At 39.9% G+C, this 72089-nt stretch overlaps 1 protein-coding gene and 1 long non-coding RNA gene across 4 annotated transcripts; one reads left to right on the forward strand and one right to left on the reverse strand.

The window, feature by feature from the left end:
* Positions 1-11684: 11684 nt before the first annotated feature.
* RNF103 (ring finger protein 103) lies at positions 11685-32942 on the reverse strand. Of its 3 annotated transcripts, XM_055243614.1 has the most exons (5): positions 32860-32942; positions 31724-31890; positions 29394-29533; positions 20644-20759; positions 11685-13705 (listed from the first exon to the last, which is right to left on the reverse strand). In XM_055243614.1, the coding sequence occupies exons 1-5, from the start codon at positions 32925-32927 to the stop codon at positions 12130-12132; spliced, it is 2067 nt and encodes a 688-aa protein (XP_055099589.1). In that variant the 5' UTR covers positions 32928-32942; the 3' UTR covers positions 11685-12129. The 3 variants fall into 3 exon arrangements, with proteins under 3 accessions (XP_055099589.1, XP_055099588.1, XP_063473636.1); XM_055243613.1 differs by having other exon boundaries at positions 31724-32931; XM_063617566.1 differs by lacking the exon at positions 11685-13705 and adding an exon at positions 18574-19306 and having other exon boundaries at positions 31724-32930.
* LOC129463102 (uncharacterized) lies at positions 12514-26078 on the forward strand. Its single transcript, XR_008651007.2, has 4 exons — positions 12514-12650; positions 13530-13722; positions 18317-18573; positions 25938-26078. It is a non-coding gene; the product is annotated as an uncharacterized lncRNA (long non-coding RNA).
* Positions 32943-72089: the final 39147 nt, after the last annotated feature.

Genomic DNA, 72089 nt, shown 5'->3' on the forward strand with positions numbered 1-72089 from the left:
TGCTCACTACAATATAATGAATAACTATAAATTGTGGTGTGTTCATACAATTCTACACAGTACTGAAGATGAATAAGCTGCTACTACATGTGACAGAGATGAACCTCACAATTGTAAATAAAAGAAACTATAGGCAAATGACTATATCCTATATGATTTAAATTGTATAACATTTAAAAAGAGGCAAAATGAATCTATGAATGTAGAAGTTATCATAGAGATTACATTTGGGGAGAAATGTGAAGGTAGAACCTCCCTCTGGTTCCTTCTGAATGTGACAATTGTTCTGTTTCTTTATCTGGGTGATGGGTTACATGAGGGTGTTGACTTTGTGACAAATTAATATTCTTCATATTTGAAACTTGTATACTTTTATGAAGATATATTTCCCTTCAACGAAAGCTTTAACTAAAGGGATAAAATAATGTATTTTCCCTAGATGGCTGGAAATGGTCAAACAAGAGTTGGTGAGGATGCTGCACATTTGTTCCATCCCTTTCCTGTCCCAGCCCTCTCCTTTTTAGCTAATGAATACATGCTACGAGGCATCAAAAGCTCTTTCCACTTCCTACATGTGGTTTGCCCTATGGGAATATTATTTCAGAAAACACTACTACTCCCTTCAGACTGTGGAATAATTCTCAGATAACATGTAGCTTATAGTTAACACCACATGTTCCTTGACTAAAAACTCCAAGCTACTTGAACAAAATCTAGGACTCTGAAGACATGTTTTTCCAGAATGGGTTAATTAGATACATTCCTGCTTAAGTTAAAGGAATACAACTGAATGAATTACTGCAGGCTTTTCTCATCCTTAGAAATCTTTGAAATTGTAAAGGGTCTTTAATTTCTGCATAGCCCAATCTATTGCACAGTATGCAACAAACTCTTTTGCTTTGGTAGTGTTTCCTCTCATCCTTTTCATGCTTTGGTAGTATTACTTCTCATCCTTCCCATAGCCACAGAAATACAGCAAAATCTGTGTAAATCTGCCCTTGTTCAGTAACAGCAGAGAGTATGCTTGGCTGAAGCAGAAGAAAGCTGCCCTCTTGCCTCCTATTCCTTTTTTTTGGAGATGTTCAGGGTAGTAAAATGAGTTCAGTGCTGAACTCATGAAGATGATCTTTAATGCCTTACATTCACAGGTTTCTCTCTAAATAAAAATCCTAGTTAACTATGAGCCATTTTGATGAATAATGGAAATATATTTCAGAGCAAGTAGGTTCTATTAGAACTAGCTTTTTAAAAAAGATAAACTCCTGACTCATCCTGCCTCCCAAAGATGATGACTGGGAGGTGTCCAACAAAGCGTCCAGATCTGGGCTTTCAGCACTTGCTCGTGCTGCGTTGCCAGCTCACTGCTCGCTTTTCCGTGGATCCTGGCAGGTGGAATGTTTATAGATTTTTGCAAATGTAGCATGCCTTTTATCAGATGATAAGTGTGCCAATTTGTAACCGGGACATAAAAGAATCTAAATTCATAGAGAAAATTGTACTAAATGACCTTCACATTTATTTCTGACACTCAGATTCTATTATTTTAAACAGAAAAATTGTAAGAATCCCATTCTTTTTTTCCTCACTAAACAAACCTAGGTGCTTTTAAAGCAAAGCAATATATGTCAAGATTGGTCACCAAGTCCACCACATTCAAAACTAATAAATAGCTTTAACAAGATGGTTTTAAAATTCCAGATATTGCCATGTTTGACATTTTGAGAGGTATCTCTTGGCAACAAAGCTGGGAGTCAGCTTGAGGAATTCTGTTCCAGAAACCTACTGTTTTAGCCACTTGGCTCAGAAATTAAGTAAAAATAAATGAAGAGCACTTAAGCCATAAACACAAAAGCTACCCTGAAAATATGAAGAAGTCCTAATTTTCCTTTTGCTGTGCCTGAAACCTTCCTACTTCATCTTTGTGAAAGGACCTCACAAAACCAAGTTACGCATGTGGAAACATGGCCTGAGACTCTGTTTTGTCAATAAATAGACAGCATTCTCAAAGCAACTTCCCCAATGAAAAGAGCTCACATAATTTTAGAACAGTAGTGACACTAAATACACACTGTATGTGAACATTATTTTTATATTATACAACTGATGGCATGGTTTAAGGCAAAATTGGTGAGACTGTTATGCCATTAACCCTTTTTTTTTTTCCTCCCACGTTCAAGCAATTCTCCTGCCTTAGCCCCACAAGTATCTGGGACTACAGGCATGCATGCCACCATGCCTGGCTAATTTTTGTATTTTTTAGAGATTGAGTTTCACCATGTTGCCCAGGCTGGCATTGAACTCCTGAGCGCACGCGGTCTGCCCACCCCAGCCTTCATTAACCTTTTATAAGGGAATCTAGGAACAAGATTTCTGTCCTTCTCACTCCACCCCCCAAAATGAGTTTTCCTAGAAACAGAAACTTTTCACTTTGCCAAAACATTTCAAAATTAATTGTTTTGAATTTTATAAAATGAATCTTCCTGACTTCTTGTGCAGATGATACTGGTAAAATATTTTTCTTGGTGACACAGAATCATTGTCGGCAAGATAGTGACCTTCTTTCAAGACATTGTTACTGCACTACCTGGCCACAAACTACTGTCTTTTGTTTTCTTCATAACTTCCATCCTTTACATCAAAGGTTGTAACTATGACCTCTTTGGCCTGCCTCTGGCACTCCCCTCCCCTACTCCATAGCTTCTATAGGTGTGACTCCTGAAGACTGGGAAGCCAGATCAACAAGCTCATTGAAATCTATGCAAAGTAAAAATAAATTCTCTCTGGCTCCTCATTCATTCAGTAGATGCTTATGAATAAGAAAACGTCTGCATGCCTTTGACATCTCTTTAGGTGCTTCTCTATTTTCAAGCTTACTTTTGTTCTTCATTATTAGATAAATAGGCTATAAATTTAGTTAAGTATGCTCTATGTCAACACAAAGAGTGTATTTTAAAAGACTGTAAATAAGAGTATTCAAAAACCATTTAACAACTAAAGTAAGGAGTCTACTATCCCATTAGGCACATAAACAAAGGGAATTTGACAGTAATAAGTGTCAAGGATACCTTGTTTTACTACACTTCACCTTACTGTGCACCACAGATACTGTGTGTGTTTTTTTTTTTTTATTTTTATTTTTTTAGATGGAGTTTTGCTGTTGTCCCCCAGGCTGGAATGCAATGGCACGATTTCTGCTCACTGTAACCTCCACCTACCGGATTCAAGCGATTCTCCTGCCTCAGCCTCCCGAGTAGCTGGGATTACAGGTGTGTGCCACCATGCCCAGCAATTTTTTATTATTTTTATTTTTAGTAGAGACAGGGGTTTACCATGTTGGCCAGACTGGTTTCAAACTCCTGACCTCAGGTGATCTACCCACCTTGGCCTCCCGAAGTGCTGGGATTACAGGCGTGAGCCACTGCGCCCGGCTAGATACTGTGTTTTTTTTACAAATTGAAGGTTTGTTGTAATCCTGTGTCAAGCAATTCTATCAGTGTTATTTTTCCAACAGCATGTGCTCACTTTGTGTCTCCGTGTCACATTTTGGTAATTCTAACAATATATCAAACTATTTCACTATGATTATATCTGTTATGGTGATCTGTAATCCATGATCGTTGATGTTACTATCATAACTATTTTGGGGCATCATGAACTGAACCCATGTGATACAGCGGACTTAATTGATAAATGCTGCATGTATTCTGACTGCTCCGCTGGCCAGACATCTCCAATTAGGCCAATTAATAACCCTACAATGGCCTCTAAGTGTTCAAGTGAAAGAGTTGCAGGTCTCACATTAAATCAAAAGCTAGAAATGATTAAGCTTAGTGAGGAAGGCATGTTGAAAACTGAGATAGGCTGAATGCTAGGTCTCTTGTGCCAAACAGCCAAGTCGTGAATGCAAAGGAAGGGTTCTTGAAGGAAATGTAAAGTGCTACTCCAGTGAGTATATGAATGATAAGAAAATGAAACAGCCTTATTGCTGATATGAAGAAAGTTGTAGTGGTCTGGATAGAAGATCAAACTAGCTACAAAATTCCCTTAAGCCAAAGCCTAATCCAGAGCAAGGCCCCAACTCTCTTCAATTCTGAAGGCTGAGAGAAGTGAGGAAGCTGCAAAGGGAAAGTTGGAAGCTAGCAGAGGTTGGTTGATTCATGAGGTTTAAGGAAAGAGGCCATCTCCATAACGTAAAAGTGTAAGGTGAAGCTGTAAGTGCTGATGTAGAAGCTGCAGCAAATTATCCTGAAGATCTAGCTAAGATCACTGATGAAGGTGAGTACACTAAACAATAGATTTTCAGCGTAGGCAAAACAGCCTTCTATTGGAAGAAGATACCATCTAGGACTTTCACAGTTAGAGAGAAGTCAACACCTGGTTTCAAAGCTTCAAAGGACAGGTTGACTATCTTGTTAGGGGTTAATACAGCTGGTGACTTTAAGTTGAAGCCAATACTCATTAACCATCCCCCAAGTTCTAGGACCCTTAAAATTCATGCTAAATCCACTCTGCCTGTGCACTATAAATGGAACAACAGAACCTGGACAACAGCACATCTGTTTACAGCATGGTTCACTGAATATTTTAAGCTCACTGATAAGACTGACTGCTCAGAAAAAAAGATTCAGTTCTAAATATTACTGCTCTTTGACAATGTGCCTGGTCACCCAAGAGCTCTGATGGAACTCTACAAGGAGATTGTTTTCATGCCTGCTAATGTGTGATAACATCCATTCTTCAGCCCATGGGTCAAGGAATAATTTTTATTTTTAGTCTTATTATTTAAGAAATATAGTTCTTAAGGCTATAGCTGCCATAGGTCGTGGTTTCTGTGATGGATCTGGGCAGAGTAAACTGAAAACCTTCTGGAAAGGATTCAGTGTTATAGATGTCATTAAGAACATTCATGATTCATGGGATGAGGTCAAAATATCAACATTAACAGGAGTTTGGAAGAAGTTGATTCCAATCCTATGGATAACTTTGGGAAAGTAACTGCAGATGTGGTGGAAATGCCAAAAGAACACAAAGTGGAGCCTAAAGATGTGACTGAATTGCTGCAATCTCATGTTAAAACTTGAGTGGATGAGGAGTCAATTCTTATGGATGAGCAAAGTGACTTTTTTTTTTTAGTTAAAATGTAGTCCAGGTGAAAATGCTGTGCACATTGTTAAAATTACAAGAAACGACTTAGAATAGTACATAAACTTAGTTGATGAAGGAGCAGCAGGATTTGAGGGGACTGACTTCGATTTTGAAAAAGGTCTGTGGGTAAAATGCTGTCAGACAGCATCGCATGTTAGAGACAAATCTTTTGTGAAAGAGTCAATTGATAGGGTCGACTTCATTGTCACAGCCACCCCAACTTTCAGCAACGACCACCCTGCGCAGTCAGCAGCCATCAACATTGAGGCAAGACCCTCCACCAGCACGATTCTGACTTGCTGAAGGCTCAGGTGATCATTAACATTTTTTAGCAATAAAATATTTTTAAATTAAGGTATGTACATTTTAAAAGACATAATGCTGGTCGGGAGTGGTGGCTCATGCCTGTAATCCCAGCACTTTGGGAGGCTGAGGCGGGTGGATTGCCTGAGATCAGGAGTTCGAGACCAGCCTGGCCAACCTGGTGAAACCCTGTCCCTACCAAAAGTACAAAAATTAGCCGGGCATAGTGGTGGGCACCTGTGATTCCAGCTACTTGGGAGGCTGAGGCAGGAGAATCACTTTAACCCGGGAGGCAGAGGTTGCAGTGAGCCGAGATTGTGCCACTGCACTCCAGCCTTGGCAACAGAGCGAGACTCCGTCTAAAAAAAAAATTAAAGGCAGAGCATACACACTTCTGCTCTCATCACTCCTATCTTAAACTTTCCTGGGACCTTGAAGATATGCAAATTTGAAAGCTGCATCCTAGTCACATCTGTAACCATCTGCGTTGTCCTGAGTTCTTGATCATCTAGTAAGTGGGAATTCTACTCGACCTGTTGCACAGGGATTTTATGAGTGAAATAATCTAGTATATATAAAACAATAAAATATTTTGATGAGATTTTACATCATTACATTTATTAAAAAATTAAATGAAGAGATTGCCTAAATTGATCATGTCAATAAATTTAATTATTGACAACAAAGAACAAGAATGATTAAAACACAGATGATTAAAAAATATTTTAACAATTAAATTTCAATTTATTCTTCTCTGAGTTTTTAATCAGATCCAATAGCAAAAAGGACCTAACATCTCATCTTTCTCTACCTCATGTCCCTTTGGTAGAATTTTAAGGAATAATAAAATGGCCAAGGAGAAAAACATGGGAGAGCAAGGAAAAAGATCACATAAATAATCTACCAGGCTCTCAAACAATGTAAGGAATAGATGAAAAGAAGTATGTAACTATGGGGAAAAATTAAGACTTTTGTCTTGGAGCAGGCCATACATATTAATATTTTTGTCATTTCTAATGGGCACTAAAAATATAATCTGTTTTCTTCAATCTTTTCCACCTATTCTAAATGAATAGTAAAAAGTTTGGCAAAAGCTGGCGTGGTGGCTCATGCCTGTAATCCCAGCACTTTGGGAGGCTGAAGCGGGTTGATTACTTGAGGTCAGGAGTTCAAGACCAGCTTGGCCAACATGGTGAAACCCTGACTCTACTAAAAATACAAAAATTAGCCAGGTGCAATGGTGTGTGCCTGTAATCCCAGCTACTCAGGAGGCTGAGGCAGGAGAATCACTTGAAACCAGGTGGAGGAGTTTGCAGGGAGCCAAGATCGTGCCACTGCACTCCAGTCTAGACGACAGAGCAAGACTCCGTCTCAAAAATAAATAAATAAATAAGTAAATAAATAAATAAATAAAGTTTGGTAAAGGGACAAAATAAAATAGATTCTTAAAGTTCAAGCCAACAATTATTGACTGAATATCTATTCTGGGTCTAATATGTTAAGGATATAAGAGTAGATTATAGTGTTACTCCTGCCCTCAGAGAGCTTATCATCCTTAAAGAAAGAAAAGACTACACAAGGAATTATTAGAGAAGACAGTAGAAAAACTCTTGATCAGAAGAAATTATCTGTCCTACCTACTATTACAGTTAACCATAGAGTTCAGTAACTACATAGCCCACATACTTGAAATCCGTAGCTCATTACATGAGATAGGTTGTTCTAAGAATTCAAACTTTTATTTTAAACACACCTGAAGTTTACAGTCTGTCAACCTTAAATATTTCCTTCAATGCTCCACCTCCAGGAAAATCTGACAAAAGCATTATTACTTGTTGTGCTTGACAATTAAGCGATGAGTCAAGCTTGCCTGGAGACATATAACTGGCAATTATTTTCCCTCTGATCTCATTGTAGTATTTTTATTGCATATCTAACGTTGAAAATGTATTATGTCTATTTTGTGCCGTCACTGTGGATACTTGGACGAATAAAACAGTTCCTACCATAAAGGAGCTCACCAAAGACACAGAGTTTTAATTCAATGCAGCTAAGTGTGACAGGCATGTACATGGTATCACTGGGATATGGAGGAAAGGCACACATAGGAGGATGGTAAGTTTGATCACTTGGGTGACATTCACCTGAGCGTCCATTGTATATTTTTGTCTCTTTATAAGCCTGGTGAGGAAGGAGAAGATGGGTAGGAAGTGACAGAATTTCTGGAGAATGTGGGATTTTGCCAGGCAAAGCAGAGAGGAAGGGGTGAGAATATCAGGTAGACGGAACAGCAAAGCACCAAGCTGGGAAAAATCAGAGCATGAGTCTGGGCCACAAGCAGAATAGAGTGTCACGATGAGTATAAGAGGTAGGCCAGGAGCAGATTATGAACCTTGAAAGCCAGTGTTAGAGATTGGTTTATCTTCCAAGTTAGTAGTCTCCAACGTATGGTGTGCCCTGGAATACTGGAGAAATTTTAATTCTCTTAAAAAATTTCTATGCTTTTGTGTATATTTCATATGCATGCACATGTGTGTATATATGTATATAAATATACACACATACATATATATACACATGTATATATATACATAATTTTTCATTCATCGAAATCAGGACCTTAATTAAGAGGATGACTGGGGGTGGGATGAATAAAAAAGCTCTTTTAGGGTTATTAAGTACTTAAAAACATGAGGAGGAGCTGTCCAGCAAGTAGCTATAAATGAAAGTGAAGATCTAGGAGGGGCCTTTGCTTAGATATGTAGATTTAGGAGACATCCAATGAAGAGAGAAAAAAAAATCAATAAACCAATGGCAGAATCTTGGGAAACACTAACATTTACAATAATATGGGCACTTAAAATTTTTTTTTGTCTTTAGTCTCATATTTGAGAACTGTGAATGATTACTTTTTTCAAAAGTAAAATTAGAGCACAAGAAGCAGTGCTTGCACTTTTATTTAAAAACTCCCAAATATTAGTACAAAGTAACTGCTAGGCCTTATTATTCCTTAGCATATGAAAGTGAGACACAATGCATCATGAAGGGGAAAAAAATGTTAGTAGTCTAGCAGCAATTCAGAAATGAAAAAAATTTCTTGCCATTTTGGGGGGCATCCAATTAAGGATTTTAAAAGTCTACCATGAAACGGGCACTTTGAAGAAATGGCTGATTACAGGGCTGGCTCAGGGAAAATACAAAGTGAACTTAGGATACCTTGTGTCAAAAAGCAAGGAAGTGCTTCGAGATTTAAGGGACTGTCAATAGGACATAAGAGCCGGCTTAGAGAGGCTCTCTCTAGCCAAATCTGGGATGATTTGAAAATCAAGAAGAAGCATAAATTCTAACACATAGGGTATTTTAAAGAATCTGTGAATCAAAAGTGTGAAAGAAAAATGGGAAGTTCTTGTTCACAAAAAAGTCAGTCAATAAATGTAGAATGAATGATGGTATTAGAAAACCCCTATCTTAGACAGGCACGGTGGCTCACGCCTGTGATCCCAGCAATTTGAGAAGCTAAGGCGGGTGGATCATTTGAGCCCAGGAGTTTGAGACCAGCCTGGCAACATGGCGAAACCCTGTCTCTAACAAAAAAATACAAAACTTAGCTGGATGTGGTGCCACACACCTGTGGTCCCAGCTACCCAGGAAGTTGAGGCTGCAGTGAGCTGTGATCATGCCACTGCAACTGCAGCCAGTGTGACCAAGCAAGACCCTGTCTTGAAATAAATAAATAAAATTCCCATGTTGCAACTCCTATTTAATAACTGATTGATGCAAAGAATCAACAGATGTTAAAGCCATTGGGTTAGATTGTTGAGGAATAGGATATCTGCATAGTCTCAACAGGTTCCTTCTTAAAGTGAAAAAGTATCTTAGAATGGAAAGATAAGGCAAATATCACTTTAACCAAATGTCACCAATAATAGGACAAACTGATGTGCCTTCTGATGCCATACAAATGGAAAGTACATACCTTCTAGGCAATATTCTTTAAATCTAATCATGAAAGAAACAGACAAATCTAGAAAGTGGAGCATTCTATAAGTCAACCATCCTGTAGTTTCCAAAAATGTTAGTACCAGAAAAAGGCAACTAGCAAGGCATGATGGCTTGTGCCTGTAACCCCAGCTACTCAGGAGGATTGCTTGAGCCTAGGAGTTCAAGACCAGCCTAGGCAACAAAGCAAGACTCCAACTCTTAAAAACAACAACAACAAAACAAACAAAAAACAAAACAAAACAAAACAAAACTTAGCATTGTGGCTTGAGCCTGTAGTTCCAGCTACTTGGGAGGCTGAGGCAGGAGGATCGCTTGAGCCCAGGAGTTTGAGGCTGCAGTGAGCTATAATGATGCCACTGCACTCCAGCATGGGCAACAGAGCAAGACCTTGTCTCTAAAAAATAAAATAAAATAAAATAAAAATAAATAAAACAAATTGGCCAGGCGTGGTGGCACATGCCTGTAATCTCACCACTTTGGGAGGCCGAGGTGGGCAGATCACCTGAGGCTGGGAGTTCGAGACAAGCCTGGCCTACATGGTGAAACCCCGTCTCTACTAAAAAACAAAAATTAGCCAGGCATGGTGGTGCATGTCTGTAATCCTAGCTACTCAGGAGGCTGAGACACAAGAATAGCCTGAACCAGGGAGGCGGAGGTTGCAGTGAGCTGAGATCATGCCATGGCGGTGCATGTATGTAATCCCAGCTACTCGGGAGGCTGAGGCAGGAGAATGGCCTGAGCCAGGGAGGTGGAGGTTGCAGTGAGCTGAGATCATGCCACTGCACTCCAGCCTGGGTGACAGAGAGAGACTCCATCTCAAAAAAAGAAAAAAATGATAAAAATAAAACAGAACACCAGAGAGAAATCAAAGAAGAGTCTACTTTTTTAAAAAGGAGGCAGGGGCCTAGCACCGTGGCTCACGCCTGTAATCCCAGCACTTTGGGAGCCGAGGCGGGCAGATTACCTGAGGTCGGGAGTTTGAGACCAGCCTGGCCAACATGGAGAAACCCCATCTCTACTAAAAGTACAAACATTAGCTGGGCGTGGTGGTGGGTGTCTGTTATCCCAGCTACTTGGGAAGCTGAGGCAGGAGAATCGCTTGAACCCGGGAGGTGGAGGCTGCGGTGGGCCGAGATCGCGCCATTGCACTCCAGCCTGGGCAACAAGAGGGAAACTGTCTTAAAAATAAAAAAAGAAAGAAAAGAAAAAGAAAAAAAGGTGGGGGAGGGGCGCGCAGGGGTAATTACTCTAGAGGAAAGGATGAAAAGGAGGAGACTAAACTTAATGTATCAACTATGTCTGAGTTCACAACAAAAATAAAACATTTAGATATAAAGGATATTTCAGGAGCAATTGGGGAGTATCGATTTTATATACATTAGCTATTATTGAGTCAATGTTAAATTTCTTGGGTGTCATAATGGTATAGTGGTTACATAAAAGAATGTCCTTGTTCTTAGATATGTGGTGATATATTTAGCAGTCAGTCATCATGATGACTGAAGTTTATTTTCAAAAGGATCAGTGGCCGGGCACGGTGGCTCATGCTTGTAATCCCAGCACTTTAAGAGGTCGAGGCGGGTGGATCACGAGGTTGGGAGATCGGGACTGTCCTGGCTAACACGGTAAAACCCTGTCTGTACTGAAAATACAAAAAATTAGCCGGGCGTGGTGGTGGGCACCTGTAGTCCCAGCTACTCCTGTGAACCCAGGAGGCGGAGCTTGCAGTGAGCCGAGATCACATCACTGCACTCCAGCCTGGGTGACCGAGACTCCATCTCAAAAAAAAAAAAAAGAAATATACACATAAGACATAGGAGATAAATATAACAAAATGTGAACACTTGGTGAATTAGATAAAAAGAAATGGATATTCACTGTCCTATGTTTATAGCTTTCTGTAGCTTTAAAAAATTTCAAAAGTAAAAGTCAGAAAAAACATAATTTATGTGTGGCTAATATGCCATAGTTGATTTCATTTAGATGAATGTGCTAAGTACTAATAAATTATTTAGTACTTTTTCAAAAGCCCACCATGAAATTCTTTCCCATCAAAGCTAACCAAGCTAAAAGGTGAACTGTCACATCTAGCAAGTGCCAGCAACATTTTGTCTTCCTCCCCAACGTGAGTCAAGAATCATGTTTGATCTACCTGTGAAATTAACAAACCAGCAAAACATCTGTATCATTCAGCCACCTTATCAAAAAAATTTAACATTGGAAAATCTGTAATCTTCTGGTTTTAAAATAATTTATTTCATAGGTCTGTTTTAATTTCATGTCTCACAGCATACATTATTTAACCAAGAGGTGCCGGACAGAGATTGTAAAAAGGGAGGAAACATTTAGGATAAGAAACCGGCTCAATTCCATTAGAATTTGATCCTATCTTGTAAAGTCTTGCTAGGATAAATTTCTATCATACTTCTTTTGTGCTTACAAAAAAACATTAACTTCTGAATTTCCAATGTTGTAAATAAAAAAATTTTACAATTAAGTATGCATTCAATTAACACACAAGGCAACCAAATAAATTCTGTCATCAACATTAGCATAATGTGTATTTTCTGTCACTGCACTAACATTAAACTAAACTTCAAACCACAAAAACATTGTGACTAACATTAAAAAGGCAAGCTGTAAGATACTCAAAGCTTATAAAGGACAAATTGCACATGGTTAAGATGGGACATCATTTGACAAGGGCTGGTGTTGTGCATATGGCTGCTTTTTTTTATAAGAAGGCCACCGGCAAACAGGGCAACAGTGTCGGCCCCCAGCCAACCACATCGCAATGCAATTCTGATGAAACACATGACCACAAGGCAACCCCATTAGCAAACATCCATTTTCAAAATTCTCTAGGCAAACAACACATTCAGTACAGTGCAGCATATCAGCAGGCCAAGTTAACCAATCAGGTTCCATATCTTCATTAGTGTTATATGATCCATATGACCTCCCTTTCCTTTCATATGGGCTGGTCTGACAATATTTATTGGCACATGAACAAGCCTCAGCATCACAGTGACTTGCTGTTCCTGGAGAATTGTGAAGTACGCTTTGCTTATCTTCAAATACTTCCTTCTCACTACTCAAAGTGTCTGTGTTCTCACTTTCTGAGTCATTTTCAGTATCTTGAGACCCCTCTGACATTTCCTCTTCAGACTGGACTCCAAGACATTTAAATCGCCACATTGGTAAGTTTTTAATATAATCAGTTGGTATCACAGGGTGAAGCCAAAGGTCAGGGAAAGCTAAGCGCTCCAAGAATAAGTCAGGGTCTTCATCCCAATCAGATTCTACAGGAAAGTTCTGAAAAGAAGCAATCGGGTGGAAGAGGTAGCTGGTGTACCAGTCCCACAGACTTGATAACCATTCTAAGTTATTGGCATTGACTTCATCATTGTTGTTGTTGCGCCTTCTCTTCTTCTCAAAGTAATCAATTAGTAAACCATGACCAAGGTATGTACTGAGAAACAGGGCTGGGTGTGAAGAGTAAAACATCCAGTCTGCCCTTACCCATGAAGCCAGTGTGGTTGTATTGGAATATCTCAACAATTTTAAGCTATATTCATAAAAGCTATCTAAGTAAGGTAGCTGTAAAAAGCCCAACACAGGTAGCCAGGAAATAATTAATAGAGAATTGTATGTCCCTAAAGTGCTTATGAGAACCACAAATCGCTTTATGGTAGCTCCTTGTGTAATAAATAAGTCCATCCAAGCCATAAGATTAACTAGAACCAAGCTCAAAACAAACAGATCATTTACCTCAGGTTGTAATGAGCGCAAAAATGAATCCATGGCCTGAAGGGATATAAATTCGCCTGTATGGTTTCCATATCTGTAAATTCCTTCAGGAGTTCTAAGTATGTATGATGGCATATTATATATGCCAATATCTGTCATATAACTCTTGTTGTCCCAATTTTCTACATTAACAAAAATAAACTCAACTCTTCCAGTAAACTTTATACTTAGTGCAGAGAAGAAAGCTGGGGGCTGGTCAAGGTTTGCAAATAGGTATATTTTTAACCAATACTGATCACTTTTATTCCATTCTTCTTTCAAATGTTCAGCATTATAAATGGTTTTGATCCGAGAAGCTGCATGAGCAGTTATCCATTTAAAAATGTGCTCTACTTCAATCTTGCGTCCACTGTATTCTTTAAGCATGACTTTCCCTTTTGAAGTACTTGTTTGTGGAACAGACATAATGAGTGTGGATCGGACCCAGCCTCTTCTCCTGCAATATCTATGAGAGAGGAAACTGTAAGTAAACAGCTAGGCTATAATGCAAACAATTTATCTTCCCTGATAAATTTCTTTAGCACCTCTCCCCAAAATGAAATAATTTCCAAATAATCAAAAAGTGGTACCACTACTTGGCAGTTGTGAAAAGCAAGCTCTGTTTTTCTAGTTTGTTTTGTATTTCTGTTTCTTTTTTTTTTTTTAATAAAGTGTATATTGAAAAGCCTCTGAGTCAAAGGAATCAGCAAATACTTTGGCATCTCTCATGTACCTACAACTGCATTATGTGCTAAGATCCAGAAGATAAGAAGAAAATAATTCATACTCAGAAGGAATTTAAAATCCTATTGAGACAAAACAGAGATAAAACTGTATATATTCTGTTGCTAAATAATGCAAAAGAAGTTCAAAGTTTGGGCTGGTGCAGATTTCATGAATGGTTTAGGAATTGAACTAGGTCTTGAAGGATGGTTAGAATCCAGATGGGTGGAGAAAAAGAGAATAAAACAGATTATCCTATGGCTGAGTCACTGGTTTGGTGCAAGCTCCTTGAGGGTAGGAGTCATGCTTACCCATTTAATTAACAACTACCACAATGCCTGACTGCTACAAAGTAATCTGCACAAAAGCCAACCAAGAAAAGAGCAACGGCAAGCCCCATATATTTTTGTATTCTCTTATTTCTTCAATGAAGATCATGAAGGGGAGTATTTAAAAAGAGGAAACAAAAACAGGAAGTACTTATATTAAGAGGTTCACTTCAAAAATGATCCCCATTTTACAGCAGAGTATATTCAGAAGAATTTAACTAAAATTCAATCATTCGTTTAGATTTATCCAGTACAATCATGACTCTCTTCCTTTTGGAAACCTGTCTATTGACAGGTTCTTGCTAGGAGACTTGTGATATCCATCTCCCCTTAAAAAAGTAGGTAATAAAAGAAATATTAAAAAATGAAAACAGGCTGGGCGCAGTGGCTCACACCTGTAATCCCAGCACTTTGGGAGGCCAAGGTGGGCGGATCACAAAGTCAGGAGATTGAGACCATCCTGGCCAACATGGTGAAACCCCATCTCTACTAAAAATATAAAAATTAGCTGGGCATGGCAACGCGTGCCTGTAATCCCAGCTACTCGGGAGGCTGAGGCAGGAGAACCGCTTGAACCCGGGAGGCAGAGGGTGCAGTGAGCCAAGATCACACCACTGCATTCCAGCCAGGGCGACAGAGCAAGACTTCGTCTCAAAAAAAAAAAAAGAAAAATGAAAACAGCTGTTGTATCCCAGTAAAGAGATTGTAAGTGAAAATATTTTCCTTTTGTTTTTATTTTTTAATTTTTAGTTATTTTATTTTTATAATAAGATATAGGGTCTTTCCCTGTCACGTAGGCTGGAGTGCACTGATGCAATCACAGTTCATTGCAGTCTTGAACTCCTGGGCTCAAGTGATTCTCCTGCCTCAGCCTCCTTGAGTAGCTAGGACCACATATGCATGCCACCATGCCAGGCTAAGTTTTAAAAGAATGTTTTGTAGAGATGGGGTCTCACCATGTCGCCCAGGCTGCCTTTTGTTTTTCGTTTTAGTTAGTTTTAGTTTCTTTTTTCATGTACCACACAGAAGAGTTAATCTTTTGTTTTTAAAAAGCATTTTTTTTCCAAAACCTACCATGTGAAATTTTTAAGTAAAATTTACCTCAATAAAGTTGTAACAAAGACAATCTACCACATGGATACGTTTTATTTGTTACAGATTTGTATATGCATAGTAATAAATATCTGACTTCTCATTTTGCTACTCAGAATATTGATGTAAAAGTCATAGATGTTATGCTTTACTTAGCATGGATTATATTTTATTAAATAAGCATATTACACATCATATGATCAGATGAAGAGAGAAGAGACTTGACGTAGGTAGCATATGGCTTTATAATGATAATATAACTAATTTTATCTCAGGGATTCTGTGATATAGTTTAAGATAAATGAAGACAACACGCTATGTCTTAAGGTTAGTGATGACTCTGGAAAACTGTCTAGGTGACTCAAAATCATAGACTGTGACTCTTAGCTTCTTGTTGAGTTGATTCACTTCCTTAATAAGACAGATTCCATTAATATCATTACTGTTTTAACTGAAATGGTCTGAAAAGTATATATTTCTACAAAATAAATATCTTCTACTCAATGCAAAATAATAATTCATTCATTGACATGAACTCTATTTTTACCCTATCCCAAAAAAGTAACAAGTCCAAATGCATATGGACAATTGTCTTATTTATATCTTAAGTATCTTCAAGTATCTTTAACGTTTTCATTGCACATGATATTTGTGATGACACATTTCAACTCTTGGCCATCTATTTTATCTTCCTGCTGTGGCCTCTGATTTGTGCCATAAATTAAATGACAGTCTTTCTGACAGAAAACTTACTTTGTAAAATGAACAAGTTCTAAGTGCAGACATTTCTTCATATAAGAAAACAAACATATTGTGCTTTTTTTTCAGTTCAGAGCTAAGTAATAATTTTCTCATTCCAGATAGAATAATGTTGTATTACCTTACATCAATATAAAAACTTTTATTGCCAATTCAAAAAAAATTTTTTTATGATCTGAACAAATTCAATGACAATACCATGAAAATAGCCTCTAGTTTTTAAACTAAACCTTTTGAGTTCTCTTACAGACCTTTTAAGATCTCTTAGAGAATTTTAAGACTAAAAACGATAGGAAATATGGCTTGTGAATTTCGGTCTTCCAGTTGCTGATGTGGCATGCTATATTTAAAAAGAAGCTGGGCTCGGTGGCTTACATCTGTAATCCCAGCACTTTGGGAGGCCAAGGCGGGTGGATCACTTGAGGCCAGGAGTTCGAGAATGGTCTGGCCAACATGGTGAAACCCTGTCTCTACTGAAAATATAAAAATTAGCTGGGCATGGTGGCACGCACCTGTAATCCCAGCTACTTGGGGGGCTGAGACACAAGAATTGCCTGAACCCAGTAGGCTGAGGTTGCAGTGAGATGAGATCGTGCCACTGCACTCCAGCCTGGGCAATAGAGTGAGACTCCATCTAAAAAAAAAAAAAAAAAAAAAAAAGAAAGGAAGAAAGGAAGAGAGAGAAACCTTAACATTTCTGTTTATATATGCTGTTTTTTCAGACAAGGCCATTGGCCTCCTTGGTTTTCCTGGCTCTCTCTGCAATCCCCCCTTCTCTTCTCCTTCTCCATTTTTTCCACAGGCTACCATCCCTGACACTCTTGCCATAAGGCTTCCTGTTTACCACTCAGCTCCTGCAATTCCCATGTCCTCTATCTTCTCTTTACTAACCCCCATCTCCCCAACCCTCTCCACACATCATTACCACCTCATCTCCTACTTTCTCAAGAAAAGTACAGAGTATGAACCTCACAGGAAAAGCCCTCTGAAATCGATCTGTTGGTTAGGGAATAAGAAGAGGTAGAGCCAGGCAAGGCCACTCCTTCCGGGTATATAGGGAAAGAAATTAAAGCTGCTACAACTAGACAGAGTCAGAAGCTGCTCAGAAGTGGTAGTCCTGAATGTTCTTAAGGGAGCTGCTCTGGTTTGGTTATGGTTTGTCTGTCCCCACCAAACCTCATGTTGACATTTTCTTCCCAGTGTGGCAGTGTTGAGAGGTGGGGCCTAGTGGGAGGTGTCTGGGTCACGGAGGCGGATCCCTCATGAATACTTAGTGCTGCTCTCAAGTTAGTGAGCTCTAACTCTGGCAAGACTGAATTAGTTCTTGAGGGAATGGAGTAGTTTCCTTGAGAGTGGGTTGACATAAAGCCACATGCCCTTCACATGTGTCCACTTTCCGTTTGACCTTCTCTACCATGTTCTGGCAGCACAGAAGCCTCACCAGAAGCTGAGCAGATGCTGGCACCATGCTTCTTATACAGCCTGCAGAACAGTGAGCTAAATAAATCTATTTTCTTTATAAATTATTCAGCCTCGGGTATTTTTTTTTTTTTTTTTTTGAGACAGAGTCTCCCTCTGGTCACCCAGGCTTGGAGTGCAGTGGTGCAATCTCGGTTCACTGCAACCTCCACCTCCTGGGTTCAAGTGATTCTCTTGCCTCAGTCTCCCGAGTAGCTGGGATTACAGGCACCCACCACCACGCCCGGCTAATTTTTGTATTTTTAGTAGAGACGGGGTTTCGCCATGTTGGCCAGGCTGGTCTCCAACTCCTTACCTCCGGTGATCTACCTGCCTCAGCCTCCCAAAGTGCTGGGATTACAGGCGTGAGCCACCACTCAGCCTCAGGTATTCTTATACAGCAACACAAAACAGACTAAGGCAGGTGCTAAACAGGTCAGGAAAGTATAGCTGTACAGTGGGACCAGCATATTGAAGTCAGCTGCCCAGAGGCCACCCCAGAGAAGGGACTACAGTCAAAGAATGCAGCATAGACAGTGGGGCACAGAGTTTTGGTATTTTTAAAACTCCAAAATCAAGATGATGACTCAATTACTCAAAATATGTGATTAAAACACTTCCTGAATAACACTATTCTCTGCCCACTTACACCCTGCATTGAAATTCTGAACACTCTTTTCTATATCTCTAAATTTTGTTCTTCTATATCTCCATAGTCATCAAAAGAAGAGAAAAATGACCCTGATTAAGCATAGCTTCTATGGCAAGAAAGAGTTCTTATTCCAGTAGGAGGACTTTCCAAATGAGGAGTCATGGACACATTATTGGAACTGGTACAAGTCACTGTGCAACAAAATCATTTTCTGATGAAGTTGAGTAGAAGTACTTTTTTAAAATAACAAAAACTACAGCTACAATCAACAAAAAAGCAAAAAGTTATGCAAAAAAACATTGTTTTAATTGTAAATAAGAGGTAAGATTATTTGAAGATGAAGGATTTAGAGGAAAACATCTGGAGCTAGCTTATATGTATCTCTTCACCATTTCTCAGCTAATACAGAATCAGAGCTTTTCAAAAGAAGAGCTAAATAAATTTGCACTAAAATCCACTGGACTGAATTATGATACTTCTGATGCACTCTGATTTATAAGATTATAAGATTATGGTTTGTCTACCCCCACCAAATCATTCTTTCAGTTTTTCACGTTTAACAGATTATTTTTATTTTGTGTTTTTGAATTCTTCATTATCTAATAACATTAGACTTTAATATATTCAACTTTATATATTTTTAAAATGTGTTTTTACTTGATGTTTTCTAATATATTTATAAACTATAATGTTTGAAATGTATTATTTAGTTCCACTGATTTTTAAAAAATACATTGGGTATTTTAAAAGAAAACAGTGATATGAATACTGACTTTTGGCATAACTAAAAAAATCAAAATATCAGCATTATCATTTGTTCTAGTATTGTAAAAATCAGTGAGGAAGAAAAAGACCTTTCACTTTGACTCTATTTGGAAATGATGGAATCAGATCAAATCCTAAGTCTTTGGCAAATGACGAATGGAGATCAGAATGATTTCCTTTTCAAAAGAACATTAAGACTTAAGCTATCTCGGACATTTCAACAAAAGACATTGGGATGTAATTAAGATTCTGTGGTTACCAGCCTGGGCAACATAGCAAGACTCCATCTCTACAAAAAAAAAAAAAAAAAAAAAAATTAGCCAGGTGTGGTGATGCACGCATATAGTTCCAGCTACTTAGGATGCTGAGGTGGAAAGATCACTTGAGCCCATCCATCAGCTGGAGGTTGCAGTGAGCTATGATCACACCACTGCACTCCAGCCTGAGTCACAAAGCCAAATCCTGTCTCAAAAAAAAAAAGTCAGAAAAAAAGACTCTGTGGTGAAGATGAGCATGAGAGCCTTGCAGGTAGATGAGGAGACTAAATGTGAGTTAAGAGATATAGGAACTTCCCTCCTATTACCAACTCTTAGGGGAACTCTACCATCGATCTCACCCTATATTACTGGCGGGCAAAACAAGGGTTCTAAGCAGAAGAGAAGTAAATGTAAGGCCAAGGAAAGGAGGTACAGTAATGGTTTAGGAGAGTTTTCTACAACAATGGGTTGCCCATTACGGCTAACACATATAAAGGATGTAAGTCAGGCATATCTACCTACATTTGAAACTAGCTAATATTATGGGGTTTTTGACATATATATATATATGCCTCCTCTTCCACACAAAACATGCTGTACATGCTAATCTTTCATTAAATATTTACCAAATGGAAAATTAAATGAATGAATTAATGAGACTAAGTTATAACTTGGTAGCATGAGAAATGGAAAAAAAGGCATTTCAAAGAAGAAATAATGGAATAATAAAATAAGAAATAATGTGACAGACTGAATACTGGAAATGATGACGAAAAAACAAAACATAAACAAAAACACCTCCAAGGATTCTTATTTGAGAAAATGGGGGGAAAACCGGCGAAGGACAGAAAAAAGAAAGGTAGAAGGATACATGGATGATTAAGGAAAAAGAGGATGAATCTGATTTCAGATACTAGGTTTCAGGGAAAAGAATATATCTAGGGATAGTTGCAGAGAGATGGAAATAAGCAAAGAAATGCAAACTAGAGGTCAGAATGATAGAAGATTTAGATCAGCACAGAGATGTCACCTAAAGCCATGAATGTGCCGAGATCTCTTTGGAAAAGAAAGGTGAAACGAAAAGGACTAAAGACACAATCTTAAGAGATATCTTCAATAGAAAAAACACAGAAGAGCCAGAGAAAGGGACGGGGAGAGAGGAGATAGAGAAGACAGAGAGAGATCTTAGAGTGAAAGTCATTAGCTGCCAGCTTATCAAAAACTATTAATCAAGCACCTGCGTAACTAAGAGTGTGCTACACATTATAATAAGCTTTCAGTTCAAGCAGGCTTCTAGTATCATTGTCCTTTTTAAATAAGAAAGATCCTGGTCAGGACTCAAATTCTAAGAATTGCCTAATCAACTTACCTGGGATCACTGGAACAGTTAAATGTGCCTGTACGTATTCCAAATCTTGACACCTTTTTAACCATTTTCTCCCAGTGAATTTTGCCCACCAAGGGACTTCTGTCATTTGCTATGACCTATTCCCAAAAAAAGAGAAAAAGAAACTTAATTACCTAAAATGGAGTCAAGCCAATCATTTATATCAACAATATAATTTCACTTAAAAAAGAGATATTCTGTTCCCAGTTCTTGTTTACTGTATCATCACATTATTATTACAATTCTTACAGAAGGAGCAACTATCCAATAGGAAAAAGACTTAAAACACTGAAAGGTAAATTAAACTCTCCCACACTCTGTGGCAGTTACAAAGAGAGGGAGGGAGTCAAAACTGTATTAAAAGGCTAGTCACGTTCTCCACCACGTGGCCTCTTCTCTCTAATTAAGTTACACAGGAAGAAAATGGCCCTTGGAATAATTTCTCTTTGCTCTGAAAAGAAAATTTTAAACAATAATCCAAATAACGCTTACTAAAAATTATCACATGTAGGTTCAACAGTTCAAATTTCACTTTTTAAAAAGTATAATTATGGAGCCAAGAGTCAAACACATGTTTTCTATTAAAGGATGCTTTGACTAAATCAATAAATGCTACTACTTCTATGGCTTTTTGCTTAATCATGAATAGCTCTAACATACAAAAAGAATTACCATAATGAATTTTACATTATTGAACTTGTACTTCAAATTTGCAAGAGCTTTCAAACACAATTAGGATTAGGAATAGAAAAAGATTCTTAAGAAAAGAAAAAGAGGCCAGGTGTGGTGGCTCACGCCTGTAATCCCAACATGTTGGGAGGCCAAGGCAGATGCATCACTTGAGTCCAAGAGTTCAAGACCAGCCTGGCCAACATGGCAAAACCCCATCTCTCCTAGAAATACAAAATTAGCCAGGCGTGGTGGCAGGCACCTATAGTCCCAGCTGCTCAGAAGGCTGAGGTATGAGAATCACTTGAACCTGCGAGGTGGAGGTTGCAGTGAGTAGAGATTGCGCCACTGCAATCCAGCCTGGGTGACAGAGCAAGACCTTCAAAATATGTCAAGACTTCTCTTATAAATGTCAGCCTTTCTAATCATTAAACCTTTTCCCTTTATCTCCTAATCTTCCTGCCTTTAATGAAGGCAGAATTTCAATGCAGATACCAGTAAAAACCAAAAAACATTAAAAACAAGACCATAAAAATAACTAAATGGGAAGTTAAAGGAAAGCCAAAAATGTCTAAAGTCATCATGAAACCATCTGTTTAAGTCCAGGGTATACAGGCCAAGTTTATTTTCATAAATGCTATATTACTGATACTATACAATTCAAAATTACAACATAATACTCTGGGGGCCTCTAATCTTTCTGGGAGGAAGGACCATTTTCACACTCACAAAGCCTCCAGGAAGTGAAGTTGCAGGTGGGTGTGTAAAATGAGCGCTGACAGTTAACTCCTTGGGAGACGCAAGAGGTGGTGCAGCCACCTCATCTGTGGCCTCTCTGCTAGAATGTCTAACAGATGTTAGAGGGCAGCAGAAGAGACAGCACATGGTGATGACAAGTGACTTGAAGTTCACTTTATGTGCCAAATAACCATCCTCGTACTTACCGAGACACACATGCATACATAATATCTTATCACATAAGTTTGAAGCTTAATGAATACATATACACAATTTAGGGGATTAAGCAAATAGTTTTGATATTACATTTTTTTTTTTAAGGGACAGGGTCTCACTCTGTTCCCTAGGCTGAAGTGCAGTGGCTCGATCATGGCTCACTGCAGCCTCAAATACCTGGCCTCAGTTACTCATGCCTCGGCCTCCCAAGTGTTGGAATTACAGGCATGAACCACTGCCCCCAACCGTGGTTTTGATAGTACTTTTTAATGAAAATAAGTGGTCTTATTGAGGCAGATACAATTTATTCAAATACTCAGACAGTTGAAGTAACCAGGAAGAAGGCAATCTGGGGACATGCACTTAATAGGTGAAAGCTCTTTTGAAGGATGCTCACACCAGTTTCCCTACCCAGTAAGTCCCTAGCTTTACATTTTTCTCTGGTCCAAAAGTACTTTATAAGTTTTACCTAGAAGGCTGGGCATGGTGGCTCACGCCTTTAATCCCAGCACTTCTGGAGGCCGAGGCAGGTGGATCATTTGAGGTCAGGAGTTCGAGACCAGCTTGGCCAACATGGTGAAACCCCGCCTCTATTAAAAAACAAAAATTAGCCGGGCATGGTGGCACACATCTGTAATCCTAGCTACTTGGGAGGCTGAGGCAGGAGAATCACTTGAACCCGGGAAGCAGAGGTTGCAGTGAGCCGAGATTATGCCACTGCACTCCAGCCTGGGTAACAGAGCAAGACTCCATCTCAAAAAAAAAGAGAGAGAAAAAAAAGTTGTGCCTAGAAACTTAGAAGATCAAACAAAGCAGGCTCCTGTTGCCTCTTGTTCTTTTTTTTTTTTTGCTACCACTCAAGAGTCAATCTGATAGTTCTTTTGGTCAAATAATCAAAGACACGTTTAACTTATTTTTCAGATTCCTTAGGAAGATTAAGAAGTATCCGTGCAATCATACTACCATAATCTCTACTCTTTGCCCTCTTTTAAAAATAACTCACTTTTCAGGCATTATCCCATTTCTTGATCAAGGTTGCAAATAACCCAAACATTTCAGGTCTGTGTGCAGAATGACACTGCTCCAAGGAGTTTAGAGGTTGCCTTGCCAGTGTAAATATTTAGTTCCTAAGTCTGGAGGCATCTTTCAGTGAAGATCCTGTTCACTGCACAGATATCTTTGAGACATGTGATAAGAGCTCCAATGTTAGGAAAAGAAGGAGGAATGAGAGGGGTTCTTCCCAGGTACCTCCTGGTTATAGCAGAGATAGTAGAAGTGAGTGAAAAGAGTTGGGAACATACCTGGGGCAGGTACAAGACAATGTTCAATGCCAGGCCTTATTTATTCAGCAATCTGTTCTAGCATTTGTTTTTGAAGAGTTTAAGGATCCCTGACTGACAGAGCTACACAAAAATGAAAAATCTTGTAGGCACTGCATGAAAGCATTTTATATTAATTTATAGTTATATTTATGCAATTAAAAATGTGCCCAAAGTCCTATATAGTTATATAATTCAACTGACGGTTTAGCATAAATTGAATTTGGTGGAGTTTAAATTAACCGACCACTATAAAAATGCTAATATTTGCACAAAATAACTCATCTGGTTGAGTCACACAGCACAATAAAATATTCTCAGCCATATATATATATATACACACACACACACATATGCCTTATATATTTTATATATATATTATATATATACACACACACACACACACTATGTCATACCAGTAAGAGTCCCCAATTTACAGCTCATATCCTAGAAGGATGCATGATGATTCTGAGTGGCATTCATATGGCTGGTCTCATTAAAAGGGGAGACATTTTCCTCAGCAGCTCAAGAAGGAACACTGTATGTGGGGAACATTTTCAAAGACTAGAAAAAAACTGGACAAAGTACAGCTTGAGTTCCAGGTCTGGAACAGACCTGGCAACACAGGCTAGAAGTGAAGCAATCTTTCCATTCCCTTTCCCAGGGTATCTGCCTCTGGCATCCCCACACTTGCTCACCACTATAGTCCTTGCAGTTAATATAGTGTCCAACTCATATGGGTGCTCAACAAATATTTATGTCAAACCAAACAATTTCAGCTTCTTACAGTTTAATAACTCATTCTTCTAGTTCTGATTACACAGAGTCTCTAAAGGAAAGACTCTTAAGCTTTTGATTTCTGTTATAATCAAAGTCCCTTCCCCAGCAACCTGTACCAAGATGTTTTCTGGACAAACAGTGGCATAAATAGTACCGTGCTAAGCAACTGCATATTAATATTCTTGACCTCAGTCAGACAGAAAGACGTCTAATTCAGTGCATTTTAAAATGCCCATTATTTAGAGGTGAGGTTTATTACTGATCAAACCATGTGGCATACCCCTTTTAATATTGTTAATCTCCATACAACGACATCCAGGTTTAGTTAAGTAACATAACTCCCTGGAACAATGAGAGTATTGTGCTACGATATTTTCTGCATTCTCAGTATTTCATTATAATAGGGAGTCTCTACTTTCAAAATCATAAGCCAACCTAGTATATATATGGAAACTATATAAAACATTAAGAGTAAGGACAAATGATTGACAAAAACAAAACAGTGTTTTGTTTAATTTTTTTGTATTCTTACTTTATGAATTTATAAATTTTTTTACCAATACAAAATATAAAACAAAGTGGCTTGCTATGTGTTTCACCTCCATAGTAGTATCAAGAAAGAAATACGTAATTTAGAATCTCCTCGAACAAAACTATTGTCTAGGAGCAAAGATAAACAAGTTTAAAATCAGCTATTAACTCTTGTCAGCCAAACAGGAAATATATTGATGTAATACTTCAGTAAATATTGACCCAAAGCTTTATTTTAAATCATATGATGCTTCTCACTGCTACCTCAATTCCAGTGACTTTAAATTCCGTATGATGTAACACAGCCAGTAGGGAACAAATATGTCCTTCTTTAAACTATGACAAAACTCAAAACAGAGAAACAGAAATGTTAAGAGGAGGATAAATCCATAAAACCCATAAATTATGCTAACTTGTCCACTTCAGAAGCCTATCCACTGTGCCATCTGCCTCTCTGACCAAGGGTCTTTTGAAAGAAAAGTAACCATCTTCTATTTGTAATGCTATGAAGACTGGGGCCAAAGAATCCACAAAACTGTTAAATGAATAGCTAATGAAAGATATGAGCTTGGGTTAGGGACAAAGGAGAAAAACAATGTTAGAAATAACTTAGAAAAGGCCGGGCACGGCGGCTCACGCTTGTAATCCCAGCAATTTGGGAGGCCGAGGCAGGCGGATCACGAGGTCAGGAGATCGAGACCACGGTGAAACCCCGTCTCTACCAAAAATACAAAAAATTAGCCGGGCGTGGTGGCGGGCGCCTGTAGTCCCAGCTACTCGGAGAGGCTGAGGCAGGAGAATGGCGTGAACCTGGAAGGCGGAGCTTGCAGTGAGCCGAGATTGCGCCACTGCACTCCAGCCTGGGCGACAGAGCGAGACTCTGTCTCAAAAAAAAAAAAAAAAAGAAATAACTTAGAAAAAAGAGCACTTGGTTCTTCATGTATTTCATAGTGTGTCATTGGTAAAGATGTCATATGTATGTTGCTACCTTGAAAACTAAAATAAATTCTGTTCACATTACAGAGACTATACGTAAAATGGACCTGGAAAAGCTTGAAAATGTGAAGAGGATTGAACTGGCTGGCATCTGTGCATCTTCATCTATGAAAACACTCCTCATAGACTTAAAACAAATGACAGAGAATAAATTAGTCAGCTTCTTCTAAAATACAGTGGTCTCCCCTTATCCTCAGTTTCACTTTCTGCAGTCAACTGCAGTCCGAAAATACTACATACAATTAGATATTCGGAGAGAGAGACACCACATTTACATAAATGTTATTTCAGTATACTGTTATAATTGTTCTATTTTTATTATTAGTTGTTGTTGTTAGTGTGCCTAACTTACACATTAAACTTTATCACAGGTATGCATGTATAGGAAAAAACATAGACTATATAGGATTTGGTACTATCCACGGTTTCAGGAATCCACTGGGGGTCTTGGAACGTATCCCCCTCAGGTATGGGGGGACTATTGTAAACAGAAAATAACAACAATTCAAATTGTTAAAAACTGAATTCTTGAAAGTTATATTTTACAATAGATTAATATATATGATCTGAGCTGAAAGAATGGCAAGCAATGGAGACAATATTTCTTTTCTGTTTCTAGTAGATATTTTCAATTTTAAGCATAGTTTAAAAAAAAAATACAACCCTCTTTTAAGGGCTTAAACCAAGGTGGCTGTGCTGATTGGCTTAGCTGGCTAGTTCACAGTGTCAAGGATAGGGTTTCAATCTCATTCTTCTCAGTTGTCCTGCCAGAGATTGTTCTTTCAGACCAGGCCAGCCATTTGACAGATGTAAGCCACTGGCCTCAAGGAACACAAGCCAGACAGTGGTGGTCAATGCAAACCTTGAGCATCACTGGAAAAATTAAGTAGGTGTCCCACTGCATTATTTCCATACATAGAAAAACCATAGAAATACATTCTATTTTTTAAGAGTTGTTTTTCAACTATTAATACCTATGAGGTTTAAAAATATTTTCAGAGAAAAAAAATTTAGCAACTAGAATTTACAATGCTACCATTTACTATCATTATTTGTCCTTCACTTCATTTGTCACCTTACCAGAGAATTCCTTGCCACTCTCATCTCCTTAATCTGCTTATTTTTCTTCTTACTACTTTCCACTAACTGATGTTATATTAAATATTTATTTATTTGGTGTCTGCCTCTCCCAACTAGAATGTGAGCTGCCTGACAGAGCAAGGCCTTAGCTTGGTGTGTGTTTCTGGTATATCTTCAGGGCCCAGAACAGGGCCTGGCACACCCACAGCTGAATAAACTTTTGATGAATTCTGTCACATATTTATTACAGGAGCTTAATTCATGGATATCTTTAACAGGACATCAAAAACAGTAGATCATTTACAAGCCAAGAACATACGGCTAACTATCGAACCAGAATGTATTTGTTGTCTATAGGCAGCAGCCTATATAGCAAAAGAACTCAAGACTTTTGACATGGCCCTTCCAAGTTTCAAAGGTGTGCAACATCTTCACCATTTATTTCCATGGGATCAGTCAATGTGTGTGACATTTAGACACTGAACGCAGGGCAGTGGGACTGGCTATTCAATTCAACCTCAGTAATAAAATCTAAAATTATCAGAACCAGTGTCTTTCTCAATCAGACTATTAGAAATAAGTACCAGAGAAAAGAAATGGAATAACAATATACTTAGAAATTAAAGCTTTAAAAAAGCTACACCTTATTTTTCAACTCCAACTGACACAGAAATGAACTAAAATTTAAATAGATAATGTATAGACTACACCCATACCCTCACATTCTCTCCCATTGCTGAACTTAAAAATTACTGAATTAGATTATTTGGAAGGTAAAAGGAAAAATGCAATAGGAAGGTTACAATAAAGAAAGGCCATGGATGAACAATGTAATCTCTGGAAGAATTCCCAAACCTCAACCCTTTAGTACAGTGGACTACTGTACTATTTTATCCTTTTTAGATGTTTATGTATTTATCTGAGGCCACGTGCAACAGAAAAATATACCTATTCACAATCATACTGCTAGTCAGTGACAGTACCAGACCTGCAACAGTGACAGTACCAGACCTGCAACTAATGTCTCTGAACTCATAGCTTTTCCTACCATATTTTTCAGTCTTTACTCTCAGAAAGAAATATGAAGAAACTGTTTTAATTTTCATGCCCTGAATCAAACTTTGCCCACTCCAGTGTGAAATGATAAGAGTACCGGTCAAGAAATCAGAAGACCTGGGTTTCATCCTGGTTCAGTATTACCAACTAGTTCCATGACCTTGGACAAGCTACTTCACCTGTCAGAATCTCAGAAAGGGTCAGTCTGATATAATTTCCAAGCTTCAGCCATTCAGACTACATTAATAATTTTAGCCACATTCATGCTGTTAATATACTTGATATGTCACTTTAAGTGAATGTACAGTTTTAAAATGTAAATAACTTTGGTTCTGTCCTAAGCAAAATTTATGAAATTTATGTTAATATAATTTTTCTAATTTACATTAAAATATGTAAATGATAATGCATGCCCACTCACCATAAATTACATCTTGGAAAGTATAAAATATTTTTAAGGTCCTTCATAGCTCTAAAATTCTAATATGCTAATGAAGGCTCACAGTTTTGCTATCATAAGAACAAGGGTTAAACATTACAATCTCATCATCCTGAGTTACGTTATGAGCACCCCCACCAGTTTCCACAACAGCTCCTCTATAGTCACAAAGTTGGCTGTTTCCCTAATACAATGATTCCTTTACTTTACTTTAGGGTTCTTACTTATATATAAAAATTATTCAGGCCACTGAATTAAAAACTGGAGATAACAAAAACTAAGAGAAACAGTGCAAATCACTAAATAAAAGGGATATATATGTGTATTTCTCAATTCAACAAAGGTCCAATAACCAAAATAGATTTGCTTCTGGGGATTCTAAACAAAAAGTTGACCCCCATCCCCCAACTTTCTCTTTCCCACTACTCAATTTTCATTTTCCTCAGTCTCCAAAACCTTTTTAAGAAGATACTAAGGCCGGGCGCGGTGGCTCACGCTTGTAATCCCAGCACTTTGGGAGGCCGAGGCGGGCGGATCACGAGGTCAGGAGATCGAGACCACGGTGAAACCCCGTCTCTACTAAAAATACAAAAAAAATTAGCCGGGCGTGGTGGCGGGCGCCTGTAGTCCCAGCTACTCGGAGAGGCTGAGGCAGGAGAATAGCGTGAACCCAGGAGGCAGAGCTTGCAGTGAGCCGAGATCGCGCCACTGCACTCCAGCCTGGGCGACAGAGCGAGACTCCGTCTCAAAAAAAAAAAGAAGATACTAGAGCCTCCCTAAGAGAACTGAGTTATGTGTGAGAAACAAGACACAAGTACACGGAAGTGTCACCGGCTGGTACATACTATTTTAGTAAAAATAATTTTTTTAGGGTTCTCAAATTATCAAATTATTACTGCTTTTCATACCTGAACCAGCCAGATGCCATCTTTTGTGTCTTCCACAAGCTCATAGAAGTGCATTTCACCACTGAAATTGGTACTAGAAACCGATTCGGATGCTTCTTCTTCCTTGAGAGCAGAATAGAGCTCACCCTCCATCAAGTCACCTGAAGAAACGAAAAGAATAACACTAATAAGGTTGCAAGAATCCTAGATTCCCAATTTCAGTAATTCCATTTTTTACACTGTTAAGAATCATGATATTGTACTTTCATTGTATTTTATAGACAAGAACTACTAGTAGAACCTGGAATACACCCATTTAGGAGTCATACATTCAATAAGTATGTAGTAAGAACTTCCTATGTGTCAGGGAAAAGTGAACAAAATAGACAAAAATCCATCTCTTATAGAATAGGGCTTATATTTTAGTGGGGTTATCACATAATTATTAGGAAATTACCAAATTTGTACCACTCCAAAAAGGCACCACTTTATTAATTATTTAGCTTTATGAATGACACATACAGGCTTCATATACATTTTTAAACAGTATGGCTTATGGCTTATATGCTTCTTACTTAAAAGATGTAGAATTGGGTTCACAGAATTTGCCATCAGCCCTGCTTAAAAGAGCAACAGGGTTTGTATGACTTGGAGGTTAGAACTTTACCTGTTAGACAGAACAAACTCCATATTCATATACAAATTTACAGTATAAATTTAGAGCTTGAATCGTTAAACAAAAAGGAAAGGAAAACACTAAAGTCAAATTATTTTAACTTTCGCCTTAAATATTAAACAGTGAGAAACCAAGTACTGCACCATGATAGCAGCAAAATCTTTCACAATAAACACTTAAATTTTAAACAGCTATACCATGACTTTTCTGCCATAAAACGTGTGATTTGAGTCACACTGGGCTGTGCGTCTTAAAGTTAAATGTGGACTCCTAGTACATTCAATGTGCCAAGTATTTTTAGGCCCATAAGAAGGCAATAATAAATAACAGTCAAAAGAACAAAAAAATGTGTGATCAAATTATTGTCCATAAAAAAATGATGGCTTTGGCAGCTTCTCATCTCTAAACCAAGAGAGTTTATTTATTAGAGATCTTTTACCCTAGTTACTCCACTTCTTCCCCCTATGGTAGAAATAAGAATCACCATAAACCAGTCAGCAAACAAGGGGCAAGAATAATACATGATTTTATATTTTCTCTAAAGAAACATTTATCACTTTTGCAGAGCGTGTTCCTCTCCTCTACCCTAATAGTGAGATATGAGTTTTATAACCCGCAACCTACAAATATCCAAGTGTTAAACTGCTAGCGAACTCATACTCTTGTCTATCACGCTACATGTCTATAGGGCGCTAAAGAAGGAAAAGATTTGTCTTCTAAAAGATACAGCTGACAAAAATACTTGAAACAACAAAAAAGATAACCATCAGTTTCAGCTGCTTCCTACAGCAACGCAGAAAGCCTTTCTCAAATTACATTCCACTTTCAGGAAGTATATCTAAAGATATACTTTGTGCAGCAGTGAAAAAGATTAACCATATTTCTCACGCAATCCTACCAAAACCAACAATTCCTAAAAACACATTCTTTAAGACACTGAATATTCTCTCAGCACTATTTCACGTATATTTCTCAACCCATTAAACAATGCAAGGGTGCCTGTGACACAGAAGACAAAAAAAATTTTTCGTTTACATCCAAGACGCAAATTTTAAAAAATCCTAACAGAAATATAATATAAACTCGAACATGGCAGGCATTTATACAAAATGCTCGCCTTATTTTCACCAAACTTAACGTCTGAAAAGCTAATACTGTGCGGTGTACACTGTCTATATTCAAACTCATGATTTAACATTTAAATCCTAGGCCCAAGTGCCTCTGATAGTAAGTATTCCAAAGATGTGTCCCCACTCTGGGTACCTTATTACTACTATCGTGACAAATACTGCTATTGACAGACAACGTTTTGGAGTTTTTCTTACGTTTTTATGAACTTCAACTGACAAATAATGCTTCCCAGTTTGTAACTAGTTGATATTCCCGAATTTTGAGAAAATCACTCAACTTAGTAAACAACGCTAAGAAGCCACACTTTAAACTGTCATTTTACGATAACCTTAAAAGGATACACCAACACCCCTCCAAATAATTTCAGCCTCCTCCTCAAAGCTGGGATCCGCATACTTGATTGTAGAAAGCTTGGACGAACAAACCTGGGTAGCTTTAACCCTTCCAGGGAAGGCCTCACTGTGGGGGAACAGCCAGGTACCAGGAGGTACAGGTCGTCCCCTCTCCCAGGTGGAGGGGACCCTAGGGGAAGCCCGATACTCGCCTGACTTTTCCACCAGCTCCCGGACATCCTTCTTCTCGGGCAGCCCTGAGTAGCCCAACCCCCGGCACTCCAAAATGGTCTTCAGCTTTTTGAAGCTCAGCGCCACCGGATCCACCAGCTGGGTGGCAAAGATGCCAGTTTCATACCACACAATGGCCTCAAAAAACCTGGCCAGGACGAACAGGACCAGGAAATAAAGGAGCAAGAAAAAAAGCTTCAGCCACATCTTCCCTGGCGTCTCCTCTCTTTCCAGAGAGCTCGGAATACGGGAGAGAGAAGGGTCGAGGGCGGGGGCCGCGGCTCGGTGGCAGCTTGGGCGAGGGCCCCGTGTCCACGCGCGGGCCACCCGGCGCCGTTACTGGCCGGCCATCCCCGGCGGGGAGGCAGGTGACGGGATCCGCGCGGGCGTGAGGCGGCGATGAGGGACGCAGAGGCGCAGAGCCTCGCGCCGGGCCTCCCAGTCAAGAGGCGACAAAAATAAAGGGGAAAAACTCAAAACCCCCATCCATTAAGCACCGAAAGGAGAGGAGCGCGGGGAGAGCTCGCGGGGAAGAACAAAACGAGGGAGGCCTCCCCCGGCGGCGGCACTGACCCAGGTGGCGGGGTCGGCCCTCCGGTGCCGCGATCTCAAGGGGGATGGGGAGAGACCAAAAAATAACTCAGATCCGCCCAGGAGGCGGGGATCCGGGCGGCAGGCCGGGGCCCGAGGGGCCGTGGGGGCCGGACTCCCGCGGCCGCGGGTCAGGATGGCGCGGCGCTCGGCCGGGCCAGGCCCGGGGCCCAGCGTGTCCTGCGCGGGGAGGAGCGGCCGCCGCAACGCCGCGCCCGAAGCCCAGGCCCCAGGCCCCGCCGACCGCCCAGGCTCCGCGAGAAGCGCGACGGGCACGGCGGCGGCTCCAGGTTCGCTCGGGCCGGCTGGCGGGCGGCGCCTCTCAGGCGGGCGGGCCCAGCGGCCCAGCCCAGGATGGGGCGTCGCGGTCTCTGCAGAGGGAATCGGTCTCGGAGGGAAAAAACCAATAACAGGCCCTGAGACTGCTCCTCCAGGAGGCTACCCGGCTGCCTCCCGGCCACTCAGCGCCCGCCCCGCTCGGATGGGCGGTGCCGGTCGCGGCACCCGTCCCCAACACCTCTGCCACCTCCAGAGGCCGCGGCCGTGGCCTCCACAGCCGTAAATTAGCTGCGGCCGCGGCCGGAGCCGAGACATAACAACTGACGTCGCGATGAGGCGGGGCCGGGGCGGGGCCTGCAGGGTGGACCCGCAGGGGCCGAGGGCGGGGAATTCGGAGAGCCGCGGGGCTACCGGACTACCGAACTAGGGGCGGGAGGAGAGGCGGAGCCGCAGCGTGGTCGGGGCCTTCCGGCAGTGCCGAAAGTTGCTTCTCCGTGCTTTTGCTGCGTGGTCTCCCCTTTTGCCCCTCCAATGTTTAGCAATTGATTTTGTCTGAGGATTAGTGTTTGGATTGTATCACTTCGTGTATTTTTTGTAAAAATAGAGCAGTTAATTCTCTTAAAATCGGTAAAAATAGAAATGTACGTTTTTTGATGAATCCTGGTGAATAGGGAAATTTTTGGCACAGTTGGTTTGAGATGGTAGAAGGTTAAACCCAGAAAGCAAATGTTTTGACCCCTCTTCATGAGAATGTGGCTTTGCACATGTTGTGTTGGAGGAGGTTTGGCCAAAACTGGAGTTAGCGTTATACTAGGCCCAGTTGTCGCTGCCAGTTACAGCCTTTTCCCGCTTCAGTCTCAAGGGTGTTAAAAGCCTGGTGTGGACTCCCTGAGTTCCTAGGACAAAGGTTGTTGAGTGTTGATACGTCCAGGTGCAAAGTTCCGGGTGCTTTGTTTTGTACATGGGCCGGGCACAGAGGCTCACGCCTGTAATCCCAGCACTTTGGGAGGCCGAGGCGGGCAGATCACGAGGTCAGGAGTTCGAGACCATCCTGGTTAACACGGTGAAACCCTGCCTCTATTAAAAATACAAAAAATTAGGCCAGCGTGGTGGTGGGAGCCTGTAGTCCCAGCTAGTCGGGAGGCTGAGGCAGGAGAATGGCGTGAACTCGGGAGACGGAGCTTGCAGTGAGCCGAGATCACGCCACTGCACTCCATCCAGCCTGGGTGACAGAGCAAGACTCCGTCTCAAAAAAAAAGAAAAGAAAAGAAAAGAAAGAGTCACATGGACAAGCATGCGATGCCCAGTTCTGTGCTTATAAATTTAATCGGGCCGAGCGTACTCTTTACGTCAATCTCCGTGTCAGTCTTGAGGGAGGAAGGAGTTGGGTTCATAAATTGAACAAGGTTGGCTTTGACCAGCCCCTTTTGATAAGGAAGGAAAAAAAAAAAAAAAAACAGTAATTACGGGGAAATGTTACTATTTGTGCAAAACTGTCAGCTATCCGAAACTAGGGGTGAAATTTTTAGGAAGAAAGGGATCATGATCCCAGGTCATGGAGCAAGTGAGGGACGGGAAGCAAAGAATGGACTCTGAGAATGTAGCCTCCGAATGGTGCCCATTTAAAATAAAGTGAACAAGGGCATTTCAGTGCCGGGCTAGTGGGGGAGGAGTTGGAAGGGGATGGGCCCAGGGAGCATTGAGAATCAGATGAGGAGGTGTAGGAATGTCCAGCCAGCAATTGGACACTGCCTCTGTGTCTTTAGCTTCCATGTGGCTTTGTTCTCGTGGCTGGCAGATGAGTGTGGGAGACTGTGTTAAACAACTCATTCTAACAAGCCTGGTTCTGAAATTTCAGAATTCTTGGGCATGTCATGGTGACCCTGTGATGATATTGTTGTCCAAACCTTGACACTTAAGGTAATGTCCCTCACCTCAAAGGAATGTATGTACTCGCTAGTGAGGAGAGACTGACCCAATCTCAAAAATACAGAAGAGGGATGGCTCAGGGAAAGTTGGTGTGTGAGCTGAGGGTGGAACCAGTCAGGCCAGAGTTCCAAATTGGAAAAAAACATTAGAGTGTGGGAGGGACTAGAAAGAAGGGATTGAAGAACTCTTTTTAAATTTCTTGTTTGTTTCAACTGCCTCCCATCCCAACCCCCTTGCTTTGTTTCATTCATGGTTTAACCCACAGGAGGGGTAAAAGCATTGGTAAGAGAACACATTGGGTCATCTGAATATGAGAGTGTATGGACAAGCACATTCTATGTTGGTGGGGGTATACAATGTGGATTAGAAGCCCCCCGTAAAATACAAGCTCTTTGGCACAGTCATCTCTCTTCAGGAAATTTATCTTGAGGAATAATTGGACATGGGCACAAAGATGTGTGTATAGAATTTCGTCGTTGTTGCAGAGTTAATGCTGGAAAGAAAAAAGGAAGAACCCAAATATCTGGTGACCGAGGATTGATCAAATACAGTAATTCAAATGATGAACCATGAGGCAGCCACTAAACAGAAAAATGTAGACACATGGTTATGGACATGGAACCATGTCCAAAATACAGTGTTTGGTGAAAAAAACCAGGTAACTGAGAAGTTTGCATCATATGATCCTATTTTTGTATTTGTATTACAAAAAGACAGAGATGTATCCACTAAATTGTTAGGTGTATTCGCCTCTAAGTGATGGGATTTAGAATATTTTTTCTTTTATGCTATATCTCTATTTTATTATATTTTCTGAAATAATCATGTATTACTTTTTAATCTAAACAACAACAACAACAACAACAACAAAACAAAACAAAAAAAACCACTAGGACTGTTTTCCTGGTCCAGAGGTTTAGCAGCAGCGATTCATCCTCTGGGACTCCAAAGATGACAGGGGTTGGAAGTGTGGGCTGCCTTCCCATGAGATTGATTTCAGTTTCCACTAAGCCTACCTGGGCAGACTAATTAGAATTTATTTTCAAAAACAGAAGAATGTATGAATTATTCATTTTCATAATCTGTTTTTCTAATAGGCTATTAATCTGGGTTATTGGTTTTATATCTCAGATTCTGTTCATTTGTAGGTTGGCTTAAATGCCCTATCATTTGATATTGTGGCAAGAGTGTGCAAACTGTAATTAAAGGGCCTGGTCCAGTGGACTAGTGTCACCTTGGTAGACAATCAGAAGACCTCCCTAACCTCTTTTTTTTTTTTTTTTTTTTTGAGAGTTTTGCCCTGTTGCCAGGCTGGAGTGCAGTGGTGCGATCTTAGTTCACTGCAACCTCCACCTCCTGGGTTCAAGCGATTCCCCTGCCTCAGCCTCCCAGGTAGCTGGGACTACAGGTGAGTGCCACCACGCCCGGCTAATTTTTTGTATTTTAGTAGAGATGGGGTTTCACCGTGTTGGCCAGGATGGTCTCAAACTCCTGACCTTGTGACCTGCCCGCCTCAGCCTCCCAAAGTGCTGGGATTACAGGCATGAGCCACTGCGCCTGGCCCCTCATTTTTATCATCTATAAAATGGGATAGGATGCTTACCCTATGAGGCTGTTGTAAGGATTAAATGAGTGAGTGATTGTAAAAGTGCTTCGAAATACACATTGCTTGTAATTAATTTAAAGAATTAATTGTAATTAATTTAATTGTAATTAATTTGAAGAATTGGTTTTTGGATACATTCTAATGTACAGAGGGTAAAAATTGAAAAAAAAAAGAATTAGTTTTTGGAAAAAAGAAAATTAAAGTCTTTGACTGAGCTTGATGAACCAGAGTTATTTTATTTAAGGTCCAAAGAGCCTTCTCTTTTTATTTCACTGTTATCAAAATATCATGCACACATAGTTTAAAAAATGAAGTAGCATTTCAGGGCTACATACAAAACTGGGACAACTTTGGGAGTAAAAGGGGCATTGGTAATGAAATTATGCCAGACTAGGGAGGAAAAACTGAGAATGTCCCTGACAAACCCTACTTATAAAAAAACACATTGGCCAGAAGAGGTGGCTCACCTGTAATTGTAGCATTTTGGGAAGCCAAGGCAGGAGGATCACTTGAGCCCAGGAGTTCCAGACCATCCCGGGCAGCATAGTGAGACCCTGTCTCTACAAAAAAATACAAAAAATAAAAATAAACCAGGCATGGTGGGCACCCTCCTGTAGTTCCAGCTACTGAGGAGGCTGAGGCGGAAGGATTGCTTGAGCCCAGGAGTTTGAGGCTGCTGCAGTGAGATGTGATCCCGCCACAGTACTGCAGCCTGGGTGAGAGAGTGAGATCCTGCCTCAACAAAACAAAACAAAACAAAGACCACATCCCTTGCTTTTCCCTACCATCTCTGATTCCCATTCCTCAGAGACACTGCCTTCAATTATTTTAGCAATTTTTTCATGTTTACCTCTATATTTTCAAAGAATAGGTTTTTACTGCTTTTCTTGCTTTTTCCATTTTATACATTATCTATTGATTTCTTACCACGGACGATGAGGAATTCTGTCTTTTATGCCCTGTATTCACACACCATTTCCCTCCCCTCATTGCCAACATGATTATATTATATATTCATCTTTATATTAATATGCCCATATAAATCTTGTTCATAGCTGAACCATATAAGAAACCTTTCTTGCGCAATTGTTCATTGCCTCTGGAGTTAATAATTAACTCAAATTTTGGTTTGTTCTATTTTCTATGGCCCCAGCCACTTATTCATCCCCAAACTCTCTGAACTCTAAGATTACTCAAACAGCTAATCTATTAGTTTCATATTTTATTGGAAATAAACCTTCCGTCCTCAGTCCTCCCACTCCAGGTCAGCCTGGCTCCTGTCCAGAGCCACCCATAGCTGTTGTCTCAGGACTTCCTGTCTCTTCTCTTCTGTGCTGGATTCTCTGTTTTCTTGATCCCATGGTTGCACTTTAGTTCTTTCATTTTCTTGTTTGCATGAACACATCCACGTCTACAGTGGCTTAGTAAGAAAGTAGGCATGGAGATAAACTTTGGATGTCTTACATGTCTAAAAATTCCTTTATTTTACCCCCATTAGTTGTATGGGTTTTTTTTTTTTCAAACTTAAAGAAGACTTAACTTGCAAGAATATTACAAAAAGTGTCCTTACCAATTCACCAATGTTAACCTTTTGCCCTATTTGTTGAATCACATCTTTTCTCTAGATTATAAGTGCACACTTTTTTTTTTGTGAACCGTTTGAGAGTTAGTTGCAGTTATTCTCATGTTGGATGATAGTTTGGCCAAATATAGAATTCTAAACTGGACATCATTTTCCCTCAGAATTTTGAAAGCACTGATCAGAAGCCTTGGCTTCTGTTGTTGCTGTTGGAAGGCTAGCATCGTTTTGACTCCTGCCCTTTAAAAGTGACTTGTTTGTTCTATCTGTATGCTTTTTGAACTTCCTTTCATCTTTGGTGTTCTGAACTTCTATGATATACCTTAATTCAAGTTTCTTTCCCTTCATTGTGTTGAGTACTTTTCAATATAGCAACTCATGATGTTCAAAGTTCTGGGAATTTCTTTGATAATTTCCTCTGTCCATTTTCTTTTCTGGAACTCCTATTAGCAAGATGTTGGAACTCCTAAATTGATTCTATAATTGTATTCTCTTTTTTCTCCAGTTTTTCTTTCTTTGCCATTCATTTCACTTTCTAAGAGATGTCTTCACCTTTATCTTCTGCTCCTTCTACTAAATTCTTTTTTTTTTTTTTTAGAGACAGGGTTTTGCTCTGCCACCCAGGCTTCAGTGCAGTGATACAATCATAGCTCACTGCAGCCTTGAACTCCCGGGTTCAAGTGATCCTCCTGGCTCATCCTCCCAAGTAGCTGGGACCATAGGCATGCACCATCATGCCCAGCCAATTTTAAAATTTTTCTCTTGTTGAGATGGAGTCTTTCTATGCTGCCTAGGCTGGTCTCGAACGCTTGGCCACAAGGGATCCTCCCCTCTCAGCCTTCCAAAGTACTGGCATCACAAGCATGAGCCACCATGACTGCCTAAATTTCTAATTTTATCTATACTCCTTTTTCATTTTCAAAAGCTCTTTCTTGTTACTGGGATGTGCCTCTTCTGTGGCATCCTATTCTTTTTATGTATGCAATATGTTTATTCTCCTATCTTTCTGAAGATATTAAGTATAGTGGTCCCCCCTGAGGTTTCTTTTGCCCTTTGCATTGCTTCTGGATTCATTTTCTATTTGTGTACTTTCGACTTTGCCTTTCACATTAGAGGCTCCCTTTAATTGCTTGGTAATTCTTGGGTCTGTATTCACAGGTCCATAAACATGAGGCACTGAAAAGCTCATTAGAAATTCTTGGAGAGTGAACGGGGCTCACTGTAGGTGAAAGAGAAAAGCCCTGCCCATTTCACTGGGAGGATCTATCTGTAAGTCCTTTCTCCACGCTGTTATCTTTCTTAAGAGAGGAATCCTGCCTAGAGAGTTCAAGTATGGCTGCCAGCATTCTGGGACTGAGTGGGAAAAGGAGCTGGGGTTATCAAGTCTTAGCCATTAGGCTTGTGCCTAATCCCATGGTTTTCAGTAGGGTGTCTCATCTCCTCTCCCTTGCTTAGCTCTGAACTAGGAGAGACAATCTGTTCACTTCAGAGGATAAACCTCCCACCCTCCACTGGGTTAGGAGAGGGGCAAGTGCCTGGCTGCACAGGGCCCAACTGTACTTTATGAGACTTTGGGCAAATCCTCAGTTTTGCGCCTCACCGTCCATCCTGGGCTTCTAAAGTGCTGTGCTTCCCATTTCTGACTTTTCCTGGGTTCTGCGGCACTAACTGGTTAGTGTGGCAGAGGTCATGCCATGGATCCAGCATGTCATTGTGTCTTCCCAGGAGTCTAAACGGACCATAGCTTATGGCCTTTCTTGCAGTTAGGTTGGATAAGTGACTGAATTGTAATTAGTGGGACCTAGCCCTAAAAAACAGCCTCTAGCCCTTTCCAGACTGTGTGGCCAGGGAGTGGGGTGGGCCCAGAGCACAGCCCTGAGACCTTTGCTCTATAGCAGGCCCTTTAAACTAGGGATGAAAGAGTTGGGCCCTGGGGCCCCTGGGATTTGTTCTCATCTTTAGCTGAGATATACATATCTCTCCTTCACACACATGCACACATACATACATATATATTTGCTATAGAGCTGTCTGCATCCAAGACACAGTCAATTCCAAAGTACCAAGAGAGCAAGACCCGGGCTCCCAGGAACCTGAGAATTGGGAGCATAGGAAAAATAATCCTTCACTACTTTGCTTTCTGTTGGGGCAAGGAGAGTGGCAGACAGAGGCAAAGGAAAAGACCCTATTGTCTTTACTTCGCTCTCTAACTGCATTATCAAGAACACATTTTGGTTTAAAAAAAAGTGTAAAAATGGCTAGAAATGGTTAAAAAAAAAAAAAAGGCTAGAAATCTGCATCCTACTTAGATAGATGGGATGGGTCGCTTTATTATCTTAGACCTGGCTGATAAACACAGCTAGGCACAGATTTTAGGCAGGTAAGCAAGTGACTTTAAGTCTGTCTCCTGGCCAGGCATGGTGGCTCACGCCTGTAATCCCAGCACTTTGGGAGGCTGAGGCGGGCGGATCACAAGGTCAGGAGATTGAGACCATCCTGGCTAACATGGTGAAACCCCGTCTCTACTAAAAATACAAAAAAATTATCTGAGCATGGTGGTGGGTGCCTGTAGTCCCAGCTACTCGGGAGGCTGAGGCATGAGAATGGCGTGAACCCAGGAGGTGGAGCTTGCAATGAGCTGAGATCATGCCACTGCTGTCCAGCCTGGGCAACAGAACGAGACTCCGTCTCAAAAAAAAAAAAAAAAAAGAAAAAAAAGTCTGTGTCCTGCATATAGACATATTTGATATTTCATTTGGGGACATAAATGTTAATTTCATTAGCGACTAATAATAAACAGTATGATATGGGTTTCCCTTGACCTAGGAAAGTTCACCCTTCAGCAGTTCACCCTGGGGGCTCTTTGCCAGTTCCACAACTGTTACAAGGTGAAGCCAGGAGGTGCACACACACCCTGCCACCTGCAGTCCCCCTGGATTCTTCCCTCTCAGCCCAAGCTTCTCTTCCCTTTTCTAGCCCTTTCCTCCCACATTTCCGACACTTACACAAGCCCACTTCCGGGGAGTCCCCTAAACAGTTAAACAAAGGTCATTGAAAATTCTTATAATTGATTTCAGTATTCACAGACTGATTTACATTTTGAAAGCTTACCACTGGGCAGTATATAATTGTATCATTTATAGTTGATTTGAATATGGCATTTATGGTCAATAAAAAAGGAGAGTTAAGATTAAGCCATCAGCACGCACCTACCTACTGTATCAGTGCTGTGAGAAAATCTAACTTGCCCCAGAATACCTTCTCCAGGCACAGCCCCTGCTGCGATTGTGAGCCTCTTTCCTGTCCTTCCTGTGTGGAGATGACCCTGTTGACTGACTCCCCACAGCATTGGTCCCAAGCTGCTTTTCCCAATGCATTAAGGCCATTATCTGCAGGAATGAGCAATGCCAAGTGCTTTATTCAGAGCTCTATCTGCCACTCGAGCTGGTGTCTTCAAAAGGGGGACTGCCTTTTCACCAGAGAGATACCTGCAGAAACTGGCTTTCAATAAAGCTGAAAGGAGTGCACCCTGGGGCAGCTCACTTTGTACATTGCCATCCCAATAATAAACAGCTCTTCTGCTCTGGCCAGCCAGCCTGCCAGTCAGCTTTTTGAGTGATTTCCTTGAAGATGAGGTTGCCAAAATGAGGAATACACAGCGTCAAAACAGAAAGTTACAGGATTGCAGTTATGGGAGGTGATGGTTAGTCACACGGTTTGGTAATCTCAAATTCCTGATTTCTCATTTCCCTTTTTCCCACCACCTTTTCCCATGCACAGTCAAGAAATTATATCAGGGCTGGGCACGGTGGCTCACGCCTATAATCCCAGCACTTTGGGAGGTCAAGGTGGGCGGATCACTTGAGGTCAGGAGTTTGAGACCAGCCTGGCCAACATGGTGAAACCTTGTCTCTACCAAAAATACAAAAATTAGCCAGGCATGGTGGTCCATGCCAGTAGTAATCCCAGTTATTCGGGAGGCTGAGGCACAAGAATCGCTTGAACCCGGGAGGCAGCGGTTGCAGTGACCCAAGATAGTGCCACTGCACTCTAGCCTGGGTGACGGAACAAAACTCTGTCTCAAAAAAAAAAAAAAGAAAAAAGAAAAGAAGAAATTATGTCAATGGTTGGCAGCTTCCTATGCAGAAAACAGTCACCAGTGCTATCTTCTCCCAACACCAGTAACAGCAGGCAGTAGGACTCCCTGAATAAACACTTTGAAGGCAAAGGTAGAGAAGGGTGGAATAAGCAAATAAGAAGTCACCATTCCTCCTGGAGTAAACCATTCCCTTCTCTGATTGCCTGAAGCTAACCATGGGACAGCAGGACTGGCTACATAATTTTCCAGCCTAGTACAAAATGAAAATGCAGGCCCTTGTTCAAAAGGCTAGGAAGAAAAAGTGCCATTAAAAGTGCTGAAATACAAAGCTTTTCCTTTCTTTCACCATCTGTCTTGACCTGTCGGTCATGGTGTGCTTTTAAAATTTGCTCTTTAATATAGCTCGCCTTTGGTCAGGGGATACTCCCAGGGCAAGTGTGAGTCCTCACAGGCTCAGGGGCCCCCCTCCCTCCAGCCACAGGCCAATGCTTGGTGCTGGGCCAACCTGCAGCAGATGGTTGGCCCTGAAGGGATTGAAACCTCAGTGCCAGGACAAGCTCAGTGCCTGGATTGGGGGTGGGGCAGAGGCGAGTTGCCCCCTAACAGTTGTGGTGCTGCCAGGCCCTCCTGGAAAGAGACCCTAGATGCCCAGCCTCAAGTCTCCCTGGGTGCAACTCCAGGTCCCTATTGAAAGCAGAGGATGACAGCAGAATATTACCCCCCAACCCCACCTCTGCCAGACACAACCCCGTTGCCATCCCAGTTAAAGGCAGGCAGGGGCCATAGTGGGGAGAGCAGATGTGGAGAGGGGGTGGCTGGGCAGGGTCCCAGGAACCAGGCAATGGAGAACAGGCTGCCAAGGACCTATTCTCAGGGAGGTGGGGAGCTGGCAGCAGGCAGAACCGCATGTAAGCCAATGGCACGTGCTTCAATGTCCATTGGACTTCACTTGCAAAACACAAATTCGAAGATTAAATTATTAAGAATATCAAGACAACAACTGCAGAGCATTAAACTCCAAGCATGCAGGGCTCTTCTGAACCTGCGGCCATGTGCAGCTGCACTGTTCTTAGACCCATGAAGTCCGTCCTCTGCAACCAAATTATTGAAATCAGTGAAGGTCCAGAAAAATGTGTGTTCAAAAACATATTTGTAGTGTTTCTCATATGCTGCCTTGTACATAGTCTTATTTCTATACTACCCTCTTTCCTTCCTGGATGCCATCTGCATGGCCTAGCTCTTATGCTTTCAGGCTAATCTCCAGCATGTTAGAGACCCCCTCTCTAACCCTGATCTGTAAAACGGAAACAATAACAATGATCTCATAAAAGTGTTGTGAAGACCAAATGAAGTAAAGCCTAGAAGCCATTTAGCCCAGAGCCTGACACATGTTTTTTTGTTTGTTTTTGTTTTTGAGATGGAGTCTTTTTCTGTCACCCAGGCTGGAGTGCAGTGGCGTGATCTCGACTCACTGCAACCTCCGCCTCCCGGGTTCGAGCTATTCTCCTGCCTGAGCCTCCTGAGTAGCTGGGACTACAGATGTGCACCACCGTGCCCAGCTAATTTTTGTATTTTTAGTAGAGATGGGGTTTCACCATGTTGGTCAGGCTGGTCTCAAACTCCTGACCTCCTGATCCGCCCGCCTCGGCCTCCCAAAGTGCTGGGATTATAGGCGTGATCCACCGCGCCCGGCCAAGGCACATATTTTATATATGCAAACACACACACACACACACACACACACACACACACACACACGTGCCCACATACACTGACAGGAATGCATCTCTGCTATGACACATACGGACAGTACCAGAGTACACAGAAGATACTTAATAAGTCTATTTTTAGACAAAAGAACACAAGGTGAACATATTTTAAGTGTCAGTCTGGCTAATGTATATTTTAAATGAAATGTAGTGCAAATGGAAGTCTATTAAGTTACAGAGAGACTAGAAAAGGCTTTTTCAAAAATTCAAGTCATTATGGTAGAGTAATTCTGAAAGTAAGCTCAATTTAATTATGCACATGTCAAAAATAAAGTCTTAAAAAGCCTGATAAATATAATTTCAGTATGAAAATTAGGTGTTCTAAGGAAAGATGAAGGAAATTGGAATTGGTTAGCATGAAGAAGAGAAAGAGAACTTCAAGATAGCGAAATTGCTCTCAATTAAAAGGGGGAGATTAAAGTGTACATTTTGTGGACTGGGGTGGTGGCTCACGCCTGTAATCCCAGCACTTTGGGAGGCCGAGGAGGATTGCTTGAGCCCAGGAGTTTGAAACCAGCCTAGCCAGCGTGATGAAACCCTGTCTCTACTAACAACACAAAAATTAGCCTGATGTGTGGTGCACACCTGTAGTCCCAGCTACTAGGGAGGCTGAGACATGAGAATCGCTTGAACCCGGGAGGTGGAGGTCACAGTGAGCCGAGACTGTGCCACTGCACTCCAGCCTAGGCGACACAGCAAGGCTCTGTCTTAAAAAAATAATAAACAGTAGATTCCGAAACAGCTTTCCTTGCGTGTCTAAAATAAAAGTATTGCATGTAAAAAAAAAAAATAAAGGCCGGGCGCGGTGGCTCACGCTTGTAATCCCAGCACTTTGGGAGGCCGAGGCGGGCGGATCACGAGGTCAGGAGATCGAGACCACGGTGAAACCCCGTCTCTACTAAAAATACAAAAAATTAGCCGGGCGTGGTGGCGGGCGCCTGTAGTCCCAGCTACTCGGAGAGGCTGAGGCAGGAGAATGGCGGGAACCCGGGAGGCGGAGCTTGCAGTGAGCCGAGATTGCGCCACTGCACTCTAGCCTGGGCGACAGAGCGAGACTCCGTCTCAAAAAAAAAATAATAAAAAATAAAAAAAAAATAAAATAAAAAAATAAAAAAAAAAATAAATAAATAAATAAAATAAAGTGTACATTTTGTTACAAAAGTAATTCATATTTATTATATAAGTATTCAAAAATACACATAAGCAAAAAGAAGAAAATGTAAAATAGGCAAAATCCCACCACTCTCATATAGCAAAGAAGTTCATATAAACTGATTATCCTTCTGTAAATATAGGTTCGATAACCTCAATAGTTCTGGGCATTTTCATTTTTAAAAATATTTGCCAGTTTTGCAGCTGAAATGATATCTCATTGCTATTTTAACTTAAATTACTTCTTAGTAATAAATTACTTATTTCCTGATATGTTTATTGTTCACACATATTTTTCTTTCATGAATTGCCCATGTCCTCTTAGACCTTTGTTTTTGTTTTGTTTTGTTTTGTTTTTGAGACGGGTTCTTATTCTGTCACCCAGGCTGGAGCGCAGTGGTGCAATCATAGCTCACTGCAGTCTTGATCTCCTGGGCTCGAGCGATCCTCCCACCTCAGCCTCCCGAGTAGCTGGGACTACAGTTATGTGCCACCATGCCCAGCACTTTTTTAGTTTTATTTATGTATTTATTTCTTTTTGCAGAGACAGGGTCTTGCTATGTTGCCCAGACTAGTCTCAAACTCCTCGCCTCACACAATTTTCTTGCCTTGGCCTCCAAAAATGCTGGTATTACAGGTGTGAGCCACCACACCTGGCTTAGACCATTTTTTATATCCTAAATGGTTATAACAAACATCCTAGTTTGTTTTTCTCTTAAAAAGTTATAAACATTTAAAAGAACATATAAAAAGTACAGGAAATAATACAGCAGGCACAGTGTTTCTGTGTGTGTTTCAGAAAAAGGGGCCTGCTAGGGGTGGGATAGGGACTATATTAACACAATCTGCCATGTGGCTAGAAAAATAAGTAAAATGTCTTTTTTCCATACTGATGTGCAAGAGTGTTTTTGTACATTAAAGATGCTAACCCTTTCACATGCTATGAAGCTTTGGCCTGGATACTTCTGATCAATTCATCAAGGTGACTACTAAGAACAGAACAAAAGGAAATTTATTTAAATAAAAATAAACATTTTTAAGCAAAGCACAGTGGCACGTGCTTGTAGTCCCAGCTACTTGGAAGGCTGAGGTGGGAGGATCCCTTGAGCCCAGGAGTTCAAGGCCAACCTGGGCAGAAAAGCAAGACCGTGTCTCTAAAAAGTAAAATAAATTAATTAAAAAAAAATTTAGTTGGACATGAAAAATAATTTCTTGACCACAAAGAGAATCAATTCAGGAAAAATTAATTTATCATTATGGAGTCAGTCTCTGATCCACCATCCCCTGTCTATAATTTACATTAAACTTCATGGGCCAGGAGACAGGGGCTAGACCAAATTGTTGTTCACTCTTTCTTCTAGTTTAGTTTCTTTCTAAGTTTATTTTCTTATATTCCAAGAAGTAGTAATTTCTAAGAGGTTTGGGTTACTTGGTTAATCTTATTTAACTTTTGATCCTCCCCATCACAAGCAAAACAAGCTGAATCTTTGCAGAAGTTTTGAGTCAGGGCTGCTAAGTCTAATGTTATTTGGTGGTTCTGCAAATGAATGTCAATTCTATTATGTAACAATTGGGACAAGTGCTTTATTTATTAAGAAACAGGGCCACGTGCTGTGGCTCACGCCTGTAATCCTAGTGCTTTGGGAGGCCAAGGCGAGTAGATTGCTTGAGCTCAGGATTTTGAAACCAGCCTGAGCAACATGGTGAAACCCCGTCTCTACCAAAAATAGAAAAAATTAGCCAGGTGTAGTGGTGTGTGCCTGTGGTCTCAGCTACTTGGGAGACTGATATGGGAGGATAGCTTGAGCCTGGGACGCGGCGATTGCAGTAAGCTGAGATTGCACCACTGCACTCCAACCTGGGTGACAGAGTGAGACCCCATCTCAAAAAGAAGGGAAGGGAAGAAAAGAGAAGGGAGGAGGGTAGGGGAGGTCAGGGGAAGTGGGGGGAGGGGAAGGGAGGGGAAGGGAGGGGAAGGGAGGGGAAGGGAGGGGAAGGGAGGGGAAGGGAGGGGAGGGGAAGGGGAGGGGAGGGGAGGGAAGAGGAAGGGAGGGGAGGGGAGGGAAGAGGAAGGGAGGGGAGGGGAGGGGAGGGGAGGGGAGAACAGCCTGTTTACTGCTGAGTGTGGTAGTCGTTAGTACTATATACAAATATTCAACTGTTCTTCCGAACATGTGGTGAGAATGTACTCTCCTGCCTCCCTGGAGTTAGGTGTGGCATCTGGACTTTCACTGGCCCATGAAACATGAGAAGAAGTGACATTTTTCACTTCTGGGCTGAAGTTAAAAAAAAAAATTTATTTCTAAATGTGCACTTTATTGTACATCAATTATATCTCAATAAAGTAGATATATGTGTGTGTATATATATATATATATATATATACACACGCTAAAGTTTACACATAAATTTTATATTCAGATACATAAGCTTTATATATATAAGCTTTACAGTAAACTGCATGTTTAAAGTCTACAATTTTCCTTTTTTTTGAGATGGAGTTTCGCTCCTGTCACCCAGGCTGGAGTGCAATGGTGCAATCTCGGCTCACTGCAACCTCTGCCTCCCGGGTTCAAGTGATTCTCCTGTCTCAGCCTCCTGAGTAGCTGAGATTACAGGTGACTGCTACCACGCCCAGCTAATTTTTTGTATTTTTGGTAGAGACGGGGTTTCACCATGTTGGCTAGGCTGGTCTCGAACTCCTGACCTCAGGTGATCCGCCCACCTCAGCCTCCCAAAGTGCTGTGATTACAGGCGTGAGCCACTGTGCTCAGCCCAAGTCTACAGTTTTTACATGTGTATACACCCATGAAATCCTCACTGCAGTTGAGACAGTGAACATACCTATCACCCCCAAAAGTTTTCTCATAAGCCATTGTAATCCCTCCCTCCCACACCATCTCATCTCCCATCTCTAAACAGACACTGATCTGCTTTATGTCACTATGGATTGTTTGCAGTTTCTAGTTTTATATAAATTTAATCATATAGTATGTACTCTTTTTTTTTAAGCAGGCTTCTTTTACTCAGCATGATAATTTTAAGACTCATCCATATGTTGTATATAGCAATCACTATTTTTATGGCTGAGTAGTATTCCATTTTACAGATATGCCATAGTTTATCCATTCACCTCTTGATGGACAGTGGAGCTGTTTCCAGCTTTTGGCTATTACAAGTAAAACTTTTATGAATATTTGTATAAAAGTGTTTATATGGTTATATATTTAATTTCCTCTTGAGTAAATATCCAGGAGTGGAATGGGTGGATCATGCTGTCATTATATGTTCAACTTCTTAAGAAACTGACTAATTGTTCTACCATTTACATTGTCACAAAAATTCACAAGAGTGCAGTTCCTCCACATCTTCATAATGCTTGGCATGTCAAATCTTTTAAATTTTAGCCATTCTAATAGGTGTGTAATGTTATCTCATTGTGGATTTAATTTGCATTTTCCTAATGGCTAATAATGTTGAACACTTTAGTATGTGCTTCTGCAGAAGAGATATTTGCCTAATCTGAGGTCAAAAAGACTTTCTCCTATGTTTTCTTCTAGAAATTGTATAGATTTATGTTTTTAAATTTAGGTCTATGATCCATTTTGGGTTAATCTTTGCATGTAGTGTGAGCTTGGTTCTAAGTTCATTTTTTCCCACGTGCTTATGCAATTGCTCCAGCACCATTTGTTGAGAAGGCTATCCTTTCTCTACTTCATTACCTTTGCACCTCAGTCAAAAATCAGTTGTCTGTGTGGATTTATTTATATACTTTCATTCTGTTCTGTTGAGTTATTTTTTAAACTTTATATCAATTTCATACTGTATTCATTAATGCTGCATTATAATAATTCTTGAAATCAGGTTGTGTCATCCCAACCTTGTCTTTTTCAGAGTTGTTTGGTTATTCTAGGTTCTTTGTATTTCCATAAAAATTTCAGATCCAGCTTGTCAATTCTGCAAAAAAAAAAAAAAATCCTTCTGGGACTTTGAGTAGGATTGTACAGGATCTATAGATCAATTTGAGAGCACCTGATATCTTTACAACACTGAGTCTTCTGATCTATGAGCAAGGCATATCTCTCCATTTGTTTAGGTCTTCTTTAATTTCTTTCAGCAATATTTTGTAGTTTTAGTGTACAGGTATTTTGCTAATTTTGTGAAGTTTATCTCTAAGTATTTCATTTTTGTATTTTCGTAAGTGATATTTTTAAACATTTCAATTTCCAATTATTTGTTGCTAGTATAGAAAAATATATTTGATTTTTTATATTTTGTTCTATTCTAGAATCATGTGTCTCAATTATTAGTTCTAATAGATTTCTTTTTAGATTCTATCATATTTCCTACACAGACAATCATGTCACCTGCAAATAAAAACAGTTTTATTTCTTCTTTTTCAATCTTGATGCCTTTTATTTCTTTTTCTTCCCTAATCACACTGGCTAAAACCACTGGTACAATGTTGAATTTAAGTGCTAATAGCAGACATTCCTGACTTGTTCCTGGTGTTAGGGGGAAAGTATTTGGGCTTTCATCATTAACTATGATGGTTGCTATAGGTTTCTTAGCTGTCTGTTTTCAGGTTGAAGAAGTTTCCTTTTAATTTGAGTTTTCTGAGAGTGTTTATCAGGAATGAATGTTTAACTTTGTTAAATGTTTTCTCAACATCTATTGAGATAATCATATAATTTTTTTTGGTTTGTTAATATGTTGAATTATATTGATTAATTTTCAAATGTTAAACCCTGCATTCCAGAGATAAATCTCATTTGGCCATACGATATATTGTCCTTTTAATAATTGTTGAATTCAATTTGTTACCATTTTGTATATGGCTTATCTATGAGAGATATTGGTCTATAGTATTCTTTTCCTGTAATGTTTTTGTCTGATTTTGTTTTAAGGGTAATCCTGGCCTTGGAGAAATAATTGGGAACTATTCCCCTATTTTAAATATTTTTGAAAAACTTTGTGTAGAATTGGTATTACTTGTTTTCCGTAAGTATTTGGTAGAATTCACCCACGAAGTCATCTGGGCCTGGAGTTTTCTTTGTGGTAGGTTTTTGAACTATGTCATTTTCTCTAATAAGCATAAGGCTATTTAGACTATTTATTTCTTTTTGAGTGAGTTCTGGTAATTTGTGACACTCAAGGAAATTATTAATTTCATCTAAATTGTCATATTTATTGGCTTAAATTGTTCATAATATTCCCTTATTATCCTTGTAATATCTGTAGCATCTGAAATGATGTCACCTCTCTTACTCCTCTCATTGTCATTTGTTTATTCGTTTTCCACTAATATGTCTAGCAACATTTCTTATCAATTTTATTGATTTTCTCAAAGAACCACCTTTCGATTTCATTGATTTTATCTATTGTTTTTCTATTTTCTTTTTTTGAGATGGAGTTTCACTCACCACCCAGGCGGGAGTGTAATGGCGCAATCTCGGCTCACTGCAACCTCCACCTTCAGCAATTCTCCTGCCTCAGTCTCCTGAGTAGCTGGGATTACAGGCACCCACCACCACACCCAACTAATTTTTGTATTTTTAGTAGAAACAGTTTCACTATGTTGGCCAGGCTGGTCTCGAACTCCTCACCTCAGGTGATCCACCTGCTTCAACCTCACAAAGTGCTGGGATGACAGACATGAGCCACCATGCCTGGCCTGTTTTTCTATTTTCTATTTCATTAATTTTGCCTTGATCTTATTTTTTGTTTTCTTCTGCTTAGTTTTGATTTAATTGTCTCTGCTTTTTCCAGTGCCTTAAAGTGGAAGCTGAGGTTACTGATTTGAAAACTTTATTTTACTATAAGTTTTTGGTGCTATAAATTTCCCACTAAAAACTGCCTTAGCAACATCTCAAAAGTTCTGATTTGTTATGTTTTTCTTTTTAAAAATTTTTCAGCTGAATTTAAAATTTGTTGTTTTTTATTTTTATCCATTCAAAAATAATTTTAATCACTTTTTAATTTATTCTACCTATATGTTATTTAGAAGTATATCATTTAGTTTCCAAATATTTGGGGATTTATCTAAAAATATATGTTATTAATCTCTAATTTAACTCCATTATGGTCAAAGAACATACTTTGCATGGCTTGAATCTTTTTGAATTTATTGAGACTTGTTTTATGACCAGAATATGATCTATTTTGGTGAATGTTCCATACACACTTGAGAACAATATGTGTTTGACTGTTATTGGTGTTTGATAAGTGACAATCAAGTCAAGTTGGTTAATATTATTTACATCTGCTTTATCCTTGCTGAATTTCTGCAAACAGTATTGAAATCTCCAATTCAACTTGTGGATTTGTCTACTTGACGCTATCAATTTTTGTTTCATGTATTTTGAAGCTCTGTCACTAAGTGCATCATTTTGATTATCATTATGAAATGAACCATTATCCACAGTGATATCCTTTGTTTTGAGATCTACTTAGTCTGAAACTAGTACAGGTATTCCAGCTTTCTTATGGTGCATCTTTTTCTCTTACTTTGAACTTAGATCATTTGGTTAACTGGTGTCTGTCAGGTTTTTTAAATGAAAAGTTGTTGCTGTTCTCTTTGTAATTAGTAAGTATCTGTGGAGAGATACTCAAAAACTATCCTGTTTCTCTTTTTTATTTATTTTTTGTGTGTGTGAGACAGAGTCTTGCTTTGTCACACAGGCTGCAGTGCAGTGGCTCGATCTCTGCTCACTGCAACCCCTGCCTCCCTGGTTCAAATGATTCTTGTGCCTCAGCCTCCTGAGTAGCTGGGATTACAAGTGTGTGCCACAATGTTCGGCTATTTTTTTTGTATTTTTAGTAGAGAGAGGGTTTTGCTACATTGGGCAGGCTGATCTCAAACTCCTGGACTCAAGTGATCCATCCACCTGGGCCTCCCAAAGTGCTAGGATTACATGTGTGAGCCACCTGCCTGCCCCTCCCCCACTTTGTTTTTTTTTTAAGACCAGGTCTCACTATGTTGCCTAGGCTGGACTCAAACTCCTAGCCTGAAGTGATCCTCCCACCTCAGCCTCCTGAGTAGCTGGGACTACAGGTGCCTGCCACCACACCCTCATTATACTTTGTCCATGAATTTTAGCATTCTTTGCTAAAATGATGCTTGCCTGCAACAGTTATTACTGTGGTATTTGCCAAATGGTAATTTTCTGTCTTCATCTTTCTATCTACATTTGTTAATTGGAATTCTCCTTCAAGGAAGAGCTGTCTATTCTCCTCCAATTATTTACTTAATCAATTTTTGTATTAGTATGTACTCAAGGGTATTTATTTTATCCTATGATTTATAATCCATTACTATTCTTATTTTTATTGGTCACATTGTCCCAGATTTGGCCACTGGGAGCACCTTCACATTGGCTCATCTATGTTTTTCAATATTCCCCCGGGATTTTTTTAGCATTTTCTTACTTCCTTTTTCCAGAGATTTTCTAGGCTTTTGTAACTTTTTGCCCTAACTTTGGAAAAAGACATTTCTCTGAGAAGCCCTGGTTTCCTTTAATGGAGAATGGAATTTTGAAACCAAGATCTCGATTCTAGGTGTGCTCATTGCTTCTAGGGTGTCATTGCTTCTAGGCTCAACAGAGAGAACTAAGAAATATATGTATGTTTGCACATACATATGCACACATCTACATTTATTTCTATACTTATCTATTTGCATATATGTTGGAAACCAGCAGTCCACTCTGAAACCTTCGCTGCCAATCCAACACTATCAAGTTCATTCTATCCTCCCCGTTTCCTTTTTCCCTCTTCTGACAGTGAGGAACCTGGCTGTCATTATCCGTAATACATTTATTTATTTTTGTAGTCCTAGAATACCCATAAAGTAGTTTTAGAATTGTTCATCTGTGTCTCTGTGAAAAACAAATTTATTAATTAGAATGCAATATTTGTGTTCCTTTTACTGTCAGCCTTACAGTAGCCAGTCAAAATAGTCTTTCGCAGTTACTTAGGTTAGTTCTTTTCTTTCCTACCACCTTCAGTATTGTTATTCATATGTAATACAGCTAGGTTGATTTGTTATCATATGTATCTATTTGCATTTCTTCTGACACTTGTGGCTGATTTTAATTATGTATTTAGTTTAAAAGTTAAGATACAATTCACATTCCATAAAATTCACCATTTTAAAGTATACAATTCAGTGGTTATTAGTATGTTCACAAAGTTAGTCAATCACTATCATTATCTAATTCCAGAGCATTTCATCCCTTAAAAAGAAACTGATATGGTTTGGATCTGTGTCCCCACCCAAATTTCATATTGAATTGTAATCCCCAGTGTTCGAGGTGGGGCCTGGTGGGAGGTGATTGGATCATGGGGGAGGTTTCTAATGAATGGTTTAGCACCATCCTCTTGATGCTATCCTTGCAATACTGAGTGAGTTCTGTGAGATCTGGTTGTTTGAAAGTGTGTACCACCTCCCCAGCCCTTGCTCCTGCTCTGGCCATGTGACTATCTGCTCCCCCTTTGCCTTCCATCATGACTATAAGTTTCCTGAGGCCTCCCCAGAAGCCACCCGATGCCAGCATCATGCTTCCTGTACAGCCTGTGGAATCATGAGCCAATTAAATTTATTTTCTTGATAAACTACCCAGTCTCAGGTGTTTCTTTCTTTCTTTGTTTTCTTTTCTTTCTTTTTTTTTTCTTTTTTGAGACCCAGGGTAGAATGCAGTGGTGCCATCTCGGCACACTGCAACCCCTGTCTCCTGGGTTCAAGTGAATCTCCTGCCTCAGCCTCCTGAGTAGGTGGGATTACAGGCTTGTGCCACCACGCCCGGCTAATTTTTGTATTTTTAGTAGAGACAGGGTTTCACTGTGTTGGCCAGGATGGTCTCAATCTCTTGACCTCATGATCTGCCCACCTCGGCCTCCCAAAGTGTTGGGGTTACAGGCGTGAGCCACCACACCCAGCCAAGTCTCAACTATTTCTTTATAGCAATGTGAAAATACAGCAACCCACTACCTATTTGCAGTCATTCCATATTACCCTTCCCAACACCCCACCCCCAACACAGCTCTGGTTACCACTAACCTGCTTTCTGTCTCTGGATTTGTCTATCTGGATATGTTATATATTCTTCATCTAGCATAATGTTTTCAAGGTTCTCCATCCTATAGAATGCATCAGTACTTCATTTCTTATTACAGTTGAATAATTTCCCATTGTATGAATATATCAAATTTCATTTAGTGTATTTATTTTTTAGTGTGTGGAATCTCAACATGGTTCTAAAAGTTAGAACTATACAAAAAGGTATAATCAGAGAAGTGTAACTTCCCCTCAATTCCTTATCCTGTTCCTCCTTCTCCATTCTTTCCATCCTGGTCCCACCCGCTCTCTGCAGTTAGTTTCTGATGCATCCTTACTTTATTTCTTTTTGCAAAAATAAGATCATGTATATTTTCTTATAAACCTTTCTTTTTCACATGAGTGTATTCGTAGCATACACTCAACACTTTTCTTGAACTTTAGAAAGCAAAATTTTAAAATTTGTGAGTTGTGATAGGAAAATTAGAACTTGGTGTTAACTGGTTACTATCTTATTTCTCAGAAGCCCTCACAGCAAACCAAAGCTGTTGTCATGGTCTAGTTCCCAGTTTAATTCAAATTGACAAGTGTTGGTTGAACACCGATTACAAATGCTCAAGCCCTCGCTTCTGAATGGATTACAAAAATAAGGAAAGCAAAGTGCCTGCTTTCAAGGAATTTACAATCTAGACATGAACTACTAAAACTAGGGAAGACATGGTAAATTCAAAAAGGGGATTAAACAAAGAGCAATGGGCATTCAAAAAAGGGAAAAATTAGGAAAGGTATCACCTAGGAGGTGGCACTTGAGAAGGGTCTTGACAAAAACAGCTCAAGTTTGACAGGTGGAGATAGTAGGGGCAGCCCTCCGAGGAAACAGCATAAGCTCTGAGACAGGAAAACACAATGTATGCCTGGGGAACTTCATTTTGACTGGAGTTTTGGGAAGTAGTGGGAGATAAGGCTGTAAGGATAGCTTGGAGAATATTTGTAAGACCCTGAAGTCTTTATACTTATTTGGATAGGCATTTGCATGCCATTGACATTTTTTAGAGCAAAAGAATCTTTTCTCTTCACCTTCTACCTTCAAGCCCTGGTGGGGCTACATCTACCATCGAGGTCTGGAAAATTTCAAGTGGTTGGATTACATCACTAACTCCCTGCTTAAAACCCTTTACTGGTTCCCACTGCACTTAGGATAATCAAAATTTCTTTCTAGGCTCTGAATGGTTTGCCTTCTATCTTATTTCCTATCTTTCTTTCCCCCAACTTTGTTCAGTACATTCTGCTTCCATCAGCCTCCTCTCACTTCTTCAAACACAACCAGGGTCTCTTTGCTCTAGACCTTCCCTCTGCCCTGAACACTCTTTCCCAGCACTTTGCATCCACGGTACAATAGGCAGTTTCTAAGATGGCCCCACTCACCCCTGCCTCCTGGTATTCACACCTTTGTAGAATCCCCACGCTTGAGTACGGGTTGGATTTAGTGACTGGCTTGTAGTGAATAGAATGCAGTGAAGATGATGGGTTACTAAAAGAAGGCAGCTCCCATTCAGGCTGCCCTCTCTTTCTCTCACCTTGCTGGCTTGCTCTGAGGGAAGTGCCTCCTGCCTATTGTCAGCTGCCGAATGGACAGGCCCACATGACAAAGAACTGATGTTTCTCGCCTACAGCCAGTGAGAACCCAGAGCCTGCCAATAGCCATGTGGGTGCACTTGGAAGCCCATTCTCCTCCAGGACAGCCTTGAGCTGACTGGAGATCCAGCTAATACCCAGAATTTAGTCTCATGAGAAAGAAACCCTGAGCCAGACAAACCCAGGCAAACCATGCTCTGATCACTGACCCACAGAAACTGTGAGATAATAAATGCTTGTAATTTTAAGCTGCTACATTGTGGGATAAGTTGTTGTGCAGCAATAGGTAACAAACACACATGGCTGGCTTGCTCTCATCCTTCACCGCTCAGCTCAAGCATCACCTTCTCAGTAGCCTTTCCTAACCACCCTGGCTAAAGCAACTTTCTCCCTGTCTTGCTTCTTCCCCAAGTTACTTCCTAATATGGTGCCTGGTTTTCTTTCTTTCATAGCACTTATTACCATCTTTAATTCCTTTACTGTGTATTATCTGACATCCCACAACTGGAATGTAAACTCCTAAAGGGTAGGGCACTGGCCTGGCTAGTTCACTGCTCTATCCCCAATACCTAGAACAATACCTGGCTCAAGCACTTGGTGAGTACATGAAAGGGAGTAATGTTTCCAAATTACTTCTCCAGGAATTTCCTGGTGTTCAGAAAAGCCAAATCCTATGAGCCGAGCATAATCTATGCTTTGATAAGAACCTTGACAGCCAACAAGTCCTGGGGCTGTTTTCAGGTTTTAGCACAAGGTCTGTTTTTATTTTTTGGATCAGGAAAGTTACTTGCCAGAGCCACAGAGCTAGCAAGTGGCTGAGCTGGGATTCAAACCAAGGTCTATCTGAGTTCAAAGCCCATGTTGCCACAAAAAGAATATAAATAAATAAAATAAAAATACTTAAAGCAAAATAGAAGAAAGGAGACAATAATCAAGGAGATGGGGGAGGAGAAGAAAACCACATACTGGTCCATGGACAATAGAAGTGGAAAAACATGGGACCTTGGGCTTGTTTAGAAGCCTCCTAGGTATGAGAAGGATCACATAGGGAGCAGCCTAACTGTGAGTGAGATGCGTCGTGGTAGAAGCACTCACACTACGTTGGTGCCTGTTACCAATCCCTGTAATACTGGAAATATTTGCATCTCTTTCACATGGTTGCTGCAAGTGTCAAGTAACAATCCATAGAAAACTTGTAGGGGACTGGTCGGTTCACAGCAAGCACTGTATGAATTCCACCTACAGCCATTGTTTGTCACACTATATCATAATATATATTTATTACAATATAGAACATCCTTACTCTATTCCTCCAGCTTTCAGCTGGACATTTATGTTTACAATTATTCTTCTAGAAGCAAATAAAAGAGAGAAGAAACTAAAGGTGCTCCACATAGATAATTGTTACTGATGAAGACAATGACAAAAATGTTGTGGACATTGTTTCCTCAAATTTAATACAAATAGATTGAATTCAAACAGAATTTATTTAAAGATCACATGTGCATGCTACTCTGAGATGACCCATGTGGGGGAAAATTCTCAACTGGGGTATAAGGCTGATGTTTGGAATTATTATTATTATTATTATTGAGACAGAGTTTTGCTCTTGTTGCCCAGGCTGGAATACAATGGCATGATCTCAGTCACTGCAACCTCCACCTCCTGAGTTCAAGCAATTCTTCTGCCTTAGCCTCCTGAGTAGCTGGGATTACAGGCACCTGCCATCACGCCTGGCTAATTTTTGTATTTTAAGTAGAGACAGGGTTTCGCCATATTGGTCAGGCTGGTCTCGAACTCCTGACCTCAGGTGATCCGCCTGCCTCGGCCTCCCAAAGTTCTGGGATTACAGGCATGAGCCACTGTGCCCGGCTGATGTTTGGAATTATTTTAAGGTGTAGGTTTGTTTGCCAGCTCTTGGTAAGTTGAATGTGCCCCATCCATACTAGGCCTACTCTTTGCTCAGCTACTGTGGGTGGTCCATGGTGTCTTGAACTGGATAGCCATGGAGAACTACCTCAAAGACTTCCCCAGGCATGCACAAAATTCTGAATATCAGAATCACCACTGCCTTTTCATTCTTCATAGGCCATATCAAACACAACACTTCATCCCACAGAGCTTTCCTTGGAAATGTCTCCCACATGTGACCTCGCCTTTCCATTCACCTTTTACTTTGTCACACTTTAGCATGTCTTCAAACCATTTCCTTGGAATACCTTTCTGTTGCTCTCCATTTGTCCATATCAGAACCATTCTTAAATTTGCAGCTTTTTTTTCTTTCTTTTTTTTTTCGTATGACAGTTTTTATTATTTTTATGCTGGAACTTGTATAATCAAGAGTGGTGCTCTTGAAGATAGTCAATCATCTTGGTTGAATTTACATGACTTTCTTTTTTTGAGAAGTTGTTTCAGAACATGCCTTCATTGTATTATTTCACACACCTTCAGCAGAACCTCATCTTGCTTCTTTTAGGGCAGCTTTGATTTCTCGAAATAGCCAAAATTCATCTGAAATGAAATCTACCAGGTAAAATTGGTAAACAAAAGAGATACCTAGATTTTTGATGCTGGTGGAGATGTGGCTTTGAAATGATAACACTGATTTTGTATTTGGATTTTGAACTGGCCTTAATGACTGCGAGATAAACATAATGGCAGACTTATTGGTTTATATGATTTATAGGTTTATAATTCCTGAGGTTGCTTTTTCTTTTCTTTCTCCCTCTCTTCTCCCTGAAGCTACTCAGGTCCTTCTCTTGCTGCTTCTCCTGCCTCTGGCATCTCAGCTAATGATATTACCCACCAGGAGACAACCTCTTCTGAAGGAATATATTCTTCTTCCTTTGAGACCAGTCAAAAGCCGTAGTTATCCACTGAGTCACTAGCAGCTGCCTCAGCCCATGCTATCAATTCTTTTTCTGAATCCCCATCCTAGCTAAGTCCATACCTCAGAACCACTTACATGTCCTTAAACACTTAGTTTACCAATTGTGTGTATATGGGCTATTCCTTGCACTATGCTTATCCCAGATTGCTGTGTGAAGAAAATTTGAAGGCCATGACATAGGGAGGCAGAGCTGATGCAGGGACTAGCAGTCTCCCTAAATTGAGGAAATGAAAGAATATGTGAAGACCAAGGGGGCTAGACTGTGCCAGACAGAGTACCAGAGAAGAGAATTTCACAGAGACTACTCCAGAAATTTTCAAAGGGTTCTCCTAAAGCATTTAGCTGAGTATTGATCAGCACATGCATGTGAAGGAAATGCCCAACGTCGGGTAAGGAACCACTTGAAAGGATTAGAGGTAACAGTGACTGGCATTCATACAGGGCTGGGAGTAGTCCCTCTTACCACCAGCCAGACTGAAAAAGTTTATGATTTACAGACCATTGGCTCACATACAGGGAAGGATGTTGTCTCAATAGGGGAATAATTAGCTACGAACTGAGCACTGGTCCAGTTCCACCTAACAAATCATGATAGCAAGGTCCAAAGTATTAAACTGTTGCCAAGTAACTTAGCTACATGCCAGAACAAAGCTCAAGAATATTTATAGAAATCAAAAATATCCACCTCCCAACAAGGTGAAATTTACAATGTCTGGCATTCAATCGAAGATTGCCAGACATGGAAAGAAGCAGGAAAATATGTCTCATAGGAGGATTTAAAAAAAATCAATCAGAAATGAACCAGAACTGACACAACTTTTAGAATCGGCAGTTGATAACATTACAACAGTTATTATAACTGCTTTCGATATGCTCAAAGTTAACTAGAGACATGAAGATATAAAACCACCCAAATTGAATTTATAGAGATGAAAACTGTAATGTCTGAGATTAAAAATACACTGGATGCTATTAATGGCAGATCAGACATTGCTGGAAAAAAAGATTAGTGAACTGAAAACCTAGCACTAAAAACTATCCAATGGAATACAGAGGAAAAGTGAATTTATTAAAGAGAAAAGAAAATAAAAAGAACGTTAGTAAGCTATGGGACAACTTCAAGCCTAATATACATGTAATTGGCATCTCTAGAGGAGGTGGGAAAGAAACTAGAAAGCTGAAAAAATTTGAAGATATAATGGCCAAAATTTTCTTATATTTGATGAAAACTATAAACCCACAGATCCAAGATGCCCAGTAACCCCCCAAAACAAGAAATATGAAAAAAACTGCACTAGGACACATCATAATCAAATTGCTAAAAAAAATTGATAAAAAAATCTTAAAAGCAGCTAGAGGGAAAACACACATTGCAGAGGAACATTTATTAGAATAACAGCAGATTTCTTATTGAAAATAAGATGAGGATGACAATTTAAAAAATCTTTTTTTTTTTTTTTTTTTTTTTTTTTTTTTTTTTTTTTTTTATTATACTTTAGGGTTTTAGGGTACATGTGCACAATGTGCAGGTTTGTTACATATGTATCCATGTGCCATGTTGTTTTCCTGCACCCATTAATTCGTCATTTAGCCTTAGGTGTATCTCCTAATGCTGTCCCTCCCCCCTCCCCCCACCCCACAACAGTCCCCGGAGCGTGAAGTTCCCCTTCCTGTGTCCATGAGTTCTCATTGTTCAATTCCCACCTATGAGTGAGAACATGCGGTGTTTGGTTTTTTGTCCTTGCGATAGTTTACTGAGAATGATGTTTTCCAGTTTCATCCATGTCCCTACAAAGGACACGAACTCATCATTTTTTATGGCTGCATAGTATTCCATGGTGTATATGTGCCACATTTTCTTAATCCAGTCTATCGTTATTGGACATTTGGGTTGGTTCCAACTCTTTGCTATTGTGAATAGTGCCGCAATAAACATACGTGTGCATGTGTCTTTATAGCAGCATGATTTATAGTCCTTTGGGTATATACCCAGTAATGGGATGGCTGGGTCAAATGGTATTTCTAGTTCGAGATCCCTGAGGAATCGCCACACTGACTTCCACAATGGTTGAACTAGTTTACAGTCCCACCAACAGTGTAAAAGTGTTCCTATTTCTCCACATCCTCTCCAGCACCTGTTGTTTCCTGATTTTTTAATGATGGCCATTTTAACTGGTGTGAGATGGTATCTCACTGTGGTTTTGATTTGCATTTCTCTGATGGCCAGTGATGAGGAGCATTTCTTCATGTGTTTTTTGGCTGCATAAATGTCTTCTTTTGAGAAGTGTCTGTTCATGTCCTCTGCCCACTTTTTGATGGGGTTGTTTGTTTTTTTCTTGTAAATTTGTTTGAGTTCATTGTAGATTCTGGATATTAGCCCTTTGTCAGATGAGTAGGTTGCAAAAATTTTCTCCCATTGTGTAGGTTGCCTGTTCACTCTGATGATAGTTTCTTTTGCTGTGCAGAAGCTCTTTAGTTTAATGAGATCCCATTTGTCGATTTTGGCTTTTGTTGCCATTGCTTTTGGTGTTTTAGACATGAAGTCCTTGCCCACGCCTATGTCCTGAATGGTATTGCCTAGGTTTTCTTGTAGGATTTTAATGGTTTTAGGTCTAACATATAAGTCTTTAATCCATCTTGAATTAATTTTTGTATAAGGTGTAAGGAAGGGATCCAGTTGCAGCTTTCTACATATGGCTAGCCAGTTTTCCCAGCACCATTTATTAAATAGGGAATCCTTTCCCCATTTCTTGTTTTTGTCAGGTTTGTCAAAGATCAGATAGTTGTAGCTATGCGGCATCATTTCTGAGGGCTCTGTTCTGTTCCATTGATCTATGTCTCTGTTGTGGTACCAGTACCATGCTGTTTTGGTTACTGTAGCCTTGTAGTATAGTTTAAAGTCAGGTAGCGTGATGCCTCCAGCTTTGTTCTTTTGGCTTAGGATTGACTTGGCGATGCATAGTGCTGGAAGTTCTGGCCAGAGCAATCAGGCAGGAGAAGGAAATAAAGGGTATTCAATTAGGAAAAGAGGAAGTCAAATTGTCCCTGTTTGCAGATGACATGATTGTATATCTAGAAAACCCCATTGTCTCAGCCCAAAATCTCCTTAAGCTGATTAGCAACTTCAGCAATGTCTCAGGATACAAAATTAATGTACAAAAATCACAAGCATTCTTGTACACCAATAACAGACAAACAGAGAGCCAAATCATGAGTGAACTCCCATTCACAATTGCTTCAAAGAGAATAAAATACCTAGGAATCCAACTTACCAGGGATGTGAAGGACCTCTTCAAGGAGAACTACAAACCACTGCTCAATGAAATAAAAGAGGATACAAATAAATGGAAGAACATTCCATGCTCATGGGTTGGAAGAATCAATATCGTGAAAATGGCCATACTGCCCAAGGTAATTTATAGATTCAATGCCATCCCCATCAAGCTACCAATGACTTTCTTCACAGAATTGGAAAAAACTACTTTAAAGTTCATATGGAACCAAAAAAGAGCCCGCATCGACAATTTAAAAAATCTTTAAAGAACTATAAGGAAAGAACTGTCAACCTAGAATTCTTTACCCAGCCAAAGTATCTTTCAAACATGAAGGACTTAGAGATAGAAAATAGATTAGTGTGACAGGATCTGTGGGGAGGGGAGAATGGGCAGTGGCTATCAATGAGTATAGGCTTTTGGGGGGATAAATGTCCTAGAATTAGATAGGGATGATAGTTGTGCAACCTCGTGAACATACTAAAAGCCACTGAATTATACACTTTAAAAACGGTAAATTTTATGATATGAGTTATATTTCAATTTTTAAAAACTAAAAATGAAAAAAAATAAAGACTTTTCCAGACATACAAAAGATGAAAGAATTTATCATGAACCAACCTGCATTGCAAGAAATGTTAAGTAAATACTCCAAGCAGAGGAAAATGATACCAGATAGAAATATAGATCTATGCAAAGTAAGGGAGTACATTAGAGACATTATACAGTAAATATATAATTTTTTATTATAATTTAAATCTCTTTAAAAGACAACTTTTTAAATGAAAATAATGAAATAATAAAAATGCACGGTGGGGTTTATACCACATGTATTAGTAAAATGTATGACGACAATAGCATAGAGCAAGAAGTGACATCACTACATATTTTACAGATATTAAAAAATAATAAGGGAAGATTATAAACTTCTTTATGCCAATAAAGTCAACGACTTAGAAAAAATAGTCAAATTCCTTGAGTGACACAAACTATCAAAGTTTACTCAAGAAGAAATAAATGATGTGAATAGCTCTATTTAAAAAATTGAGTTTGGGCCAGATGTAGCTCATACCTGTAATCCCAGCACTTTAGGAGGCTGAGATGGGACGATTGCTTGAGCCCAGGAGTTCAAGACCAGCCTAGGCAACATAGTAAGACCCCCAACTCTACAAAAAAAATACAGAAAAAAAAATATTAGCTGGCTGTGGTGCCATGCACCTGTGGTCCCAGCTACTTGGGAGGCTGAGGTGGAAGGATCAGTTGCACCTAGGAGGTCAAGGCTGCAGTGAGTTGAGGTTGCACCACTGCACTCCAGCCTGGGCAACAGTGTGAGACTGTCTCAAAAAAAACAATAGCTAATTATTAAAAATGGAATTTGTAGTTAAAAGCCTTCCCAAAATGAAGACTCCAGGCCCTGTAACTTCACTGAATTCTACCAAATATGTAAGAAGTAAATAATAGTGGGATTATACAAACTCATCCCTGATATCAAAACCAGAAAAAGACTTTACAGGAGAAGAAAACTACAGAACAATATCCTTTATGAACATACACACAAAAGTTCTAAACAAAATCTTAGCAAATCAAATCCAACAATTAATAAAAAGGGTAATATTGAGAGGCTGAGGCTCACTTCAGGCCAGGAGTCTGAGACCAGCTTGGGAAACAGAGCAAGACCTTGTCTCTACAAAGAATAAAAAAATTAGCTGGGCATGGTTGTATGTGCCTGTAGTCCCAGCTACTTAGGAGTTTGAGGCAGGAGGATTGCTTGAGCCCAGGAGTTCAAGGTGGCAGTGAGCTATGATCGTGCTATGATCAGGCCACTGCACTCCAGTCTGGAGTGAGACTCTTAAAAAAAAAAAAAAAAAAAAAAAAAGGTAATACATTTTGAGCAAATGGGGTTTATGCCAGGGATGCAGGTTGATGTAACATTTGAAAAATCAGTCAATGTTATTTTTCATATTAACAAACTAATAAAGAAAAGCCATATGATCATCTCAATAGACACAGGAGAAGCATTTGTGATAAAAACTCTCAGCAAAGGAGAAATTGATGGGAATTTCCGCAACCTGATAAAGGGCATCCGGAAAACCTACAGCTACCATCACACTTAATGGTGAAAGACTGCTTTCCACTCTGTTGCTCACTATGCTAGAGGTTCTAGCCAGTGCAATAAGCAAGTAAAAGAAATAAATGGCATCCAGAATGGTCAGGAAGAAGTAAAATTGTCTTTATCTGAGATGACATCATAGTCTATGTAGGGAATCCAATTCTATTGTGGGTTTAGAAAAAGTAAGCTTAGTTAGGTCATAAGATACAAGATCAATTTTTTAAAAATCTTATATATCCTGCAGTAAACAATGGGAAATTGATATAAAAGTTACCATTTACAATAATATTTTAAAAAAATCAAATAGAGATGTATCTGACAAAAGATACGAAAGACCAGTACACTGAATACTATAAAACATTACCGAGAGAAATTTTTAAAATTTAAAAATATCGAGATATACTGTGTTGATGGGTCAGAAGACTCAATATTGTTAAGATGTTATTTCTCCTAAAATTGGTCTATAGGTTTAATGGAATCTTAATAAAAATCAAAGCAAGTTTTTTAATGATAAAAATTGACAAGCTGATTTTTTTTTTTGAGACGGAGTTTCACTCTTGTGGCCCAGGCTAGAGTGCAATGGCACGATCTCGGCTCACTGCAACCTCTGCCTCCCGAGTTCAAGTGATTTTCCTGCCTCAGCCTCCTGAGTAGCTGGGATTACAGGCGCACACCACCACGCCTGGATAATTTTTTGCATTTTTAGTAGAGATGGGGTTTCACCATAGCCAGGCTGGTCTTGAACACCTGATCTCAGGTGATCCGCCTGCCTCAGCCTCCGAGAGTGCTGGAATTACAGGCGTGAGCCACCACACCCGGCCGACAAGCTGATTCTAAAATTTATATGGAAATACAAAGGATCTGAAATAGTTAAAACATCTGAAAAAGTAGGACAAAGTTAGAGAAGTAACACTACCTGATTTCAAAAATTATTATAAAACTATAGTAATCAGGACAGTGTAGTATTGGCACAAAATCAGAAAAATAGATTAGTAAAACAGAATAGAGATACTAGCAATAAACCCAGGCATATATGGACAACTGATTTTTTACAAAGGTACAGGCAATTTAGTGGAGAAAGCAAGTCTTATCATCGAAAGGTGCTGGAACAATTGGAGATATTCACATGCAAAAACAAAACAAAACAAAACCACTTCAATCCATACCTGTACCATATATAAAAATTTACTCAAAATAGACTTAGATCTAAAACTATAAAATTTCCAGAACAAAACAAAGTAGATAATCTTTGTGATCTTGGCTTATATAAACATTTCTTAGGTATATTATCAAAAGTAGAATTCATTTTTTAAAAAACTGAGATTAATAAATTGGACTTAAAATTAAACACTTCTACTCTTTGGAAGACACTGTTGAGAGAATGAAAAGAGAAGCTACAGATTGAGAGAAAATATTTTAAAATCATATATCTGGGCCAGGCACACTGGCTCATGCCTGTAATCCCAGCACTTTGGGAGGCTGATGTGTGCAGATCACTTGAGGCCAGGAGTTTGAGACCAGCCTGGCCAACATGGCAAAACCCTATCTCTGCTAAAAATACAAAAATTAGCCAGGTGTGGTGGTGCATGCCAGTAGTCCCAGCTACTTGGGAGATGAGTCATGAGAATCACTTGAACCTGGGAGGTGGAGGTTGCAGTGAGCTGAAATCTATACTACACTCCAGCCTGGGTGACAGAGTAAGACTCCATCTCAAAAATAAATAAATAAATAAAATATATAACTGATATAAAAAGTTGTGGATCCAGAATGTATAAAAGCTTTCAAAACTCAGTAATAAGCAAACCAACAACCCATGTAAAAGTTAGAAAACTATTTTAATATACCCTTAGTTAAAAAAGACACATGGTTGGAAAATATACATATAATAAGGTTTTCAATATCATTAGCCATTAGGAAAATACAAATTAAAACCATAATGAGATACAATTACATACTCGCTAGAATGGCTAAGATAAAAAAAACTCACTGTTCCTAGTGTTAGAACTCTCACACACTGCTGGTGGAATTATAAAATGAATATCCACTTTGGAAAAACCATTTGGCAGATTTTATTAATTTTTTATTTTTAAAGTTAAACCTATCCCTACTGTGTGACCCAGCCATTCCTCTCCTGGGTATTTTCCCAAGAGAAAATAATGCATATATCCAAACAAAGACTTGTATATGAATGTGCATAGCAGCTTTATTTGTGATAGCTATTGTCAGTTTTGAACCCCAGCTGAAGCCCAAGGGGAATGGGTGGATGGGGGGCAGGGAGCTGGAAGAATACTCAAGAGACAGCAGGTAAATGGGACATGGCTTTATTCAGCCCCACTCTCACAGTATCATTGCTGCATTTATATGCCTCATAGACAATAGTGGCTCAGAGCCAGCTGATGAGCTTTCCCATCTTATGGCTACATAGCTGTGATTATATAATGCATGAAATTGTGCGCCTGTGCTCCAATCCTGCTGAGTCATGCAGGATGTTTGCCTCCGCCTATGCCTGCCTGTCTGCAGCACAGCCATGTTCCTTACAGCCATGTATTCACTTATCTAAAATTCACAACCATCCTATAAGTAAGTACCCTTCATATCCTTATTTTCCAGAATATTGTTAGCAAGTGGGGAAGTGTTGAGTTAGCCACTTAACACTTGTTCACCAACTGGGCTAATAACAGCACCGGCTTCAAAATGGGCTGGGAATTTCAAATTTAATAATACATATAGAGTATGCAGTCCAGTGCTTAGCACATTGTATATTCTCAATAATATAATTGATGATGATACTGAAAATGATTATTTTATAGCAGGGCAATGATAGTCCAAATCCATGTAGTCAGAGGCTAGAATTAAGAGGACCTAAGATATATGGGATTCTTTGCCATATTTTACCATATATCTTAGAGAAGTTAAAATGAAGAGCTTGTTTTGTAAGGAAACAGTAATAAATTTTAATAAAATATTATTGAATTCTGGAGGCAGGCAGGAAGGCATGCAGATTTCATTCCTTTAGGAAACAGGCAAATCTACTGAATTAGGACCAAACTGTCTGCATCAGGGCCTCCAGATGAGAAGCCTGCAGTTGCTCACACCTTTATAGTTGTATGAGCAGAGGTGGTCAGGGTATAACATTAGAAGATCTGTTTTCTGAAGACATATTTCCTTGTGTCAGAAGGGCAGGCCCACAGTGCAATACTCTTTAGTGGCCTGGGAGAAGCAGGTGACTCCTTATCTGGATAGGCAGGACCATTAACTCTTCACTTAAGATATTTCCCTTCCAGCCATCAAGACATTTTTTATTGTTGTCATTTGACTACACAAGTAATTTGTGATCTTCCAAGAAAAACAGAAAAATGTGATCAAACAAGATGAGAGTATAGAAGTCTTACAACCCCACATATCTATTAATGCCTTAATGGATATCTTTCCAGAACTTTTTCTAAGCAGTTTTAAAAAGAAACAAAAATGGGATAATGGCACACATACATATTGTTTGTAAATTGATTTTTTTCACTTGACAATAGATTCTGAATTTTTTTTCATTTCAGTTGATGCATTTCTGCAACATCGTTAATCTTTGTATAGGTATATCATCATCTATTTAACTAATCCCCTAATTGTGGACATTTCCAATTATTTGATATTCTAACAGGGCTTTTCTGACCATCTTTAATCCTACCACATGATTCAACAAATTATCATGACTCATAATTTTCTTAGTGGAAACTGTCTAAAAGAGAAATTGCCTAGTGAAAGGGTAGGAACATTTTAAAGATTTTTTGATGCATTTCCAATTTCCCATCAATGAAGTTGTGCAACTCTCACTGTCAGTGCACATAATGTTACTTTAAGATAAAGTCCATAAGAGAGAGACTGTAATAAATTCATGTATTACTAGTGTATACCTTTTTATCTGTAAGCAGTCAAATACTATGCAAATGGGGTTACCTTGTATATCTAAATTGGGATTAGGGTAGGCCTTTTAGGGTAATCAGGTCAAGGCAGATGGATTTATTTCAAGCTGAGGAGCATGAAACATTAACCAAAAGATAAAAATAGAAGAAATAGAAGTGAAAAGGCTACTCAAGGAAAGATGAATCAATCAATAGTGTATTTTTTTGCTGTTGATCTTGTAAAGTTGCTCCTATCTATCTATCTATCTATCTATTGATCAAGATGGTGTCCTGCTATGTTGTCCAGGCTAGAATTAAACTCCTGGGCTCAAGGGAAACTACTGTCTCAACCTCTCAAGTAGCTGGGACTGCAGGTGCTCACTACTGTGCCCAGCGATATATGTATCAGAGTATGTTACACAGGCAGGAATGCAGTGGCACGATCTCAGCTCACTGCAACCTCCACCTCCCAGGTTCAAGCGATCCTTTTGCCTCAGCCCCCCAAGTAGCTGGGATTACAGGCATGTGCCACCATGCCTGGCTAATTTTTGCATTTTTGATAGAGATAGGGTTTCGCCATGTTGGCCAGGCTGGTCTTGAACTCCTGACCTCAGGTGATCCAAGTGCTTTGGCCTCCCAAAGTGCTGGGATTACAGGCATATATAGTTTTAAAAGAACAAAGGGGGATTCCATTCTAAGATGGCCCAATAGGAACAGCTCCGGTCTGCAGCTCCCAGCGAGATTGATGCAGAAGACGATGATTTCTACATTTCCAACTGAAGTACCTGGTTCATCTCACTGGGACTGGCTGGACAGTGGGTGCAGCCCACAGAGAGTGAGCTGAAACAGGGCGGGGCATCACCTCACCTGGGAAGCGCAAGGGGTCAAGGGATTTCCCTTTCTAAGCCAAGGGAAGCCATGACAGACTGTACTTGGAAAATCAGGACACTCCCGCCCATACCGTGCTTTTCCACTGGTCTTAGCAAACGGCACACCAGGAGATTATATCCCACACCTGGCTCAGTGGGTCCCATGCCCACGGAGCCTTGCTCACTACTAGAGCAGCAGTATGAGATCAACCTGTGAGGCAGCAGCCTGGCAAGGGGAGGGGTGTCCTCCATTGCTGAGGCTTGAGTAGGTAAACAAAGCGGCTGGGGAATCTCAAACTGGGCGGAGCCCACCGCAGCTCTGCAAGGCCTGCTGCCTCTGTAGACCCCACCTCTGGGGGCAGGGCATAGCTGAGCAAAAGGCAGCAGAAACATTTGCAGACTTAAACATCCCTGTCTGACAGCTCTGAAGAGAGCAGTGGTTCTCCCAGCACGGTGTTTGAGCTCTAAGAATGGACAGACTGCCTCCTGAAGTGGGTCCCTGACCCCCATGTAGCCTAACTGGGAGATACTTCCCAGTAGGGGCCGACTGGCACCTCACACAGACAGGTGCCCCACTGGGACGAAGCTTCCAGAGGAAGGATCAGGCAGCAATATTTGCTGTTCTGCAATATTTGCTGTTCTGCAGCCTCCGCTGGTCATACCCAGGCAAACAGAGTCTGGAGTGGACCTCCAGCAAACTCCAACAGTCCTGCAGCTAAGGGACCTGACTGTTAGAAGGAAAACTAACAAACAGTAAGGAATAGCATCAACATCAACATAAAGAACATCCACACCAAAACCCCATCTGTAGGTCACCAGCATAACCAAAGGTAGATAAAACCACAAAGATGGGGAGAAACCAGAGCAGAAAAGCTGAAAATTCTAAAAACCAGAGCACCTCTTCTCCTCCAAAGGATCACAGCTCCTCGCCAGCAAAGGAACAAAGCTCAACGGAGAATGACTTTGATGAGCTGACAAAAGTAGGCTTTAGAAAGTCGGTAATAAGAAACTTCTCTGAGCTAAAGGAGGACGCTCGAACCCATCGCAAAGAAGCTAAAAACCTTGAAGAAAGATTAGACAAATGGCTGACTAGAGTAGACAGTGTAGAGAAGACCTTAAATGACCTGATGGAGCTGAAAACCATGGCATGAGAACTACATGACGCATGCACAAGCTTCAATAGCTGATTTGATCAAGTGGAAGAAAGAGTATCAGTGATTGAAGATCACATTAATGAAATAAAGTGAGAAGAGAAGTTTAGAGAAAAAAACAGTAAAAAGAAACAAACAAAGCCTCCAAGAAATATGGGACTATGTGAAAAGACCAAATCTACATTTGATTGGTGTACCTGAAAGTGACGGGGAGAATGGAACCAAATGGGAAAACAGTTTTCAGGATATTATCCAGGAGAACTTCCCCAACCTAGCAAGGCAGGCCAACATTCAAATTCAGGAAATACAGAGAACACCACAAAGATACTCCTCAAGAAGAGCAACCCCAAGACACATAATTGTCAGATTCACCAAGGTTGAAATGAAGGAAAAAATGTTAAGGGCAGTCAGAGAGAAAGGTCGGGTTACCCGCAAAGGAAAGCCCATCAGACTAACAGCGGATCTCTTGGCAGAAACTCTACAAGCCAGAAGAGAGTGGGGGCCAATATTCCATTCTTAAAGAAAAGAATTTTCAACCCAGAATTTCATATCCAGCCAAACTAAGCTTCATAAATGAAGGATAAATAAAATCCTTTACAGACAAGCAAATGCTGAGAGATTTTGTCACCGCCAGGCCTACCTTACAAGAGCTCCTGAAGGAAGCACTAAACATGGAAAGGAACAACCGGTACCAGCCACTGCAAAAACCTGCTAAATTGTAAAGACCATCGATGCCAGGAAGAAACTGCATCAACTAACAGGCAAAATAACCAGCTAACATCGTAATGACAGGATCAAATTCACACATAAAAATATTAACCTTAAATGTAAATGGGCTAAATGCCCCAATTAAAAGACACAGACTGGCAAATTGGATAAAGAGTCAAGACCCATCAGTGTGCTGTATTCACGAGACCCATCTCATGTGCAGAGACACGCATAGGCTCAAAATAAAGAGATGGAGGAAGATCTACCAAGCAAATGGAAAGCAAAAAAAAAAAAAAAAAAGCAAAAAACAACAAACAAACAAAAAAAAAAAGCGGGGGTTGCAATCCTAGTCTCTTATAAAACACACTTTAAACCAACAAAGATCAAAAGAGATAAAGAAGGTCATTACATAATGGTAAAGGGATCAATTCAACAAGAAGAGCTAACTATCCTAAATACATATGCACCCAATACAGGAGCATCCAGATTCATAAAGCAAATCCTTAGAGACCTACAAAGAGACTTAGACTCCCACACCATAAAAATGGGAGATTTTAACACCCCACTGTCAATATTAGACAGATCAACAAGACAGAAGGTTAACAAGGATGTCCAGGACTTAAACTCAGCTCTGCACCAGACGGACCTAATAGACATCTACAGAACTCTCCACCCCAAATCAACAGAATATACATTCTTCTCAGCACATCACACTTATTCCCAAATTGACCACATAGTTGGAAGTAAAGCACTCCTCAGCAAATGTAAAAGAACAGAAATCACAACAAACTGTCTCTCAGACCACAGTGCAATCAAATTAGAACTCAGGATTAAGAAACTCACTCAAAACTGCAAAACTACATGGAAACTGAACAACCTGCTGCTGAATGACTACTGGGTAAATAACGAAATGAAGGCAGAAATAAAGATGTTCTTTGAAACCAATGAGAACAAAGACACAATGTACCAGAGTCTCTGGGACACATTTAAAGCAGTGTGTAGAGGGAAATTTATAGCACTAAATATCCACAAGAGAAAGCAGGAAGGATCTAAAATTGACACCCTAACATCACAATTAAAAGAACTAGAGAAGCAAGAGCAAACAAATTCAAAAGCTAGCAGAAGGCAAGAAATAACTAATAGGGCAGAAGTGAAGGAAACAGAGACACAAAAAACCTTTCAAAAAATCAAAGAATCCAGGAGCTGGTTTTTTGAAAAGAGCGACAAAATTGATAGACCACTAGCAAGACTAATAAAGAAGAAAAGAGAGAAGAATCAAATAGATGCAATAAAAAATGATAAAGGGGTTATCACCACTGATCCCACAGAAATACAAACTACCATCAGAGAATACTAAAACACCTCTATGCAAATAAACTAGAAAATCTAGAAGAAATGGATAAATTCCTGGACACATACCCCCTTCCAAGACTAAACCAGGAAGAAGTTGAATCTCTGAATAGACCAATAACAGGCTCTGAAATTGAGGCAATAATTAATAGCCTACCAACCAAAAAAAGTCCAAGACCAGACGGATTCACAGCTGAATTCTCTACCAGAGGTACAAAGAGGAGCTGGTGCCATTGCTTCTGAAACTATTCCAATCAATAGAAAAAGAGTGAATCCTCCCTAACTCATTTTATGAGGCCAGCAACGTCCTGATACCAAAGCCTGGCAGAGACACAATAAAAAAAAGAGAATTTTAGACCAATATCTCTAATATGATAAACATAGATGCAAAAATCCTCAATAAAATA

This window comes from Symphalangus syndactylus, chromosome 14 (genome assembly GCF_028878055.3).
Source record: "Symphalangus syndactylus isolate Jambi chromosome 14, NHGRI_mSymSyn1-v2.1_pri, whole genome shotgun sequence".
NCBI classification, from domain to species: Eukaryota; Metazoa; Chordata; class Mammalia; order Primates; family Hylobatidae; genus Symphalangus; species Symphalangus syndactylus.

Coding starts and splice junctions, on each gene's coding strand:
- RNF103 (XM_055243614.1), bottom strand. CDS start 32,927: ATGTCTCGGCTCCGGCCGCGGCCGCAGCTAATTTACGGCTGTGGAGGC. Junction 29,534..31,723: donor GGAGCTGGTGGAAAAGTCAG/GCGAGTATCGGG, acceptor TCGTTTCTTCAG/GTGACTTGATGGAGGGTGAG. Junction 13,706..20,643: donor AACTGTTCCAGTGATCCCAG/GTAAGTTGATTA, acceptor CCTCTCTCATAG/ATATTGCAGGAGAAGAGGCT.